The following is a 60,948-nucleotide window of genomic DNA, read 5'->3' on the forward strand; positions in this document are numbered from 1 at the left end:
ACTCTCCTCCAGCCAAAGACGAGTCCGAAGCAAACGATTTATTTTCGAAACCCCACTCACATTACTTACGCCTCGGCACCTGAGGCCCTTCGGCCGTGATCAAACCAGTCCCCCGTGACGCAACACAGTCTTTACTCTCATGCATTTTTGAGAGTCTGAACGTTTCCACCCCCGTGGCGCGCCGAGCCAAGCCGTGCCGCTCTAGACGACTTACGCGCGCCTCTGATTGGGCAAGCCAGCGAGGTGCTGTCGAAGGTCAAGCAGGGCACGGTCAAGGACTGTCACGGTGTGAGGCATGCACGCACAAGGGGCACTAATTAGCCAAATGGATCATTGCTCCCCAGGAGTCACGACCACGCACCAGCGGGCACCGGCGACTCGACCGGCGGGGCGGGGCGGGGCGGGGCGGGGCGGGGTGTCCCAAACTGTTGGCCCATCGCCGCGCCTCGGATGGCTCCTGAGGGTCCACCACAGCAACAGCCACCGTCCCGTGGGAACGCCTCTGTCGCCTCTCCGCCCCATTCAGTGCGGGCGGCAGTGCTCTCTTCGCTCTGTCTCTCTCGCACCCCTTGGGGACGGCCCGACGGCTCGCACTGCGAGGGAGACACACTGCTGTGCGAGGCAAACGGTTTACGAAGCACGCGCGTTCGGGCGGTGTTCCTTGCCTTTCCCCCACGAAGGACTACTGTTCGCTCAATACGAGGATTGTGAGAGAATAGAAGCTTGATTCCGAGCAGCCTCTGCGACTGCTCTCCCCCCCCCCCCCCCCTACGGCACGCCCCGTGGGCGCGAGAAAGACCGAGCTGGGGATTCTGCTTGCAGCGGCACATTATTCACAGCAAACGGCGGCCAGGACGGCGGGACCTCCCCAGAGCCACTCACGCTTCAGCCGCGTTCAGCGTTCGGCCACCAAAACACGAAACTAGCCAACGAGCCCACACGGGTCCGTTTCCCCGGGCGCGGCAGCCGCGCCAGCCTTGGCAGTGAAAAACGGACCTATCGGAAGGCGGGCCGCCGCCCTGGTCTCACTCGCACTCCCGGGGCGTCCCGTGGGGGCGAGAGAGACAGAGCGACTCCAGAAGAAAGGACCTCCGCGACCGCGCGCCGTCAATAGCGTTGCGTCAGGATGCCGATAATTGTCAGGGGATCATCACATCGCCGTCCGTGAGACAAAAGGCCTCCGTCTCTGTCGCACTCATGGCGCGGCGCGGCGCGGTGCGAGACAGACGGCGGGAGGTACCGGCCGGTGGGGCCCCGCGGGGGGCGGCGGGATGACACCTCTGCGTGTGTCGTTGCGCAAGGCTTGCATCACGGTGCTCATCGCGGCGGCCGGGCCGGCCAGGCCTGGGCCAGGCCACGGCAGCAACAGGTGACTGACACACCGCCGAATCAAACAATCGGCGCGAGAGAAAGACGAGCTCCCCGTGTCAGCACGTCGCCGACGTCACCGACGTCACCACAGCTCGGAACCGCGCCGACACCGCGGGGCGTAGACCGAACCGCCACGCGGAATGGAGGGGGCGGCACGCCACGTGCATCACTCTGGACGCGTGTCGAGCTCTCCACAAGGGGTACCCAACTCAAGATAATCATCGCACGTCTAGATGGTAATCAGTGAAATAATCAACATCATCCAATGAAATGACAATCATACTTTCGGGGATTCAATCGCTTTTGACCATTTTTGCGAGACCACTGCTCCCAAACTATCTGCGGTCAAAGCCTTCCCGAGGCGGGGCATGAAAGAGTAGGGTCTTCAGAATAGTAAGGCGTCGAGGGAGGCCTTTGACCGCAACTAAATTGGATGCAGTGACCGCTCAAAGTCAGCAAAAACGGTGATTTTCTGAAATTCATTCACTTTTTTACCATTTTTGCGAGACCACTGCTCCCAAACTATCTGCGGTCAAAGCCTTCCCGAGGCGGGGCATGAAAGAGTAGGGTCTTCAGAATAGTAAGGCGTCGAGGGAGGCCTTTGACCGCAACTAAATTGGATGCAGTGACCGCTCAAAGTCAGCAAAAACGGTGATTTTCTGAAATTCATTCACTTTTTGACCATTTTTGCGAGACCACTGCTCCCAAATTATCAGCGGTCAAAGCCTTCCCGAGGCAGGGCATGAAAGAGAAGGGTCTTCAGAATAGTAAGGCGTCGAGGAAGGTCTTTGACCGCAACTAAATTGGATGCAGTGACCGCTCAAAGTCAGCAAAAACTGTGATTTTCTGAAATTCATTCACTTTTTGACCATTTTTGCGAGACCACTGCTCCCAAATTATCAGCGGTCAAAGCCTTCCCGAGGCGGGGCATGAAAGAGAAGGGTCTTCAGAATAGTAAGGCGTCGAGAAAGGCCTATGACCGCAACTAAATTTGACGCAGTGGCTGCCCAAAGTCACCAATATTGAATTTCCGACACTTTAACAGCTTTCCGAGGTCGGCGCTCAAATAATCCCCAATATTTCCCAATAATCAACATAATAATCTCGTATAATCAGTGATAATAATAAAATAATCAAAAGAAATCACATGTAATCATGCTCTAAATATAATCAGTGTACATGAAAATCTTTAGTTGGTCACCCCTTGGCTCTCCAGCCCTTAAACAGGACCTTCAATGGATTGCCGTTCCACCCAGTAATCGTTGAGTAGTGTCCGGAAATCCACAAACCCGACCCCCTTCGCGCGGCGCGGCGCTGCTAGCCCTTAATGGTAATGGCAGCGTAGGCAACGCGGCGCACTGCCGCGAGCGGGTTGCCTACCCGGCTTTCCGCGGGCGTTCTCCCCTCGAGTATCGATCCAGTTTCGATTGGATCAAAGCTTGGCTTGGTGGGTCGACCACGTTGTCGCAGGCTCCGGGTCTCACTCCGTCTCTTCGCCGTCTTCTCTCTTTCTGCCTCCCTCTCCCTTCCCTCTCTCTCTCTCTCTCTCTCTCTCTCTCTCTCTCTCTCTCTCTCTCTCTCTCTCTGCTGAATGGAAAGAATCGACTGTCCCGCAAGTGACCTTTCCGCGCGAAATGGATGCCTCTTGCCGGGGCAGGGGTCGGTAGTGACATGCGGAACCAAACAGCCTGTCACAAGTCGCAGGGGAGAGAAAAATGAAACAAACTAACTATCTCCTCGGATGTTTTTTCCTCATTATTTTTTGTAGTGTAGTCGTGGACGAGGCCGTGCTCTTAATCAATCGTGGTGGTGGTCGGTGGGGGTGCTCGCTGGCTCGCGGGTGATTGTTGACGCGGAGAATGTCATCGTCGAGACGATGTAGTACGAGGTGCTCTGCGGCACCAGGAAGTGCGGTGCGACGCGCACCAGTGCCTCGGTGCATGGCGGTGCATCGCGGTGCATGGCGGTGCATGGCGGGGTCAGCGAGTGGAGGCTAGAGGCCAGCCGGGCGGCGTTCGGCGCCTCGCTCCGCATACGGCCGGCCAAAGTCACTCGCGGTGCATCGGCAGGGACGTCGCAAGTGCATCGCAGCTGGCGCGCTGAATGGCACAGTGGGCCAGAAGACCGGTGGAGGTGGTCGAAATCCCGGACGCGTTTCGACCTCCAAAGTCGCTAAATGGGACTCTAAGCGAACGTGTGACCCCGCCAATGGACTGCTCTCCGAACGAGGAGTCCATTGGTGGGGTCACACGTTCGGTTTGAGTCCCATTCAGCGACTCTGCCGCTCAAAACGCGTCTAGGGTTTCGGCGGGCTGCGCCGCCCTTCTGGCCCACTGTGTGCCGGATTCGGGTCGGTGTTTGCCGTGTTCCCGCACCGCAACGCGCCAACGCGGTGCTGCAGTGTAAACCGGCCCGGCTGCGGTGCCCCGGTGCAACCCATCACTATTCCCCCGCCACTGTGGTGGCGGCCGAAACGCACGCCCGTCAAAACGCGGACGACCTGCTCCTTATCAGGGAAGTGCCGTTGCTGCTGCACCGTAGGACTGCCTTCGCGGAGGATTGTGAGCGATCGAGTTCTCGCCGGGCCTTGTCAGTGTGTCGGGCGGGGCCGCCATCCGGGCGCATTCCTGCCCTCGAGAGACGGGAATGCAAAATAGAGCGAAAATGGACAATTAGCACCGCTCAGAAAAATAAATGGACCAAACTAGAACTTTAGAGGAAAACTACCACGACTGTTGTTTGTCCTTTCAATTATTTTGGACTGCCAACAGCAGTGACACAGCCCCAGCGGTTTAACGTGTAATCAACAGCCACTGCCGCTGGGCCTGCCGGGCCTGCCCACAGTGCGCCACAGTGGGCGCGGTCCATGCGCTGCGCGGCGTGCGGTAGACAATGTACCGAGCCACAAACAGACGGACTCGCGCTGGGACGGCGGATTTCCGAGTTCGCCCTTTTTTTTCCTATTCTCTGTTGGTCGCGGCCTCGGCAAGGGCAGGTGGGGGGCCTACGTGACGCCAAGCCGCGGGACGGCCGGACGCTGCTCGGAGGTGTTCCAGAGTTCCACGGCCCGGCCGCACCCGGCCGCCCAGCCGGCGGAATAATGTGACAGATCCTCTGCCCAATGAAACTCGATGCAGCGGACGCAGCGCCCTGCCTGATGGTCCTGATGCGGGGAAGTTCCAGTGGCGCGGCGGCGTCTGTCCAGGGCAGATTTTGTGGGACGTAACCCAGAGATATGGACGCGGACAGCGGCGGCCACAGGCCAGCCGACAATCTTCTAGCGGGGCTGCTGAGGTCCGTTTGTGTTGGTGTGTGTGTGTGTGTGTGTGTGTGTGTGGCACAATAGGCGCCATCAGAGAGGCCGCGATGGCATCGTTCCATATCAGCCACCTGCTCGCCACCGGTGCGCGCCGCGCTGCCCATAGGCCCGGCCGGCGACCGCTGGAGCGCCTGGAGCGGCTGGAGCGACCGCGACCCGGCACGCCGGCGTGCACGGCGCGTCGTTTCGCGTTGCACACCTCTATGACATCGCGATAGCCAGCAGTTCCATTTTCGGTCGACAGAGTGCCTTTCTACAAGGCGCCGCCGCGGCAATTTTACTGTTTCTCTATTCCTCAAGGTCTGTTCGATCGATCGACCCTGCGATAATGACGTTTATCGGGTCAATAAACCAACCAAAAAGCAAGAGGAGAATCCAAGCTAAATCGTAGAAAGAGAGCAATAACTGGAAAATAATTATTCCCAGCTTAAAATAAAATTAAGAGTTGCAGATTTTTTTTTACTTGCAGTGTGCTTGTTTTACGGATACAGCACAGAACGCCGTTGCTGCGATTAACGAATGTCGCCCTCTGTGATTAAGGCCTAATCAACCCCCCGACGATGGGAAGCAAAACAAACTCGGCCGTGCGAACCGAACCGCCCCGCTTCGCCTCGCCTCGCCTCGCCTTGCTTTGTCCAGTGTAATGAGATCATCATTACTCCGCGGGCAAGGGAGCCCAGGCAGCCAAGGGCGGGTAAAGTCAATCCGTCTCGGGGGAATGAGGCGTTCCTTCTGGCCTAGCCGCCCGGCCTAATTGATGACCAGTGAATCAGCCAACCCTCGGCCCGCGAGCCGCAGCCCCGGAGCCCCTTCGGTGAGCACCGCAGTGGGCCAGAAGACCGGTGGAGGCGGTCGAAATCCCCGACGCGTTTTGAGCTCCAGAGTCGCTAAATGGGCCTCGAACCGAACGTGTGACCCCACCAATGGATTGCTCTCCGAACGAGGAGTCCATTGGTGGGGTCACACGCTCGGTTTGAGCGTCCGGACATGGTTTCGAGACGCGGCATTTCCGAGGCACCTGCTCGCAACACGGGAGCCGCTTACCCGATCAGCAGCACTCAACGAGTCAATTCAGAGGGATGAGAGACGTGGAGGCCAGCGAGAGCGATTTCAGGATTTAGGCCGTAAAGGCAGGAGATGTCGTAACGACACTGTTAAGACGTCAGCGCGCCCAGGAAGGGTGGCGATAAAACGAGACGGAGCCTGCATAATCATGTCTTAGTCTCGAGAGGGAGAGAGAAAGAAAGACGCGCTCGCCGGGAAAGGATCGACAAGACGAAGAAGACGAGCAAGGAAGCTGGCCAAGACCAAGGCCTAAAGGCTGGGGGTCAAGGGTTCCGTGGAAGTGGTGACACCGCGGTCAATGGTGCACAGTGCAGGCGGCACGGCCTGCGCGGACGGCATGGCGTGGCAACCGGCCTCGCCGCCTTCTTGGGCATCGCCGCGGTGATCAGCATCGCAGGCACACTCGAAAGAAGGCACCGGCAGGCGGGATTCCGAACAGTGCCTCTCCGTCTCTCTCGCACGCCGTGGGGCGTCCCGTGGGAGCGAGAGAGACAGAGCGACGCGGGTCGATAGTGTCGGAATGATGGAGAGGCGCGATGCAGAATGGCCGAGTTCACGCCAAGATCAAGGTCGGGCCAACGTCGCGCCGTCTCTCTCGCACCCGCGAGTACACTCTAAATGTAGGGTGCCCAGAAACTGGGCGCCTTTGTCGCCCGCCCCACTTTTTAGGGTGCCAAATGTCGCCCAGTTTCTGGGCACCTTTGTCGCCCAGTCTCGGGGTGGACAAACCATTAAGGAACCTGCCCTCACCCATGGCTCGGCAGCGACTAAGGTGCCAAAGGTGCCCAGAATCTGGGCACCTCAGTCGCCCAGGAACTAGACACCTGTGCATGCTCTACCATGGGAGAGGGCCGGTTACTGTATGATTTGTCCACCCCGAGACTGGGCGACAAAGGTGCCTAGAAACTGGGTGACATTTGGCACCCTAAAAAGTGGGGCGGGCGACAAAGGCGCCCAGTTACTGGGCACCCTATATTTAGAGTGTAGTCAAGCCGCACAAAAGTGAGAGAGACACGGTCCGGAAAGGACAGTGGGAGAGCAGTAAAGGTGCCAGCGTGGCGCCCGCACCCCACGGGGGCGGCGGCGGCACCTGCACTGTGAGGGCCGACTGCGTGCGAACACCAACGCGACGAACGCACCGAACGCAGTCGCCGAGAAAAGAATTCCAATCGTCTTCTGCCACTCACACGGCTGCCAACGTAGTGTGCCTGCGTTAAACCGTGCCGCTACTGGGCTGTGCGTCAGGACACGGCTGTCGCAGTATCTCAATAATATGTCTCTAGGTATGAGTGTTTCTGTTCGTGCGAGTGTGTGCGTGTGTGAATGTGTGAGTGTGGACAACGCGAGCGCGAAGGTATAAGAGCCATAGTGCAGCAGGGACGACAGGGCAGGGACGCTCTCTGCTGCGCGCCTCGGCCCGCGCGACGCACAGTGGGCCAGAAGACCGGTGGAGGCGGACAAAACTCGAAACGCGTTTTTAGCTCCAGAGTCGCTAAACAGGCTTCGAACTGAACGTGTAACCCCACCAATGGATTCCTCGTTCGGAGAGCAATCTATTGGTGGGGTCCCACGTTCGGTACGAGGCCCATTTAGCGACTCTGGAGCAACGTGTCTCGAGTTTTGGCCGCCTCCACCGGTCCACTGTGCGACGCCCTGGCGGAAAAGAGAACGTGGAAGTTCCGTGCTTTCAACGTGTTTTTTTCACGTTGAGAGTACGATTCAAACCGTGGTCTCAACGCGGAAAAGTGCGTTGAGAGCACAGATTATGAAACATAGCGCGTTGAGAACGCGTTTTAAAGCACGTTGGTTGCACGTGAAGAACACGTTGGAATCATGTATTGCCACCCGCAAAGCACGTTGGAAATGCGTACAGAACGCGTTGCGAGTTCGGCCGGCCGGGCGCCAAAGTGCGTTTAGAACGCGTTGGAAGTGAGTGCAAATCACGTTGTGGGGGCGGGGCTGCAACAAAAGGACGAGCCGGCCGGGGCGAGGGGGGAAGCAGGTAGACCGTCTCGGCTGGAAGGAAGGGATCAGTATACACACAGACACACACACTCACACACATACACACGCACAGAGAGCTGAAAGAAGGACTTTTGTTAGTAGTAGAACCCCGAACTCCACATTGCTGGACTGCGACACTGCCGACTACACCACCGATGAGCGCTGGGGAGCGGGCCCCGGGACGGCGAACACTCCGCGCGGGCACGGACGGCACGGCCGCTCCGGCTGAGGAGGGAGTGGGGGCGGGAGGCTCGCGCCGCCGGGTAGACTCCGGCAGGCAGGCGGGCGGCGATAGGCAGCCAGGCCGACGGACATTGCAGCGCAGAGCGCGCTGGCGCGGCCAGGACTCTGGTTACGTACGGCATTTACGCGGTGAAGACGCCAGGATAGGACTTGATTTCTCTGCCTGCAATGCCTACGGTCACGGCCGTTGCTGAAAAGCTACGCTTCTTGGTTTAGAACCTCGGATACGCCCGCTTGACTGCTGGTGTAAACTGAGGAAACTGGGGGACACATGGGTACTAATCTTCCGGGGGCTTCAGCGGCGAGGTCCCGTCCCGTCACCACCCTGGCCTCGCACCTGTCACTTTCCCCAATTTTCTCTCGACCAATCAGCATACTGGATTTTCGGCCGGCGTGCGAATTTCTCACAGAGAACTTCCCTGGCCCTTTCTCAAGACCGCCTTTGTCAGTTGCCCTCATTTTTTAAACACCTTGTTATTCTCAGTAAAGGTGGATTCCGCGTCCCCAATTACAGATGAAATTCGATTCCCGAAGCCACCATAAGCGTTTTGTCGCACTGTCACTCTCGCTCCCACACTATAAACCTAACTGTCTACTAAGTACAAAATGCATGCTTTCAAGTACACACTTACGAACGCATGCTTGACCCATGGAGTTATGCGGCGTCAAGTATGCGTTTGTCAGTGCGTACTTACAAGCATCCATTTGTAAGTGTGTACTTAGTAGACAGTAAGGTTTGCAGTGCAGTGGCGTCAAGGTGCGAAACAGGGCGTTGCGGCGTGGCGGTGTGGGTGCACCGCGGATTAGGAAAGGGGCGACGGAGACCAAATCGTCTCATCAATACACAAGGGGAAGGCGTTGTGACCGCGTTTCGTGAAGATGCGCGCTGTGATTTAAGTTACAAAACATGCGTTCAACGCGTGACACTGCGTTGGGAGTGTGTGGAAAGCGTGTTGTTAACCCACAAATAAAGTGCGTTGGGTGAGCCTTTACGAAACGTAATTTAAACGCGTTATCACGCGTTGAGAGTGCGTTCAAAACACGTTGTTGGTCCACGAGAAAAGTACGATAAAAACCCGTTCTTGAATCGTGTTTTCAACGTGTAACGCCGCGTTGAGAGTGCGTAAAAAGCACGTGGTCGATCAACAAGAAAAGCGCGTTGAGAGAGCGTGCATGAATCGTGCTTTCAACGCGAAATTGTGCGTTGAGAGTGCGTAAAAAGCACGTTGTTGATCGACAAGAAAAGCACGTTGGAAGTGTGTTCAGGAATCGTGCTTTCAACGCTTAATACTACGTTGAGAGTGCGTAAAAAGCACGTTGTTGATCAACAAAAAAAGCGCGTTGAGAGAGCGTTCATGAATCGTACTTTCAACGCGTAATTCTGCGTAAAAACTGTGTCAAAAGCACGTTTGGTCGTCAAAACGTACTCTCAACGCACTTGCAACGCGCTCTCAACGTGAAATAGTTGTAGCGCTTTCCGCCAGGGCGGCGAGACGGCGCTGCGTATGCCTTGCGGTGTTGCCTATGCCGCGTTCCGCAGGCGCTCGCAGAGGCGCTTCGCTTCAAAACGTTCACAACGCAGCGGGGCTCGGCGGCGCGGCAGCCAGCGACGCGTGTAACGCCACAAGAGGCGTTCATCAAACAAACTGATTGCTGCACGCGGCACGCCACGCCACGCCACGGCGTGGGCTGCTGATGCCGTCTCTTTCTCCGCCAGTCCTTGGTCACCTCGCTGCACAATCGACACTGTACTCGACACACTGTAAAAGAAAATCTCATTCAACGAACGTTAATGAAAGCAGATGATCCGACGCGTTTCACAACTGCTGTGATAGCCGAGAGGTTAGAGACGTGGGATCGAGTTACCGCAGGCGGGCGTTCGAATACCAGCGTCACATACGTTTTTTCGACTTACTATCCTAAGGGTGGTGGTTCGAGGCCATCCGAGCGGAGCCGTGTGCAACAGACCCACATGCCGGAGGTTCGACTCCTAACAAATATTTCCATTTAATTTTACTGCCTCACCCAGTGCGGTTGAAACCCGTGAACGTGAGCCCACTACGTGCATGGGACGTGGTGGTCTAGGGAGTAGAGGCGTCAGTTCTCAGTGCTAGGGTCGGCGGTTCGACTCCCCCAACTTCTTGCGATATTTTGACCGGGTCGGTCGAGTCCTGTTGCGTCAAGAACCCACCTCACGCCGGTCCCCTCATCATGGGCCGTGGTGGCCGAGAGCGTAAAGTCGTGTGATCCCGATGGCGGGGTCCGGGGATCGAATCCCATCATTTCATTACATTTTTCGACCGCCTTCCTCCCAGTGCAACTCAAACCCGTCGTCCAACACGCTGCCAGACGTACAAGCGTGATAGCGTAGTGGTCAGAGTCACATTCACCTGGCCACTCCGCTGTGGGTGTCTAAAAAGCAATCCGCTTCGGCGGGTTGGCCTCGGCACTGGAGCGATGGCGTATTTGATCCATCAATCCAGACCACCCGGTGTGTGGTTGCGGGTGGTGCCTCCTCGATCCGTCGGGGAGGCGATGATAAGTCCTTTGAAGCTGGCCTAAAACGCTGTATGTTCGGTACGGGAGCGCCGGACAGTGGGGGTACCATGGGGTACACAACCAACCCTACGAAAACAAGAAGCTCCCACCAAACCTCTTCTCTGTCTGAGTCTCTCTCTGTCTCTCTGTCGTCTCACTCTACGTCCCGCCCCTCAAAGAGCTTCGTACTGGGTGCTCTCACCCAGCTGCCTGAGCTTTGGGGTCCTACTGGGTCCCCCGGCGAACGCTTGGGTCGCTGACGGGATTAACCCCAGGTACCTGATAGCACCGGTTCCCATCCCGAACACCGAAGTAAAGCAGGAGGCCTCCCCATTAAGACTGGGGAGGGGGTGTAGAGTTCAAATTTTTTTTCTTTTCCCTTTCAAATTTCTCGGTTAATACTCGTTTGGTTTTCTTATACGGGGTAGTATGCGGGCTCATTCCAAAGATAGTAATTAAAATTCTGTATGAAACAAAATATACAGACCCGAGCGTCGAATTCCGCGCAGGCTGCGCCTCATTGCCAGCCAGCCACACGCACAAGCCCGCCCCGGCAGCCAGCCCCTACTATATTGTTTAGGATACGCGCTTCGTTTCTGAACTCGAGAGTAAAAGCACGCTGACACCTTCATGTGTATAGTAGTTTTAAGTATGTTTCAAGTGTAAAGGTATCATCTGCTAAAAAAAGTGCTGGATTTTATTGCGGTGGTTTGCTGATGGCAAGCAAAGTGAGCGGCGTGCAGCGCCCGGCGGGTGTAACGTTTCAACGGGTATTGTTCCACGGAGGGCCGGCGGCAGGGGTGTGAATGAATAGCCCACAGCGCAGCCCGCGTGCAAGAGAGAGACCCACGCAGGCCCGCAGAGTGCGAGGGAGACGACCGCCGATAGCCCCGTCACGTACCCTCCGACACGGAGCCCCGAATGAAAACGAAAATTAAAATTAAAGCACGGAGTTATGGCGCTCGTTACCGCCGAGCCGCGTTCGGGAATCACTTTAAAATGGAACATGGCGTTTCGTAACGCGGCGTCGGTAGGCTCCGCGCGCTCTGCGTCCCCGGCAAGGCCACGGCAAGGCCACGGCCGGCCCCGCTTCGATTCCGGCCTGTAACTGATTGCACGGTGGTTTCTTCTTCTCCCCGCCCCTCAGGGCGAGTCGGGGCGAGTGGGGGCGAGTGGCCCGTGGGCGAGCACGGCCGGCCTATTGCCCGAGTCGGTCTGATTAAGCGAAAACCATCCCTTTTCTCCGCGGGGCATTTCCCTCGGACACTAATTAATTCATCCCCCCCCCCCCGGGGACGTCATACGGGACACATGCTCAGCCAGCGGAATTTTTTTTAGCAGGGCTTTGCGTTTTTCTTTCTCACTCCGCCGCTTTAATCTTCCAATTCTCTCTCTCTCTCCTCGCGCCGCCTTTGGACCAATGAGGAGGCGTCTCTGGCGATCCATCAGGCGGCACGCCGCGGCACGCTTCATAATCGCCCCATTAAACCCGAAGAATGGGCGACAAAAGGCGAAGGGCCCCGAAGGGCCCCGAATAGGGCCGCCAGAGGGCCGAAGTGAGGTCGGCCCCAGGGCCAAGGGATCCGAGCGCTTCGGCGAATCCACCTCGCCCTGCCTCTCTCACGGCCGCGGGCCGTCGCAGCGCAGGGGTGCGATAGAGAAAGAGCGACCAGTCACCGCCCCGAATGAACCTGCCGGCGAGGTTGTGGCGAGGCCGAGGCGAGGCCGGGGCGAGGCCCGCTGGAGGGCCGGAGGATGCCCTCTGGAGGGCCCTTCGCCCTCCGGCCCCGCTGGACACGCCGAGGTACCCGTGCGGTGCAACGGCTCGACGATGATCGGACAGCCGAGCGATTCCGAAGAGTCGTTTCATCGCTCTGTCTCTCTCGCACTCATGGGGCACTCCGTAAGGGTGCGAGAGAGACAGAGCGACAAAGCGATCTTCTGAATCACTCGGCCCGACGGCGAGGTGAACGACCGCGGCATGATTTGGTTCTCGGCAGCCTCCGTCTCTCTCGCACCCCTGCGGGACGCGCCGTGGGGGCGAGAGAGACGGAGCGACGCGGCCCGCTGCCCGTCATCCCTCGCGTAATAAAAGCGCGACCTGTTTATGCTAATCGGGGCCGCCTTCCCGATCGCGGGGGCGGCGCCATGGCGTGGCCCCAGGACGCCCCGGGCCCACCAACACCAACCACGCAAGGCCGCGGCCGCGACAGACAATAAGGGAGAAAAATTGGCGGGTGTTGTCCCGGGCCCACCCTGCATGCGAGCGCGGTGCCCCCGGTTTAGCTATGCTGGTTTAGGCCCAGGAGGACAGGGTATGGGACGGTCCCGGCACTGTCCGGGAACTCGTGAACAGAGACGGATGACTTTCCTTTGAGGAGCAGGACCGAAGTTGAATGAGGCGGCAGGAGGGTGAGTGGACTTGTCTGGGGCGGTGGCGGAGGACCCCAGGGAAAAGGGGTGGCGGCGTGCGAGGCGGTCGACTTGGAGGTAGGGAAGTTGTCTGGCAGGGAGGAGAGAGGAGAGAGGAGGAAGCCGGGCGATGTGCGAGAGACCAAGCGGACGAACAAAGACCCTGCCAACCGTGTGCTGTCCTCGCGGCCTGCCCGAAAAGCGTTCTAAACTACCACTGATTTTTCAAGATGTATAAACTGCGCACCACACACACACACACACACACACACACACACACAGAGAGAGAGAGAGAGAGAGAGAGAGAGAGAGAGAGAGCTGCTTGAATTTTTGGCATTGGTTCTGAATACAAGTTACTCCTGAGCAAGCAAGTGACTACACTGTTAAAAATAATCGTAAATTTACGACATTTTGTAGAACAATTATGTCGTTTTCAAACGACATTTTTTGTTATGACTCAGGTCGTAAATTTACGACATATTTGTCGCTAATTTTGATAGCGACCCGTTCCGTTTTGAAACGAATTAAGTCGTAAATTTACAACTTAATTGTAAGTTTACGAACGATCGTAATTTATCTACTGAACATGTCGTGCAGTTTTCAGTCGCACATTTACGAATCTTGTCGTAAATTTGTGTAATGAATCGTAAATGAACGACACAAATCGTAAATAAGCGAGCAAAATTGCAGCATTTCATCAACTTTTCGGGGATCTCAGATTTTATAATATGTAATCGCGATTACGACATTGTCGTAGAGAAATGATTTTTTAGTCGTTTAGTTACGACGAAGTAGTTTCAGAACGGTTTCTGTCGCTATCAAAATTAGCGAAGTTTTTGTCGCTAATTTACGACAAAATTTCTGACAGTGTAGGGGTTGGTGGACGAACGGTGACGCTTCCCTTGACGCTCCGTCCCGTGGTGCTTTCCTACAGTGCGGGCCCAGCACTCCAGCGGTGCCACTGTCAAGCAGATGCAGGCGGCCTCTCCTCTCGTCTCGTCCTTGGCCGGCCGAAGGGCCCCGCCTCCCCAAGGACACGCCCTGTCTTCGGAAACAAATGAAAGCGACTTCCGAAACACTTCCGGCGAGGGCTGGTGGGGCCCTTGTCGCGATTTACAGTCGCCGAATAAAGGGACTGAAGGGACAAGGGCTACGCAGGGCTAGGCAAACCCTGCGGCATTTTTAGGACCGGGGACGCTTGCAGTGTCCCCGCGCGTGCCGGCCGGAGCACGACGAGCCTGCCGCCACTGGGCTTAGGGTGTTTTTATCCGGCAGAGTCGCGCGGAATTTAAAGCGAAGCGGAGCGTGCTTGCTCGGAGATGCAGAGCCGCCTGCCCTCCGGGGTGTACACTCTGTACGCCTCGGATCGGAGTGTCCTTGAATCGACGGCCACGTGACGTCCGATGTGACTGCCGCTGCTTCGCGCGTCCTTCGGCTGGCTCGGCCCGCCTCGCCTTCACTCGGAAACACCATTCGTCTTCGTCGCGGACTCCAGGAAGTGCATCGCGAATGCGCGGGCGCGGGGGCGTCCGGGGCGTCCTCGGGGAGGGGAGGCCGTCGACAGCCCCGTCGGGATGCCGCCAGCAGCGCCCCGCGTGGCAACCACCCCCTGGAAGCTGCCGGGGTCTCTCTCGCGCCCTCATGGGACGCACCATCCTCCAGGCGCCGCCGTCGCCATCGCCGCCACTTGCACTTGGTTCTGGCCGCAGCCTCTTCGCGGGCAGGCTAGGCCGAGGAGGGCTAGACGGCGCAGTGGTCTGGCGGCCAGCAAAACAATGCGATACCTCCTAGCAACAGACACGTACTTCGGGCACGCTTCTCAAAACTCACGTACTTTCGGCAGCTTGTGCAACAAACACGCAGTTTCGCCATTTCTAGTCAAAAAGCACGCAGTTTCCGCATTTTCGTCCTGGCGGGCACGGAAATGCATTTTGAGTATTTTTCATGGTTGGGCTAGTGAGGTACAGTCACTAAGTCACCATTTATAACCTCAAAACGGTTTCAGGAGTGATCTGCATTGAAATATTACAGGAAGTTTGGAGGTTAAAGGTGGGCCTATATTTAACGACAGATCGGTCCTGAAACCGTTTCCAGGTTATCAATGGTGACTTAGTGACTGCACCTCACTAGCACAACCATGAAAGTTACCCAAAATGTATTTCCGTGCCCGCGAGGACGAAAATGCGCAAACTGCGTGCTTTTTGACTAGAAATGGCGAAACTGCGTGTTTGTTGCACAAGCTGCTGAAAGTACGTGAGTTTTGAGAAGCGTCTCCGAAGTACGTGTCTGTTGCTAGGAGGTATCGAATGACGAACAGGACGACCTGCCTGGCGGTACCGGCACTGTCAGCGCGTCAACAAGTGCGGTCCCGGGCAGGCGGGGCGGACAGGGCCGGCCAGGGCAAGGGCAAGGGCGAGGCCCAGCGGGGTGCGTCCGAGGCGCGGGAGTCTTCCGCTGCCAGAGGGAGACCAGCGCGGCGCCTGGAGTCTGGAGGGCTTTCCGGAGGCGTCCCCGCGTTCATCACGGTCGCGGCACTCGGCGTGGGCCTGCCTGCCGCCCTGTAGGGCCTGGTCGGGCCGCCTTGTTGCAGGTGGGCCGCTTCGCCGCTTCGCCGCTCTTCGTTAGGCCGTGGCGGTCCGGCCGACGTCCATCCCAGGCTGACACTGAGCGGGCCGAGCGGGCAGACGCCTCGACTCGACCCCATGCGCCACTCGGACCACACCCAGCGAGTGATAGCCTCAGCCTCTGGCGGGCAGGGCGGACTAGTGAGGGGTTCGGGCGGGGCGGGGCGGGGCGGGGCGGGGCGGGGCGGGGTGGGGCGGGGCGGGGCGGGGCGGGGCGGGGCGGGGCGGGGCGGGGCGGGGCGGGGCGGCAAGCTGCGGTCATGCCGTCTGGTTCCAGTTCGAGCAACGTCCACTGAACCGACGGCCGGATTTCGATGTGTGTGCGTGTGTGTGAGCGTGTCTGTGGTGGTGCGTGTTGATCCGATCAAGTGTCAGCCATATAGCAGTGCAGGGGACGGGGATTTTCTCTCACGGCGGCGCTTGTTCGCCTCGCAGCTCGCATCGCTTCGGCGCGTCATTCCCCATTCAATCAGATGGCGGTGGCGTGGCGGCGGTGTCCGTCTGGCGGTCGGCTAGCGGTGTGCCGGCCGGTCTGCTGGGCGGCAACATCGAGGCGCACCTCGAGGCCGTCGAACCCGACCAGCCCGGTCCCAGACTCCCAGAGGCACGTCGTCGTTCGTCGCGCCCGCCGCACCGCGCTTCCGAAGTATCGCTGTCTCTCTCGCACCCCGTCGGGACTGTCGGGACGCACCGTGAGTGCGAGAGAGACAGCGCGAGCGTTCGGAAGCAGCCCGCCGTCCAGGTTTCCAGTCAGCCACACGCATCGCCGCGAAGCCCTGGAAAATTTCGGGCCCTTTTCGGGGCCCTTGGGTTTCCTCGAGCAGGCAGGCGACGTCGGCGTGGACCACGTGACATCCGGGGAGAGGGACTGCTTGAGGTGTTGGCACGCCCCATGCACGAGTGCGAGAGAGGCGGGGCGACTGCGCCACCAGCGTGCTGTTATGCATTCCGTCTGGTTCCCGAGATGGCGCGTAAGTCTGCCGGGAATCCGATGCAGCTTCCCCGAGGCGGTCTCGGAATCGGGTCTGCCCTGCCGCCCTGCCGCCCTGCCGCGGGAAGGCGGGGACTCCGCGTAGACGCGGACGGAACGGACGACCCTACCTGTGTTGCCTCACGTCCGCCGCGCCCCGCCCCGCCCCGCCCCGCCCCGCCCTTGCCACCCCTATACGGTGTCACGTGGGGCGTGGCGTGGCGTGGCGCGGCGCTGCCGCCTCGGAAGGAACAATGTGACAAGCTGGAGGTCAGCGTCTCCTCCTCGCCGCTCCTCGCCCATTGTCCGGCCGGTCCAGCGGGCCGATGTCGAACGAGGGCTTTCGTCGCTCCGTCTCCCTCGCACCCACGGCGCGCCCCGTAGGGGTGCGAGGGAGACGGGAAGACTGTTCGGAGCGTGCAGGCCGCGCTGATACCCGATAGCCAGCGGGGCGTCGCCGTGGAGCGGCGCTCACTTCGGCCGCCCCGGCGTCCGGGGCCCCACGCCCCACGGCCCCATTGTGCGGACACACTGTGGGGCCGACCCGCTGCAGTTCGGGGTCTGTTTGGAGCCGAAACTGCGGCAACGTCATCCAACACACTGGCAGAAGCACTTCGCGGAATTATTATCTGTCCCGTGGCCGGCTTGTGTGCTGCAACACAACGCGTGCTTTCAACCAATGGCGGTGTATCAGCCCTGCCCTGCCCTGCCGCCGACATGCGTTATTTGCTATCGAAACTGGGGCGTGCTACGCGTGCTGCGTGCTCCCAACTCCGCAGCGCGGCGAGTTGGCGCGAGGGTGCAGAGGGCGGCGCGGCGCGAAGCGGGGGCGGTGGCCCGGAATCGGAACCGTCCAAACAAATGCAGAAGCGTCCGGAAGGCGTGCAGGGCTTTCGTCGCTGTGTCTCTCTCGCACCCCAACGATGCGCCCGAGCGCCCCATGCGTGCGGGAGAGACAGAGCGACGGAAACTACCGTCCGGAATGGGACTGCATCCACGTGACGCAACGCGACGCAACGCGTTGGGACGCGGACGCAGCGTGAAACGGAAACTGGCGTCCAAGCCCGACTGCCCGAACCGAAAGTCATAAAACGACGCCAGTTTGGCGCGAAAGCGCGTGTGCGTCGATACCGATCGTTGCACCTGAACATGGTCTGTAGTACTTCTGGCAAGCAAGCCCCAGCGCAAAGAATCCTACGCGGTGTATAAAGAAAATGCCAGAATAGACGGACCAGTCTGTGGCAAGAATCAAATTTCTGGCCAAACTATAGCGAGAAACAAAAGTCTCGCCATTATTTGGTAAGAACCAAATTTTTCGCCAGGCCAAATAATATGGCAACAGTTGCCACCCATCTATATTTGATGTGAGGAAACACACCAGATCAAATATTCTCATGGATTTAAAGACATTAAGTGAAATTTAATTCATTGTTGGGTGATATTGAGTGCCGCCCTTCAGTCGTGCGAATAGAGCGTCGTCTTTCAGTTGTTCCGCTGGGAAACGAAAAGACCCTCCGCTCCCCGCGGCGCCCCTCCCCTCCCCCTGCAGCCGTTGCGACGACATGTTCGCCTAATGGTTTCCATTTTAAAAAAGGGACAGCTCGAAATTCGGGCTAATTTGTGTCCAGAAATGAGTGGACCGGAGAGGAAGGCCGTTCTGGCGCGGCGCGAAGGGCGCGTCGACGCGTCACGGCCGCCTCGTTTTTGCAGTGGTGTGGCTTCCGTGCTTCCGCGGCGCGTCGTATGCTGGTAATGGACCAAGCTCGCGGAAGGGAAGGGAGGGGAGGGGAGGGGAAGGGGGCGCCGCGTGCGCACACTGCCCTCCTTGTCCTGCGGGCCGAGAAGCAAAACCACCCGCCGGTTCTTCGCAAGGGGTGGACGGGACGGGGTTGGATCAGTTGAGATCCGGCATTGCGTAGGCATTTATGCGACTGACCTTCGCCGCAGGGCCGCAGGGCCGCAGGGCCGCAGGGCCGCAGGGAAGGCTCGGCGTCCCTCCGCAAACAACTCGCGGCCTCGGCGTCTCTTCGAAGCCCTTGGCTGCTCTTGGCCGAGTTGCCGAGTCAATCCCCGGCGTGTCACGATGCCAATCTCGCCCCGCCCTCCACCCTCGCCCTCCGCGACGCCAGCTAACTGAACGGCGCCAAAATGAAGTCCGACCGCGCGCCGCGACACCGCACAGGGGCGGACTGGCCCGGGGTTGGTGGCGGGGAAATCCCCCCCGGGCCCCCCGGTATACGGGCCCCCTTTTGACCAAAAAACACAAAGTATTGTCCGGTTAAGTAACTCCAGAGCATATTTCTGACTCGGAATTGCTTCAAAATAGATCAAAAGTATCGATATTAGTGTAAAAAGCTTAAAAATCTGTTATTGTTCATGAAAAGCCCCTGAAAGATAGGCAAATTCGGGCCCCTCTGGCCTATTTCCCCGCCGGGCCCTTTAGGAGCCAGTCCGCCCCTGACACCGCACCCCTGTCGTCTGCTTCCAGACAGTGCGTCGTCGCTCCGTCTCCGTCCAACTCAGACAGGGCGTCCCACGAGTGCGACAGAGACGGCCTGCGGGCCGCACGTCCGGAATCCACGCCGGCCCCCTTGTTTGTTGGAGGCGGGCGGCAAGGCGGGGCGGCGGGGTTGATCCCCCTTTTGATGAGATAGTCTCGCCACCGCTTCTGATCCGGATATGGCGGTGCCGAGCAGCGAGAGCGGCGAGGTATCGAACAAGGGGCGGGGCGTATAAGAGGGGCAGGGTGGCCGAGAGAGGCAGTTCATCCCCAGGAACAGCCATGGCCAGCCGCATCAGGGTCAGTGGAGTTCGTAGCTTTGTCGCTGTCACTCCCACACTCGTGTCCGCGGTGCGAGAGAGACAGAGTCGGAGCCGCGCCGGGCCAAGGGCTCCACGGGCAGTACGACGCGGACGTGCCTCTCGCAATCTGCGATCAGCGTGCAGCCCCCGGACAGCATTACCCTGCTGGCTGGTCCCCGCGTAAACCCCGGCGGCCCGGTCGCCCCGTGGCCCGGTCCCGGACGCCGATAAGCCCACCCGGCTACCAGTGGCGCGCCCGGGGCGCGGGGCAGGCCACCCGCCAAGCCGCCGGGCTGGGCCCTGAACGGTTATTGGGCGCTCGGAATTTGAGCGGCCGTGCACCTAATGCTGCTTAATCGACGCGTGGGGCGGTGCAGTGCCCCGAGCTCCACCCCCCGTTACAGTGGGCCAGGTGGCCACGAACTTGGTCATCGGGTCCTGGCCTGCGAGCTTTCCGGCTTGAGACTGAATGTCCCCGTTGTTGTTGCAGACCGTGTTCGCCCTGGCGCTCTGCGCCTCTGCGTCGGCCATGCCGCAGCACTTCACCAGGGTTTCCATCAACTCCGCCCCCATCGTCGCAGCCGTCGCCGCCGCCCCCACCGTGGCCCTGGCACCACCCGTCGTCCCAGCACCTGCCTTCGCCGTCGGCCGCGCCCTCGAAGTGGCCCCCGCCGTGGAGGCCGCCCCCGCCGTCGAAGTCGCCCCCGCCGTCGCCCTCGCCCCCGCCGCCCCCGCCGCCGCCCCCATCATCCCCGTCCTCCGGCGCAACGAGGTGCACGACGAGGCCGGCCAGTACGCGCTGGGCTTCGAGACCGGCAACGGCATCATCGTGGAGGAGCAGGGCGCCCTCAAGCGGAACCTCGACGGCGAGTACAAGGGCGACGTGGTCCTGGTGAAGCGCGGCTCCTACAGCTACCCCGCCCCGGACGGCCGCACGTACCGCATCGAGTACACCGCCGACGAGAACGGATTCCGCCCCACTGGCGCCCACCTCCCCGTCGGCCCCGTGCCGGTCGCCGTCGCTGACGTGTGAAAAATCCAACGCCGTTTTGTTTCTGTTGAGTAAAGTGTACAGTACCGCATCGTTATTCCGAGGTTTTTCTCCTCCGTCACCCGCCCCGTCCTACGTCGAGCTGCCTCTCCGCCCTGCGCATGGCGTGACGGCACCGCGCCGCCCCGCGTCGCAGGCGAGTAGGCAACCCAACTGGCGCACGATGGGTTGCCTACGCCGCGGGCGCAGTGCCTCCGAGGGGAGCTTGATGGGTTGCCTACGCATCAGGCAACCGGGACAACGCCGCGACTCGCAGTGTAGCTCTTTGTTGACATGGATTTGCTTTTCTTGTCGCTGTCACTTACTCCACTGTTTTATTTGTATTGGCGAGTTTCTACGCAGTACAGTGAGGGCGGTACCGATTTGGCGCCTGGAGCGGAAACTGGGAACGAATTGTGGTATTTGCTCTCCTTTTTTCAGGAGGACCGAGTGCGTCGGTGTTGGTATTGTATGAGAACCTCGCTCTGTTTGCCGCTTTTTCTTTCTTTTTTTTCAATAATTCATTTTGAAATAGAACCCAGCGTTGGTGCGTGGTCCGACATCATTGTTTGCAAAAGAGAGAATGCTTCACGAAGCAATGGGGCATGTTTGACTTGAGAGAATGTCTGAACACACAAATTATTTACAATTTTAGTCTTTTATTGTATTTTTTTTCCTTGATGATGGCAGAGAGCTGTATGAAAACAAATTCGAATCGCGAGCAAAACCAAAGTTAACGTTAGTTTTGGTGCACGCTTCAAACTGGATTTCATCCCGAATTAAAATTGAAAACATGGCGATTAGAGTGAGTCATAGTCTATATTACAAGTACCGTAAAACTTTCACTGCAAAGGACATCTTCTACCGGCAATGGGCACTCATTGACCTGAGAGTCAACTATTCGATTCAAATTTGAAGGAGGAGATTGGATTAGATTCAGGAGAGAAAAGATCTCAAAAATTTACCCTGACTCAAATCAAATTGTACCCCTTCAAAATTCTAATCGAACCTCACTTGCTCCGATAGAAGATGTCTTTTGCAGGGAAAACGACTTCGCGCGTCAGTCACTGGTGATGGGGGCGGTGGCGGTGGCTTAGAACTGGGCGGGCACGCTGACGGGCAGGTGGTCGCCGACGGGGTGGTATCCGTTCTCGTCGGCGGTGTAGGTCAGCTTGATGATCCTGCCGTCGGGGGCGCGGTACTCGTGCGAGCCGGACCTGACCAGGACGTGGCCCTCGGGGCCGGGCACCAGCTTGCCGTGGTCGGCGAAGGAGGCACCGTCGCCGGTCTGGTAGCGCAGGGCGTACTGGTTGAAGTCGTCGCGGACCAGCTCGTGGTTGATGATGGGGATGGGCGCGGCGGCGAACTGCTGCTGGGCGGCGGCCACGGCCACCAGGGCGAGGAGGGCGATCACCTGTCGGGAAGGCAGGCGGTTAACACACACCCAAAGTCACCAGTCTCGCACCACGTTGCTGAAGGTGGTGCAGAGCATCCCCTTCCTGAACGTCCACGTCCCTCGGCCCCGCTCAGCCCGCTTCCCGTTGGCCGGGTATAATTTCGCAGAGCAGGGCGCGCACAAAAGCCAGCGCGGCCCGGCCCGGCCTCGGCCTGTCTCGCCCGCCACCACCGCGGCGCCCTTGACTGCCTGCTGCGAATGCCGGGGTGTGCCGGGCAAGGCCAGCCCGGCCAGCCATCCCAACAATGCAGCGGCCGAGCCGGGTCCGCTCCGACTGCTCCAGAACCAACTCCACACCGCCGGGACGAGTAAGGTCGGAAAACACTTACGGTGGTCTGCATGTTGCTGCTGCTGCTCTTGCTGCTGCTCTTGCTGCTGGATGGCAAGTGTGCTGGTCCGAACCCACCCCCGCCTTTTTGTACCCGGTGCAGCCCCCCACATCCACACCGCCGGTACTTGCCCACCCCGCCCCGCCACGCCCCGCCACGCCCCGCCACGCCCCGCCACGCCACAGGGCAGCAGTGCACGCCCTGCCTCGGGCGCCGGACCGCATGGTTCCAGTGGCCCGTTCCAGCCGCGCCGCTAATAGGCTGGATGGATAAGAACAGCAAAAAAGTGAAGCCGTTCTCGGCAGAGGTCTGTTTGAAAACGGGCAAAGTCGCGCAAAGCGTGCCGTTCGGTCCGGGCGGCGCCGACTGCGGCGGCCTTGAACCGACCTTGAACCGACCTTGAGCCGAGCGGTAAGGCCTTCCCTTGTTCCTCTCCGGCGTCACTTGAGCGAGGCCGGCGGCGCAGGCGGACGGCACGGACGGCACGCCCGGCGGAAAGCCTCCCGGAGCAGGTCGCCCAGGTCCGCGGCATGGCGCGCACTTTAATTGGAATTCCCTCGGCCCGGAATAACGGAATAACGGAAAAACGACTCCTGGACTCGGCGGCGCATTTCCTGCTCCACGGCACACCGAAACGGTGCAAGATTAAAATGCAGATCCCTGCAATTCGGCCAATTTGAGGCGGGCGCGGCGAGTTGATTTTACAGTGTCGTGTCATGTCGTCGAGTCGCGCCGTGCTCCCGGCCGTTAAGCAACTCATTCAACTACTGGCGTGACAAAGGGTGCCGAGCGGTTCCGAAAGAACTCCATTTCGTCGCTCTGTCTCTGTCGCACTGCCATAGAGCGCCCCAGTAGAGGGACAGAGACAGAGTGACGTAAAGACTGTGCGGAAGCAGTCTGCTTCAAGGGCACCTGAACGGAATGGGGGAGAGTGGAGCAGACCTGTGGAGAAATTTGTCGACACGCCACATGAGTGTGTAATTTTTGTTGGTTAGATCATGTCAATGGTGTAAAGGGTTAAAATAGAATCAAACCTATTTTAATTTTTCAATTTTGTAAATTTTTATTTTCTGCGAAGGTGGCAGCATGTACGATCGGGTGATGGGGTGCCATGACTAGATCCGGGGATGACGATGGTGTTGGCGAGGATGGTCATGGCTTAGAACTGGGGCTGCACGTTGACGGGCAGGTGAGCGCCAGTGGGGTGGTATCCGTTCTCGTCGGCGGTGTAGGACAGGGTGATGATCCTGCCGTCGGGGGCGCGGTAGGCGTGGGAGCCGGACCTGACCAGGACGGGGCCCTCGGGGCCGGGCACCAGCCTGCCGCTGTCGGCGAAGGAGGCGCCGTCGCCGGTCTGGTAGCGCAGCGCGTACTGGTTGGAGCCGTCGCGAAGCAGCTCGTGGTTCAGGATGGGCACGGCGGGCGCGGCGAAGAACTGGGGCTGCGCGGCGGCCACGGCCACCAGGGCGAGGACGGCGATCACCTGGAGGGGAGGCGGGGTCACTCTCGGGCTCGAGGAGCAAGCGCTTGAAGGCGCGTCGTCGCCGTACTCACGGATGCGTGCATGGTGCTGGCTGCTTGATTTGGTGGCTGGCTGGTGCTCGGTGGTCCGGCTGACTATGATTTGCCAGCGGCCGCGCTCCCTTTTATACCGGGATGCTGGCCAGCAGGTGGTGCATGGGGTGGGGCGGGGTGCAGGGGCCTGCACCACCGCGAGCACCAACCCTGCCTGCCTACTGCACCTGCCCTACCGCTAAACTGGGCCAGAGCTGGGCCACACCGCAACCCCGCCTTCAAATGCCAAATGCTGTACTGGATAAGACACGGCACAACACCGAAATCATTTTCGTTTTCTTTTATTTCGAATCTCTGGAAACATCTGCTGTTGGGTTGGAGGCTGTCTTTGACCCATTTGACACTGGATTGATGAAATTTAACTAAGTTTTGGCTTTCTTTTAGAGTGTTCTATTTTGCCACCAGGTGAATGCTGTTCCCGTTATGGCTTCGCACACGTGGGTAGTATGGTTCCCCAGCAGCTGGTCGAAGCCTCTCTTTGCGGCCGGCTGAGTTTGACCTCCCGGCAAGCATCTACACAGTAAAAATAGCATTTAATTTTTTGCTTTTCATTTTTGAAGTCAAAATCAACCTTTTCGATGCGATAGGCATTGCTTTGAAATGAAGAAGTTCAATGAGCTTCGCTGATTAAACCAAGTGAAAGTGGTGGGAAACGGGAAGAACCAAATCGTTTCATCATAGCCTGGAGCGGTGGTACAGTTTCAAACATCATTGTCCTCTCGTCTGCTTGATCCCGTGCTCCATTCTGGCATATCAAACACGGCAAAGCTAACTTCCCCTCGACCGGGTGGAGCGATCGAGTTGAGTCGCATCACATGGAGGGGCGAAGGGCAAACACAAATACGAACAGGGAAATGGGAGGGGGCGCTGGAAGACTGGGTCTCGTCCCGGCAGTCGCGCTTATTAATGGCCGACTCCTTTCACCCCGCTTCTAGCTATCTAGCTATTCTCCATAGGGATGTGTGGGGAAGCGAAGTTCACAGTGCCGGCGATCGCGCTGCTCCGAGAGAAGCGGAGAAGAAGATACCTCTGCGGTCGTCGCGGCTCTGCGGTTTACAGAGTATCGCCTGCGTGATCGGGAAACCTGGCCAGGGCTAGCCGATGTGGCGTGTGCTAGCTTTCCTTTGCCTATTCGGCCAGCCCTTGTCGCCTAACATGATTCCGTTTACAACGCCTCCGAGACTTTCCCGCGCAAGCCGGACTCAACAGCCGCTCCTGGATGGGGAAGGATAGTCGGCGAGGCGGAGGGGCCCCCAAATTGAGGCCCCGGTGCGAAATGAATCCGCTGTTACGGCGACGCGGTCCACGCCGGGCCGGCCGGGGACGCACAGTGGGCCAGAAGACCGGTGGAGGCGGCCAAAACTCTAGACGCGTTTTGAGCTCCAGAGTCGCTAAACAGGCCTCGAAACGAACGTGTGACCCCACCAATGGAATGCTCTCCGAACGAGGAATCCATTGGTGGGGTCACACGTTCGGTTCGAATCCCATTTAGCGACTCTGGAGCTCAAAACGCGTCTAGAGTTTTGGCCGTCTCCACCGGCTTCTGGCCCACTGTGGGACGGCCCGGCTCACAGCCAGCCTCAACGTGCGCCTTGCGTTTATGGCCATGGGATTGCCGGGGTAGCAGTAAAGCACGGCGTTCGGCGGCACCCAGGAGTCCGTGCACCCCGAGGGCCGAGGCGGTGAAGGGTGTGGGCGTTCATTCACCCGCCCCACCCCGCCCCGCCTTGGCGGTGGCGCGAACCGCGACCCCTTCACCGCCCCTCCCATCCCGGTGGTGAGGTGTGTCGCGGTATATATACGTCGCCCGCGGCAGAGCAAGCCACTCGCCTCCACCGTCTTTAATCAATCGAACCGATTCTCAACCCGCTCCCCGACATGAACGGCTCCGTGAGTACCACCTGTGGCTTCGGGCTCTGGGCTTCGCCCGAGTGCCCTAGTTCTAGTTTCGATCATCCCTCCCCGCAGCAGGGCTGGTATTAACTCCTCCGAGCTCCCCGCGGACAGATTCGGTCGAGTCCTCTCCTACACTCTAAATGTAGGGTGTCCAGAAACTGGGCGCCTTTGTCGCCCGCCCCACTTTTTAGGGTGCCCAATGTCGCCCAGTTTCTGGGCACCTTTGTCGCCCAGTCTCGGGGTGGACAATCCACAAAGGAACCTGCCTTCACCCATGGGTCAGCAGCGACTAAGGTGCCAAAGGTGCCCAGAATCTGGGCACCTTAGTCGCCCAGGAACTAGACACCTAAGCATGCACTACCATGGGAGAGGGCCGGTTACTGTATGATTTGCCCACCCCGAGACTGGACGACAAAGGTGCCCAGAAACTGGGCGACATTGGGCACCCTAAAAAGTGGGGCGGGCGACAAAGGCGCCCAGTTTCTGGACACCCTACATTTAGAGTGTAGTTGGGGGCGTTTCGCTCGCATCGAGAAACGATGCGAATTTCGTCGGCCGAAGTTGTCTTTCGAGTGAGCGCAAAAATGACTGACCCCCGTCCGTCTTGTTGCAGGTGATCGTCCTCCTGGCCCTGGCCGCCGTCGCGGCCGCCCGCCCCCAGTTCGGCTTCGAGCAGCAGCCCCTGCAGCAGCAGGCCGCCCCCAGCTACGTGCCCATCCTGAAGCGCACCGAGACCCGGGACGACTTCAACCAGCTCGCCCTGTCCTACCTGAGCGCGGACGGCACCGCCGTGGCCGAGCACGTGGCCCTGAAGGAGGTCCAGGACGGCGAGTACCGGGGCCACTACGTGCCCACGCGGTCCGGCTCGTACCGGTACACCAGCCCCGAGGGCCGCATCATCATGGTGACGTACACCGCCGACGAGACCGGCTTCCACCCCATCAGCGAGGCCATACCCGTGGACTCCGCGTGAAGCGCCCCGCCCGCACCCCGCAGACCTCACCCCACCCCGCCCCCATCTTGTACATAGTAGCCATAATAAATGAAAACCGAAAAGCCTTATTCAGAATTCATGTTTCTTCGAGACGAACCCTCACCCTCTGTGTTCCCCGACGCGAACGTTCGCTGGCCGTCGCTGGCTCTGTGGTTGAAATGGTCGAGCAGTCTCTTCAAAGTGCAGCACTGCCAGCAGAAGTATTCGTGGAAATGCCACCCAGATTGAACCGATTACCTGGAGTGAGCTTTCTTGTTTCACACGGTCTTGGTTACGAGTCGGACCGTAATGCCGAACTAAATTTAGAGCAAGCATTTTCATTGTCACTGCACGTCCGGCACCAAAAAAGTTTAAAAAACGAATGCATGATGACAATGACCAATAATCAGCCTCTCGATAAAAATTGGTAATAATTTTCAAATGGTTTTCTTTTTAGTTGGAATTGGATGCTGCTTCTGGTCTCTTTGAAGAAGTCATGTTCAAGTAGTCTTTGGAACTTTTTTTTCGGTTCTGTGACAGTTAAATCTTTACAGGGGATACGGAAGTATGCTCTATATTTTTTAAACATTCCCACACCCAACATTGGTAAGTCTTGTCACCAAACATTAGAATTGTTTTCGTGCTTTCGACCGAAACTGACCCTTCTGATTCTGCGTGTACTGCGTCGCAGTCCAGTGAAATTGTGCTTTTCTGACGTATTCAAAGAAGCCGATTTATGCAGTGAAGCATGCATGGAATGAAAAGAGGTAAAAATAGCACTTTGTTTAACTGATTTTTATTTCAGTCGATTTACATAATGGCGGCAGGTACGATCGGGCGCTGGGCGCCATGACTAGTTATTCCGGGGCGAAGGGTGATGACGGTGGCGGTGGCTTAGAACTGGGCGGGCACACTGACGGGCAGGTGGTCACCGGTGGGGTGGTATCCGTTCTCGTCGGCGGTGTAGGACAGGGTGATGACCCTGCCGTCGGGGGCGCGGTAGGCGTGGGAGCCGGACCTGACGAGGACGTGGCCCTCGGGGCCGGGCACCAGCTTGCCGTGGTCGGCGAAGGAGGCACCGTCGCCGGTCTGGTAGCGCAGGGCGTACTGGTTGAAGTCGTCGCGGACCAGCTCGTGGTTGATGATGGGGACGGGCGCGGCGGCGAACTGGGGCTGCGCGGCGGCCACGGCCACCAGGGCGAGGAGGGCGATCACCTGTCGGGAAGGCAGGCGGTTAGGTTCCATCGGGCTGCCGCCGCTGCTGGTGCATCGTCGCGGTACTTACGGAGGCGTGCATGGTGCTGTTGGTTGCTCGGTGGTCGGGCTGAGTGTGATTTTCCCGGCGGCCGTGCTACCTTTTATAGTCGGTGGCAGGGAGGGTGGGCACCGGGGCGCCGCGCGCCGCCCCACGCGACACCGCCGGGCCGACCTCGTGCACCGCTGCACCGCGTGGAGGGGACGCCGTCGGCGACCTTCGGCCACGGAGCCGGGCGACTACCGTTACCCGACTGCCCCGGGTCAAGCCGGGTCAAGCGCTACCAAGTTCAATCCCGGCGGAACGTTAGTTAAATCTCTCAATTTCCGGGTTGCGAACCAATTTCGTGACCCTTTCCCTCGGATTACTTCGATGGCGTTCAAAAATCTAAACACGATTGTTTTTCTTTTCGCAGTGTACAGAGATTGGCACTTAAGTGTTGCAGCAGGGGCCATGTCACGCAGGGGTATCCATGGAGCGACGGGCGATACCCCTCGCCGCAATGTTCTCTATACCCGGCGGCGTATCACTGGGCACCACGCACGCAGGAGCCCCACGCCCACTCCTCTGGCCTCTGGCTGTACCCCGTGCGTCGACGATACCCCCCGCCGCCAGGGACTCAACAGACTGCGCGTCCTCCCGTCCATCTCGTCCCCGTGCGTCGACGATACCCCCCGCCGCCAGGGACTCAACAGACTGCGCGTCCTCCCGTCCATCTCGTCCCCGTGCGTCGACGATACCCCCCGCCGCCAGGGACTCAACGGACTGCGCGTCCTCCCGTCCATCTCGTCCCCGTGCGTCGACGATACCCCCCGCCGCCAGGGACTCAACAGACTGCGCGTCCTCCCGTCCATCTCGTCCCCGTGCGTCGACGATACCCCCCGCCGCCAGGGACTCAACGGACTGCGCGTCCTCCCGTCCATCTCGTCCCCGTGCGTCGACGATACCCCCCGCCGCCAGGGACTCAACAGACTGCGCGTCCTCCCGTCCATCTCGTCCTCATGCTTCGACTTCGTGCAGCCTTCCGTGATGGGCTAGAACCACAAAAAAATTAAGTTATCTTTGAGTCTTAAGGGCTTGTTTGGACGTTGCCTTTCGGAACAACAGGAGTGCGTGGGTTTAAGAGATTGTGGCCCATCTCATGACGTACTGAAAGCGTCCGTTAATTTGGACGGAGTTGTACCGTGAGGAAACCTTCCGAAGCCCTCCTTTACTTGTCGTAAGCATGCAGCCGGTGGTAGGTTGCATGCCGTGGCACGCGCAGCCTTTGGATCGGTCGATTGGTCTCAACTTCCCCCCAGACGCCGTGGTCGCGGCTGCCTGGCTGCCTGGCCTCAGTTTTGCTAAGCAGCACGGACGACGCAATAAGGGGGTTCAATAAGAGGGGGTGGGGGAGGAATCACCCGGCGAGCTGGCCATTGAGCAGGATGAATGGGCGAGACGGGGCGGTCGGGGCGCCCGGCCATACATCCTTCAGTGGGGACGGCTGAGGCGATAACGAACCAAGTCGCCCAAAGTCATTTTTCTGAAAGGAGAGAAAATAAAAACACATGGCGAAGTGGTTGGGTATTGACCGCGGGCTGCCGCGGACCCGCGGGCATAAACGGTAGGGACATCCATGGCATCTTTCCTGTCCACCCTCTTCCACGTCTTCTTTTTATTTATATTAATATTCTTAACCTTCTTCTTCTTCTTACCACTCTTCTTCTCCTCCACCAGCTTCCGCCAGCAGCCCGTTCCGATCCGATCCTTCCGAGCGCCATTTCTCATTACTAGACGGTCACCAGCCATACGGCGCGCGTTCCAGGAATTCCATCTGGAAAGTACGCGTGGAATGGCGGCGCGCCACGCGGAGAGGGCCTGGAGCGGCCTGGAGCGGCCTGGAGCGGCCTGGAGCGGCATGGAGCGGCCTGGAGCGGCCTGGAGCGGCATGGAGCCAGGAGGGGCGCTGCGACGGCCTCGACTCGACGGACACCCTCGAAGCATCCAGGCAACGCTTTTACAGCCCCGACAAAAAGTGTAGCGAACCGGCGAGGCCGTTTTCCAGTGCATCGCGTCCCCGTTTACAGCCGGCCCAAAAGGCCCCTGCTGCGTGCGCACTGAACCGAGGCAGCGCCGCCACCCCTCCGCCCGCCCTTCTGGACAAACGCTACAGCTTGTGTTTACGCCGTGCATTGGCGTGGAGCGGCGCGGCGCCCGCCCCCGCCACACCCCCGGGGGCATCATCAGGCCTCCAGGCCTTGGCTGCGTGCTGCGCAGGCCTCGCGCCCTGCCGCGCCGCGCCACCCCCGCCGGGGCCCGCCGGCAGCCTGGTGCGCCCGCCCTGGCCGCCCTGGCCGCCTGGCAGGCGAGGCTGGTGGGGCCGCGCGGCAAACTCGACTCGCCTCAACTCGGTGCGCGGTCGGCTGCCTGGCCGCCTGCCTGCGCTGCCTGCGCTGCCTGCCTGGCTTCGGGTTTCTCGGTCTTGCCCGGTCTTGCCGGCGCGGCGCTTCTTCGCGGCGCCCGTCGACGCTCGGCACCGCCACTGCGCGCCAACCCGGCATCCTCCTTCGACGGCGACGTCCTCCCGCCGCGCGGGCACGGCGAGCACCCGCACCGCACCGCCAGTGCCAGTGTCCAGCCCCCGAGCGTGAAGGTGAGTCGCCCGTGCCCGCCGTGCCCTAGACCGTGCCGCAGGCCACGGCCGCCACGGCCTCCACGGTGGCCCCCGGCCCATGTGCGTACGTGCGTTCCCCGGTCGGCGTCCGCCCCCTCCAACCACGCGGCCATCATCGCCGCCGCGCTCGAAAACACTTTGGGTGCACGCTGCGCTTGCTCGCTTCGCGGCCGCTTCTATTTCGGGCCCGCCCGTTTTGGCTGCGCTTCCGCGGAACACCGTCGTGGAGCCGGGATTTAACGCCGTCCGCGGTCGCGCCCCGCGCATCGCGCACCCGCCGCCGGCACCGCGTCGCCGTCGTCGCCGCGGCCGGCATGGCGCACAGTGGGCCAGAAGCCGGTGGAGGCGGCCAAAACTCCAGACGCGTTTTGAGCTCCAGAGTCGCTAAATGGGACTCGAACCGAACGTGTGACCCCACCAATGGATTCCTCGTTCGGAGAGCAATCCATTGGTGGGGTCACACGTTCGGTTCGAGTCCCATTTAGCGACTCTGGAGCTCAAAACGCGTCCAGAGTTTTGGCCGCCTCCACCGGCTTCTGGCCCACTGTGTGGCGGCGCACTCCGCCCCGGCGAGCGCCTGCGAGGTAGGCCGCGCCAGGACTCGGCACACGGCTGCGCGCGCCGTGCCTACCCGCCAGGCGCTCCATTACCATTACCACTAAGGGCTAGATCGTATGCCATCTCCGCTCGTCCTGCCTCGAGTTGGCGGGACGCGTTGACGCCGAGCTCACGCAACCGATTAAGTGAAGTCGTCCCCCTTCTTGGAGTCCTTACAGTGCAAGCCGCATCGCACAGAGGTCTGGCCTGCTCCGTCGCGACGTCGATAAGCGAGCGTAACCTAACCAGCCACGCGCATGCATTCACTATGTGGATCGACCTGACCTGGCAGAGGCGCGCCCGCCGCCCTGATTTAGTGCCGGCCCCCCGAGGGACCCAGTGCGGGGGGCCTCCTTAAACACCGCACTGCTAATGGCATGCACACGCACCGCTCTTCTTCAGTCCTCCGCGAGGCGCGTGCGCGATTAGGCATAAGTGCGGCCGTCGCGGCGCTGCGTGCCACTCGTCGCTCTGTCTCTCTCGCACCCTTGCGGGCCGCCGCTCGAGTGCGAGAGAGACAGAGCGACAGGGTTTTTTCGGAAACGCCTCGCTGGAAAGGCGCGGTGATGTCACGTGTCACGTGCGTCGGGACGCGTCGCGTCGGGACTGGGGACTTCCACCGGGGCACTCGCTGGCGGCGCGCCGCGGCGGTGTTTGAACAGAGCAGCCTCCTCGTTGGCCGTCCCCCGTTCCACTCGCTTCACTGGGTCAATGTTGCGTGCGGTGGAGCGACAGAGCGGCCGTCAACGAGGGGCGACGCCTCAGAGTTTGGAGCACGCGTCACCGATGCTGCCAGTCAGACATTCGACGACATGTCGAATGAGTGTGACGAGACGAGACTTTTTGGCCAAACTATTTCTGGCCGGGCCGCCTGCTGAGAGTGAATGGTGGTCGGAATAAATGGCGTCCGTTCTACGTCCAGTCGAGGTCGCTTCGACCACCCGCTTCTCGTTTCGATTGCCCGCCGTGAATAGTAAATGGTTATTTCAAAATTCAAAGTAAAGCCGAAAATTTATAACTATTTTTTTACATTTTTGAACGATATGATCAACTTTTTGACAGTGTTGCCTCTTGCATAAACGGCTGCAACCCGCTCCATTTAACAAACAAAGCGCCCTAAACCGCTCGAAAATCGTCCCGTTATACTACAGGCGGACCATTTTGTAAGCGTCAGCAAGAGACCCGGACAAAAGGAGCAAGCGTCATGACAACGTCCGTGAGAGAGAGAGAGAGAGAGAGAGAGAGAGAGAGAGAGAGAGAGAGAGAGAGAGAGAGAGAGAGAGAGAGAGAAAGAGAGAGAGAAAGAGAGAGAGAAAGAGAGAGAGAGAGAGAAAGAGAGAGAGAAAGAGAGAGAGAGAGAGAGAGAGAGAGAGAGAGAGAGAGAGAGAGAGAGAGAGAGAGAGGGGTCTCCATTCTTCCTCTCTGTCTCTCTGTGTGTCTCTCTCACTCGCCCTCTCTCTGGGCACCAAAGCAACTGAGGCAGGCCTAGCGACACACGAAAGCACTCAGTTCCCAGAGCGACGCGAACTCTCCAACTCGGCTGCATCCCCCAATCAGCAATCCACTCCACGCCCCCGACCGTTCTGTCCTAATCCCCCCTCCCCCCCTTCCCTCGTCGCTCATCCAGACACGGTTTGTAACGTAAGCCGTGCGCTTCGAGGTGAGGTGAGAGCCGAGGAACCGCGCGCAAACTGAATCACGCACTCTCGCGCAGCCAAAGCGTCCCGGAAAGCAGGAGGGACGAGGAAAAAGCGTTGGGGGTGGGGGACTGGTGCTGTCCCAGTGATTAAGCCAATTGTTTGATGAGGAGGCGTGTCAGGGATAGACACAAGGCAACATAGGAAAAGAGGAAATGCTGATCTTGCAGACGCGCTCGCGGCGTCCGGCTTGGCCGCGAGTCGTCAGTCGTAGGCTGAGCCTCGGAGCGGCAGCACCTTTCGGACCTAGCTTGGTGAGTGGGAGGTTATCCAACCCTTAAACACTGTGTCCTCATTGCCGTACGAACCCCGCTCCATGCCGTTCAGGAACACCACGACTAGCTCCCCTGACATGGTGGAGGTGCTGGTGCCAAAATTTGAATAATTTTGGATGTGAGCCCGTACTTAGGAGTGTTGTGCGTGGTCTAGGAATGTGTTTCTGCTGCGGTGGGGGTGTAGACTTGACAGTGATAGTGCTTGTCGAGATTTCATGCATCATCCCGTAGAAATTCGCTTCCGGTTCCCCATTTTGGGGTTTGCGGTCAGCGACCGTTTAGTAGCTGTCTGAGGAGCGAAAGTGCCCTCGAAGTGCCACAAACTCGATTTCTCAGATTTAGTCTAGATAGTTAGCTAAGTTTTGCGGTCGATTTTGTTGGGCCGAAGGATGGTTTCAATGGTTGTTTAGGCAAAAGACGCGCAGAGTGACTGAACGGCTTTCCGGAGGAGCATGGCAGAGTGCGGGAGGACTCGTGTTCTGGGGGGAGGAGACCCTCCCACAAGCCTTGCTGGCTCTGTGGGTGTTGTCCGCGAGGGCAAATGTCTTCGTCTCACGGAAACAGTTTTCGGACTTGTGTTTTGTGGCTTGAAATTTGTGTTGTGAGACCGCGTGTTCGGCGCCTCGTTCCACGTGGCCAGCGCTGTGGACGCCCGACATCATGCGCCCCGCCGCGCCACGCCGCGCCGCGAGTCTCGCCGCCGCCTCGACACTGGACACCGCTGCGTCAGCAATCGCCTGGACGGGGCACTGCCACCTCCGCTGCCACGGCTGCCGCAGCAACAACAAGACGGCACGGCGATACCCCAGCCTCCGGCGATACTCCTTGCTCGACACACGTGAGTTCGTCAGCTGGCTGTCGCTGTCAAGCAGCATGGGCAAGCGCTCGCCCGCCCAGTCCGTCAGCAGTGCCTGCCTCACACCATCAGGCACGCTGCGATCCAGTCATCTCGATTTTCCCATCGCGTCGAGTCTGCCGACCTGAACGATCGATGGTCGAGTGCACAGAGAGTGCAAAGCGAACGTCAACTTCCATCAGCCGACGTGCTTTTCCGAGGACGCAGAAAGCATGGCGGCACTCCTGAATTGAGTAGGGAGTGCCAAAGTGCGAGAAGCCATCACTGCCATCATGAGTGCACAGCGTCCCGGAAGACGCACTCCAACGTGGGAAAAACATCTTCCTGCAGCCATCATGAGTGCACAGCGTCCCGGAAGACGCACTCCAACGTGGGAAAAACATCTTCCTGCAGCCATCATGAGTGCACAGCGTCACGGAAGACGCACTCCATCGCGGGAACAACATCTACCTGCGGTTGAGGACGTGACCGGCTTCGAGATCAACAACATCGAAACAGCCCAGAACATCTAAAATATCTTGTTTTGATTCATAACTTTTGATCTATTATTTCGATTTTTATTGAACTTTCGCGGCAACATGATTGATTTTGGAACTTTAGAAATATTTAGGCCTGTTGGGTTGACATGAAATGAAAAGAAAATTTTACAGAACTTTGAAGTAAACAATACTTCTTGCTTGCCAAGCTATAAATGATCTAAATTATTTTTGTTTTCTTTTTAATTTTTTTTTGTTTAATTTTGATAAGCATTTCGCCTTTTCCTATATATACTAGCGTATTTTTTTTTTTTAGGGAAGTTAAGTTAGGTAACATATTTTTACACCGTTAGTTATAGTTCGACTAGGCTCTAATCTAAGGTTAAGTAAAGTGCCTTAATAAGCGAGGACGCTTATTTTCCAAAAGGGGGGCATGTCAGGGATAGACACAAGGCAACATAGGAAAAGAGGAAATGCTGATCTTGCAGACGCGCTCGCGGCGTCCGGCTTGGCCGCGAGTCGTCAGTCGTAGGCTGAGCCTCGGAGCGGCAGCACCTTTCGGACCTAGCTTGGTGAGTGGGAGGTTATCCAACCCTTAAACACTGTGTCCTCATTGCCGTACGAACCCCGCTCCATGCCGTTCAGGAACACCACGACTAGCTCCCCTGACAAGGCGAGGCCCGGCGAAGCAACTCCTCACTCTGTTTGGTCGCTGTCTCTCTCGCACTCAGTGGGGCGTTCCACTCGGTGCGAGAGAGAGAGAGAGAGAGAGAGAGAGAGAGAGAGAGACAGAGAGAGACGAAAAGGAAGGGATCTGCAGGAGTTCGGCGCCGGAGCGCTTCGGCTCGCTGTCCTCCAGTGATGGAAAACGCGGCGTCAAACTTGGAGAGCAGAGAGCAGCGCGTGCTACAGCCGAGGCCGAGGCTTGCCTTGACTCCCTCCCACAGTGGGCCAGAAGACCGGTGGAGGCGGCCAAAACTCTAGACGCGTTTTGAGCCCCAGAGTCGCTAAATGGGACTCGAACCGAACGTGTGAACCCACCAATGGATTGCTCTCCGAACGAGGAATCCATTGGTGGGGTCACACGTTCGGTTCGAGTCCCATTTAGCGACTCTGGAGCTCAAAATGCGTCTAGAGTTTTGGCCGCCTCCACCGGCTTCTGGCCCACTGTGCCTCCCCACGCCGTTAGGATAACGTCGCGGCGTATTTGGGAAAAAGAACCGGCGGGTCCATTGGCTCTAGAGCGCGTTCTAAACGGAGAGAAGAGTCGCAGCTGGTTCACTAGAAAATTGTGTGAAAAGGAGTTGGAGTGCCAACCTGGCCAATCTTCCAGCGGGTGCGCCGCCGCTGAATGGAGTCTTTGAGGCGCGAGAGAGTCCGGACCGCTCAAAAACGCCGAGTGAGTCCTGCTCCGCGAAAGCTCACTCGGTAATTAGTAACTCACAGTGCAGGCCCTGCCCGTCTTCAGCCGTTCGTGCCGGGCCTTGCCAAAGCCTGATGAGCGTGGGAGAGCCACCACACTGTCGCAGTGCCACATGGGCAGACGTCAGCACGCCCATGCTGCACGCCAGGCTCAACAGTGTGCTCCTCGTCGCGCCGTCTCTCTCGCACTCCAGTGCCGTCCCGCAGGGAGTGCGCTGTGTGACGCCTTGAAGGCCTTGCAGTAGGCCAGCACACTGCAGCCCCCTTCCGCACGACAAAACTCGGGGAAAAATTCCACACAGCTGGTCGCAGCAGTCGCACACTGACACGGTAGGATCTTCGAATTCTCTCAAGGTGAATCGTTTTTCCGACGCCTTTCGTCCGTGGCGCGGCATCGCGCAGTGAAACGGTGAGGCGAGGGGGTAACCACTCGCGTAATACCCTGTACACAAAAACCGTGTATTACGCGTAATACACGTGATCGTAATACCATTTTTGGGTCAAATGTGCCAAATTTGGGCATTTTAGGGCCGTAATACACGTGTAATACACCCGTAATACAGCGTAATACCGAGTAGTCTGTACACGATTTCTTGAAGTGTTTACCCCCTCGCGGTGAGGTGTGAGGACGGCGGCCGCAAATGTTGATTTCTGGAGGAGGGGAGGGGGCGGGGGAGGGGGAGGGGGCCGCCGATAGTGGGGCCGGGCCGCCGGGCCCTCGACGTCCCACCCCAGGATGCTTCGGCCTTATTACATTCTTGGCGGCGGCGGCGGTGGCGGCGGCGGCGACGTGATGGTGCGAACTGGAGGTGGCGCCCGGGAGGTGGCGGCGCGGCGGCGCCCCTCTACGCGCGGCCACGGCCCGGGGCGGCACGGCACGGCTCGTCTCCAGAGGAAGAGGAACGCCCCGCCAAGGGACTTCCGCGCGCCCCGACATCTATTTGTGGGCTTTCTCGACCATTCGCGCGTTGGGCGCTTCCTTCCGTGTGCCGACAACGTCGGTTTGCGGCTCCAGTGCGGCGGCCGGAAGAGAATTTGCTCTCCCGGGCTCGTCGTTCTGGGGTGCTCGCTTTGGGGCGAGTGCGTTTGTGTTCGCCACCGCAAGCTGTCGCGCTGTGGGGCCGAGGGGCGAGGGGCGTGGAGAACCGCGCTGGTTCGGCTCGCTGTACAGCTGGCCGACCTTGGCTGGGGTGCTGGCCGCAGCCCGGTTGGGCTAGGTTGGCCTAGCCCGGCCTAACCCGGCCTAGCCCGGCCTAACCCGGCCCAGCCCGGCCCAGCCGCATCTCTCGACTCCAGACTTCAGACTCCAGGCAGAGTGCTGCGGACAGCACACCGAGGGGCGGCCTCGCCCTGGCGGCGAGCAGCGCCCCCACCCTCGGCCACCCTCGTCCTGGAGCGTTGATAAGAAGGTCGTTCACATATTACGTCACGCCAGTGGTCTACAGCCGGACGTTACGGCCCGGTGTCGTGGCACTCGAGGGGCGGGGCGGTCCGAAGGGATCCGAGAGAGGCGACTGTTGCGAGTCAGTCTGCACGCTCCGCGCTGCTCGGCGCTTCTCGGCACAGCTGCTGGGGTTTGGACCGCAGAGTCGCGGGTACCGCCCTGGCCTGGCGGCCGTCGGCCACGCGGCTAACCCCGCCGCGCCCCGCCGCGCCCCGCCGCGCCCCGCCGCGCCCCGCCGCGCCCCGCCGCGCCCCGCCGCGCCGCGTCCAAGGCCGGGCGGTGCCGCACCGCATGCCTCCCAACGCCTCCCCGGGATGGCATGCGTGCTGGAGGCCGTGGAGGCCGGCAAGGCCCAGGCCGGCTTTGCGACAGCGCGGCGGCAGCCGCTGGCCTCGGCACCACCGCGAGTGGCAATTAAACGCACACAGTGCGAGAGAGGGGGAGAGAGACGCAGGCAGAGAGGGCGCTCTACCTGCAGCAGCCCCCAGACCCTCTTGGAAAGCCACTTACTTAGGGTCCCAGCCACCCAGCAGTTTGATTCGTCGCTCTGTCTCCCTCGCGCCCCTTCGGGACGCCCCATGAGTGCGAGGGGGGCAGAGCGACGAAAGCACCGTTCGGAATGGCCCCGGCAGTGGCACTGGCGGAGAGGCGATAGTGGTTCGGCTCGGTCGATAAACCAAATCAAATCCATGCCACACACTTGTGCGGCGCCGCGGCTCTGGGGAGCGACTACTGCGGGATGGAGGGCCTTGGGGGCGGGGCTGGCGGGCTGGGACAGGCATCATTCTTCGCGGTAAATTGGGTCGCCACAGCCACAGCACAACCCGACCGAGAGTACGGCGACGGGGCGGGCAACCGCAAACACCTCCGTGTTTGCCTAGAAGGGCGCCGGGCCGAAACTCTGATCCCCCCCCCTTCCCCCCCCCTATCTCTCACCCAATTCCACGGCCAAGGTAACGCGGGGGCCTCCGCCCTCCGTCGACTCGGCGCAGCCAAGGTCAAGTGGATGCGTAATTCAACTTGTCGTTTCTCGCTTCTCAGGCCAACTTCTGGTGGTTCTCCTTTTCCAGGCTCCCGCACGATGGCCGACCCCGCGGCCCTCACGCACCGCGTCGCCACCCCGGCCGACGCCGACGCCATCGTGGACTTCGCCCGGCGGTTCTTCTTCGTCGACGAGCCGCTCACCATCGCGGTGAGCGCACTGCACACTCATTCCGAGAGTCGTTTCCCTCGCTCAGTCTCTCTCGCACTCATGGGGCGTGCCGTATAGGTGCGAGAGAGGCAGAGCGAGGAAAACTTCTCTCGGAATCAGCCTAAGTAGCAATCACGCGCGCCGGTGGCCAAATGCGAAATGCAGTAGCGCCGCGTCAGGACTAATTTGTCGTCCGTCTCCGTAGATTCGGTTGATGGAGGGCGGAGGCCGCTGCACCGAGCTGGAGGACTACTGCACCGAGTCGCTGGCGGAGGGCAACTCCCTCGTCTCCGAGAACGCCGACGGTGAGGCATGAGGCGGCAGTGGCGTGGCTCGGCAAAGCGGCCACTTTCGATTCTTTCGATCGGCTGTCAAGTTGGAAAGAAAGAAGACTTCCGCGAAGTGCTAGTGCCCGGGCCGGGCGCATCAGCCCCCCGGGTCACGCTCCAGGGCTGCAGTGCCGTGGCTGCTGGCTGCTGCCTACTGCTTGGCGGTTCGCAGCACGGGAAAGTTTGTCCGGGGAGGGCGAAAACGGCTCGCGGCGCTGCGGACGCCGAAGCGATGAGTTCGACAGCCCGGCGGCCCGACACAGGGCTGCGCGTGCCTTCCAGTCGTTGGAGCTGGAAGAAAACCGAGTCGAGTCTCGGCAGACGCGGCACCGCGGCCCATACGCGGCCTGCTGACCACGAAGCACCACGCCGCCGTGCACCAGGTGGTGGCCGAAATACCGGTCCGTTGGTCGCACTTTTTCATTGACATGGTGGCCACTGCGGCGCTTTTAGGAAGGTCGGGGCCTTTGAGAAGGAGCGGAGGCTGTCGTCCTCTCTTAGGCAAACCGCGGCGTCGCGCGCGTCTCACGGTTGCCTACCTCCCATTACCATTAAGGGCTGGCGCATCCCCGTGCTGCTTTGCGCTGCTTGCCTCGTCTAAGCGAAGTCTCTCTCTCTCTCTCCGCAGGCGAGGTGGTGGGCATCGTCCTGAACGGCATCAAGCGGCGGATAGAGGGTCCCTGCGAGCCCGAGGAGCTGCCGCCGCCCGAGGGGCAGGCCAACACCAAGTTCCGCCACATCGTGCGCCTGCTGGACGAGGCGGACGCGCAGGCCGACGTGTTCGGCCGCTTCCCGGACGTGGACGCCTACGTGGACATCAAGATCCTGTCGGTGCACCCCGACTACCGCGGCAAGGGCATCGCCAAGCAGCTCATCGACCAGTCCAGGTGCGCACCAGACACGCCTCGTTCGTCGCTCTGTCTCTCTCGCGCCCCCGCGGGACACCTCGTGAGTGCGAGAGAGACCGAGTGACGAAAAATCGCTGTGCGGAATCGGCGGGTTTACGAGAAACCTTCACCTGACATTGGACGAAGGAGTGGCGGGCCCTCATTGTCGCACTCTAACTATTTCTGTGTCCGCTTCAGGGAGCTCACGCGCGCGCAGGGGATGAGCATGGTGCGGTGCGTGTGCACCAGCTTCTACACGCACAAGGCCGTGGCGCGCCTCGGCTTCCAGCACGTGCACACCATGCCCTACAAGTCCTTCGTGGACGAGCAGGGCCGAGTGGTGTTCGACACAGAGCCCCCGCACGACAACGTGGAGACCTACGTGGCGAGGGTGTAGCTTCGACGCCTCGTGTTAGTTGGGCTAAATTCCATTGTTTTCAGAGTTCGTCTATATCCTTAACAACAAAGGCTAGCTTCCATGTTTGAGCTTAAAGGTTTGGTGTGCGCGTCGCTCCCGAAATGTCATGACCAATGGCTGGCTTGTTTCTGGAACCTTGACTGCCTCTGCAGCTCTGTTATGATTGTAATAATTTACAAACAGCTTTGTGACTTGTTGCATCAACCATGCATTTAAGCTGTTCAAGTTACCATAGCATTTACCAGCTTGCAGATATTTTGTTGGAAAGAGTGGAATGAATGGATCAAATTCTCCATTCCATTTACTGTTTTTGTTGTTTAAAAATCTTGTTTAGCAAGAATAATATATACCACTGTACATGAAAAAATAGGGGCTGGTGTCACCCCAAAAATCTAAGTACGATAAGCAATGCTAGTCAAAAAGAAATTCAAATTTAATAAATTACAAGAATAGTCTCAATAATTATATCCATACCCTTCAAACATTAGTGTGCAAAGAGGTATGTTAGGAGTGAAAAAATAAGACTCATACTTGTACATATTCAGTTTATTTGGGTGTGAAGGCCGACATGGGCTCAGTGACCAAGGAAAATTTGTGACACACACATCGCTTGCACAAAAAAAAGAGTACATAAACACATGAGTATTACCTCTCAAGACAGCATATTAAATTATGTTACAAAGAGGCTTACAATAACATTGTTTGCCAGTTTGTCACAGTAAAAACCAAAAGTGCATGGGATAAATCAGAGTGCAGACTATGTTAAAATTTAAACACAAAAAATGATATATTTCTGAATATACTTTTTTTGGTTGATACAAAATGGCAGTGTTTTGAGCAGGCAAGGAAGTCCAGAGGCAATACTCAAATGCGTATTATAAAAATACAAAAACAGAAACCGAAAGAGGTACAGACATATTTTAAATGCAAATCTGAACAATATAAACAAAGAATACTTCTGCAGTATGCTTGAGATTTAGTATATTCACTTTTCAATGTCACCCTATCATGCCAAATCTCAACCAACACTTAGCAATATTACACATAGTGCAGAAATACAGAATTGACCTATGCAAGTTAACACGGGTGTATGCATTAACTAAATACTAGTTGTTTTGAAGCACATGACTAGGCTAATCAATCACAAATACACATTATCTACTACACAACATAAATCAAATAATAAGAAAAAAATCAAAGAACAGAAACAAATTTAAAAGAAAGAAAACAAAACATGACAAAAAATAATGATGGAACTACAGTACTAGCAAGAGATGGTTCAAGTTTTGGCCCCAGCTTACTTACATTCACAAAACTATAAACCAAAAGGAACTACGGAGTGTCAGGAAAGTGAACTCCTAGAGATGCAAATACTTTGGTCTTTGGTATCCTGACTAGCACAGAGTGTGCAGCACTGTGTCACTTCTGGAAGCTCACTTGGTAGAAGACCCAATCTTCCATGAAAGATGGAACAAATGCACGATCTTGAGTGAAACATACCGGAGGCTGCAACTTTTTGAACTCATGCTCAAACATGACTAAGGAGTCTGGATTGGAAGCACCATTGGCCTGAAAAATAAAACCAACAATTATTTATGAAACAATGATTCATATGGAAGGCAAACAAAAGTAACATTTAGACTAAATTTTCAATTTTAGAAATATAAAACTCCTTACATGTGTCATGTATTTCCCATCAGGCTTCAAAACCTTCAAAGAATTTTTGAGTATCAAGCGAATGAAATCCCAAATTTCACCCTGCGGTGTGGGAGAAATAGGTAGATCAGTCAGATCACCAAACACATAGTCGAATTTCCGCCCTTCTTTGATGTAGTTGTCCAAAACTTTAACGCAATCACCAACAATTATCTGGAAAGGGAATAAACAGAAAAAAGTAAGCAAACTTGTGACAGGTAAACCATTTTTGTGTTTGTTTTGTTTTTTTAAGTACACTAGACTAGCTAAACTTACTTCATAGTTTGCGCCATTGTAGTTGTCAAGGCAGTTGCCACAGGCACTTCGCATGTACTTTTTGCATGCATCCATGACCACCTTGTCAAGCTGAAAAAGTTGTTGATTAAGAAAATTCTGTAATTATCTGTACTAACAACTGTAGTAGTAGAAAAACTTAAACAACAAAATAATTTAGGACAATCTACCTCTAACATGGTCACAAACTTTGGCTGTTCCTTTAGTAGTTCCCAGAGGAGGGCACCATCTCCACCTCCAAGAATGACAATTTCTTTGTCACGATAGTTTTCCTTTCCTCGCTGCATCAGTGTTTCAGTATAAACCAGATCTTTCTCAGATAGGTCTGAAATGAAAGTAAAGAAACATTTGTAGCATCAGGACATCTTCTTTTATCCTCAGAGATAATTTGAAACAAAATTAAACTTACTCTGCAGATCATCCAATAGAAGGAGATTACCAAAGCTCTTAGAATGTACTATCTGGACCTTCTGATACGGAGACTTCTCTTCAAACAACACCTCATCAATATCATACTCCAGTAGTCTCTCATCTGCAAAAAGAATGCAAAGAAAAGGTACCGTATTAGATTTGCTTTCGTGGCCTTAAATGTGTATGGAAAATTATTAAGGCTTGCTAAGGTCAGAATTGTCAATTACACAACTCTGGCTAAGGTTTACTTCAAACTACTAACTGAAAGGTATATCTCATAATTATTAAAAATATCTATTATAGAATGAATGTGTATTTCAATAAATAGACAATAAGGCTCCCAGCTTTATAAGCATGGGGGTTTTGGTCTTGCTATCTGATTCTTTAATGAGCCTGCTTTGAGTTTGGCCATTTTATACTTGACAGCAGGCATATCAATGGCAAAGAAACAACAGACTCAAAAAATGGCTAAAGTATGCCCTAGCAAAAAAGTTAGCGGAGTTCAAGAAACAACTACCACTAAGGATGATTGCTAAGAAAAGACAAGATGAGTACTGCTTCCTACAGTTTCACTTGATAGTTGTACATCACCTCAAGAAGTTTAATAAATGTGAATGATTACCGAGGATGAATTGCTCTCTCTTTTCTTACTTACCAGAGGTAACGAAGTAACGATCCACAGTACCTCTCTTGATGGCAGGCAACCTGCGACTTTTTGTGCTTTGAAGTTTTTCACTTAAAACTTCTTGGAGATTACCAGACAACTGGAAAATAATCAAGCAGCAAAAATAACAGCCACCTCCAAATTGGAGAGCTAAAGCAGAAGTTGGGAGTGCCAGTGATGATGGAAATTATTTGTGGTATATTAAAGTTCTATTTTCTACCTCACAAAACCATGAACACAATCACAAAGCCAGACCCATGGACTTATTAATAAAATTTGTGCTGGGCAAAATGCACTCATATACTCTGCTTAAAGGAAGAGGTGGACAAAGGTAGCATGGTTCCATACAAACCATGCAGAATATGTGACTGATAAAGGTTCAAATCATTATCTAGGCAAATTGTCTCCTGGGGACCTTATCTCCTTTACAGTGCACTGTATTTTAGGCATAGTTGCTTCAAATCTGAGGTTACAGTGAGACTAGCACTGCAATAAAACGGCGCAACTATACTTTTGGGGGAACTAATCAAGCAGTTAGTGCATAACACAGCAGGCATAAACTTTCTCTTTCTTTGTTTCTTTTCAGTCTTTCATAAAAAAGCTCAATTTCCCACTTTAAGAGATGACAGTTGCAGCTTGAATCTTAATTTAAGTTTGGAGCCAGTCAGCATTAATGTGAGGTGAGTGATAGGGTACTGACAAAAATTTTAATATATTGACTGTTAATGCTTTCTGTTTTCACATGAAAACAGCAGACACTAGAGTGTCATGCAGTGCCTAGAATGATAGGTAAAGCATAGCGCTGCGCTACCATTCTACACCACATGCTTTCTCTGCCTCTCCCCATTATTACCTGAGGAGGTAAGGTATACGTCAAAACGAGCACCTCGACGTATAGGAGGGAACATCTTACAGCGATGGGATCTCAGAGCACATTGCACACTGGACTCCAGCAAGCGACCCTCCTGAAAGGAATGGTCAATAAGTTCCTCATAGATACTAGAGCCCACATGCTAAAACGCCACCATCCCATTGGAAAATCCAGAGATACAGAGCCACATTTTCTATGATTGAAAGTAGCAAACTTGAATGAGGACAGCTTTGGGACTGAACATAATCAAATGTAGACACTAAATTTTGCAGTCAGTCTATTGCCATAGAATTTGAGATCAAATACTTTATCATATGTTAGTGGTATCTTACCTCATAGTTAAACAAGGGTGGTTCATTTTCTTCTCTGAAGTATTCAACATTAATTGAAATGAGGCCTTGAACGAATCCTCGAACAGTGATGAAAGTTCCTCGATCAGCTGTCAATACTTGCAGGAATCCCCCAGGCATTTCTATGAAGTCCTTCTTCGTTGTGTTGCGGACAAACTCATTAAGAGCAGACTCAATATTCATCAGTGCAAGTTCTCGTTTGTGACGATCAGCCACTGTGTCCTTATCTACTGCAAAATCCAAGAGGATTGTGTTCACAGCCATGTTGCTACCTGAAAAGAACAAATGGAGTATAGAAAACATGACGTACAAGCCAATGGATGGCAACGCATTAAAATAACAAAGTAATCAGATAGAGGAATTCTATTTTCAGCCATGGAACTAGAATGTAAAATGCTTCAAAAAGATATCAGAAGCTTGCACATTGTAGGTATTAGCATGACATAATGACACGATTTCAATAAAAATTTGAACCGTCACAGTCATCCTATCTCCTCCCAATGTCCACGATGTGCGAATGAAATAAGCACTGCGGTATAGGGCTCACAAAAATCAATGATCAAAGAGTTCGTTGGATGCAGATTTTCGGCGACTGACACGGCGATTGCGAACGAGAGGTTGGTTGTAAACTTACTTTGGAAGGCAATAAGTGGATGGCAGACGACTCGGCGCAAAAGTTTAGCGAAGAGGACAGTTTTTCCTGTCCGACAATCCGCTGCTGCGAAAGGCAGAAGACAAGCAGAATCAATGGCGCCGGTTTGCGGAGGAGAAAAGGGAGGGAGCAGGGCAGGGGGAAGGGGGAGAGGAGGGGGAGGAGGAAGGGGTTGGCACACGGGAGAAACAAACTGCAGCGAGCGTAAGGTGAGAACATTAAGAGGGTCAATGGTGTGTTGATCCTTTCGTTTTTGTGGCAAGAACTACAATATTTACGTTTAAAACTAAAGAACCTTTTCAAAGTGACGGGGCTGAAATTAAGGCAGATCTCGCGTCAAAATAACCTTCACATTTCTCCCCGTATCCCTTGCTTTCTCATTGGTTGTCACATGCGTATGAGAAATTGCGCGTAACTGAACGACACGTCTATTTGCAGTTTGAAAGGTTTATTCGCAGTAGAGTCGCGCGCGGGGCTTTTGAAGTCTTGTAAGGAACAGTCAACGATGAACTTACTGAGCGCCGAGACTTAAACGTGAAATGGGGGATGAGGAGAGGAGTGGTAGGAGTTGTTTTAGCGTGCACCAGTTTTCTTCTGAGCTGGAAGTAAAATTCAGTGAAAGGCACTATGCCTCGTGCGCGCGCGTGCTGCCATCATTTGAGTTTCAAAAACAAACGATGCTTTTTTTCAGTTTTTTGTTGCCCTGCTTCTCTGTCCTCGGTATAGCTCCTCTCCAAGGTCCATCGCCTAATCCTCCAAGGGAAATCCTTCACACTTTTTCGCAGTCCGGCCTATTGGCCATTCAAACATTCCTGTAGCGGTCAATGTCACTAAAATCGTTACGTAACTTGTTATTTTCCGTGGCCCAGATCGCCCCCTCCCCCTTTTCCCCACCTCGGCAGCACGAGACTTACGCGACATCAAGGGTCGTTACGTACGCAAGCCAGAGTTCTTTCTCAGGGAAACCTAAGCGAACAACGGAAGAACTCGAAATGTAAATCCTGCTTGACGAGGAGCGTAAGCTGAAGGTCCGCCCGCCTGTTAGGCCGCACGACTCAATAAAGCATAGGAAAGCGGGACTGTGGTGGGTGGTGGGTGGTGCATTGGGCTCGAAGTCGTCCGGTGGAATCGCGCAGAGTGCAGAAAAGCCGTCGGGGCAACTCCGCCACACCGCCGAGACACAGGCTTTCTGCCGTGTGGATATGGATAACGGCGAATAGAGCATGGGCAGTGGGCTCTTTGAAAGTCACTAGCGGTGATGGGACCCAGAACGTTCTCTACTCACTGGGGATCAATCTCGCGGGAAGCTTGAATTTCGACGTCTTTCCTACGATATATCTACGATTTAAGCGGAGGTTATCACTCGCCCACGAATTTATTGGCATTCGTGCCTTACAGGAACATGGATTCATTGAAAATTTTAGGACTTCATCACGTGAAACAAATAAAAGCTATGCAGTTGGAGGTTATGGACGGTTGTGTACTGCTTGTTGCCTACCCAGCAGGCGCTATCGCTGGGGGTCCTACTTTCATTAAGGCCAAAGTTTGATGAAGCAATCTTAACACTCTCCAGCAACTTCTATGCGTGCTTCGATGCCTACCAATGCCCTCTAGGCATCTTTGCAACATTTATCTTCTTTCAGCAGTAAACACCATGCCTTACAAAAAGGGGAGCATTTGAATGATCCCGCTCAATGATCCCCAGTGAAACCTTCACTTGTCTCGATGTGCCCATGCCCTATGTCTTCGTCTTCCCCGACGAAGATTGAACTGAAGAAGACGCAGCGGCCACAAGAAAATTTCTCATTCGCTTGTCGAAAAAGGCGGGAAGCGCCACAAGTGAGGCAGGGAAGGCAGGGAAGGGGCGTCGGGGAATAATCGGCGGGGCGGCGCGGCACTCGGCCGCCGCTCGGCACCGACACACGCGCCGCCTCGCGCCAGGGAAGGGAAGGGGTGAGGGGACGGGGAAGGACAGGGACTCCCGGGCCGCCAGCCCTGCCAGCCCCGCCAGCCGTGGCAACATGGCTTGCAACGTGACCGGGCGGCCCGCGCGCCCCGCCACGGCCCGCCAAGCAGGCCATGTGACTGGACTGGCCAATGGCAGCCCAGATCGACCGCGGCGCCCGGGCGGCCCGCCGGCCCCGCGGCCCAAGTCACGTTGCAGGCACGTTGTTCTGAGGCTGGATTGTTCTGGAAGCGCTCGGCCGTCTGGGCTGCGAGCGGTGCGGTGCGGCAGCTGAGGCGGCAGTAGCAGCGAAAGCGAGCAGCAGCGGCACAGCCCGAGCTGGCAGCAGCATCGTAGTCGTGTCCGTGCGGAACCTTCACCCAAACTTTGTACGGTTTGAGTAGCAGACGATAACAACAACAACAACAAACTGAGAGTGGCATTTCGCGCGCGCAGTGCGTATACAGGGCTGGTTTTCTGCAAGTTCAAGAAGTGCAAGTGTGCGTACAGTGTACAGTCCGGTGCCAGCGGACTGGCCCCTTAACCCGCCGTGGCGGCGAGGCGTAGAAGTGGATCGTTGTTCCTCCTTGGCCGTTGTGAAGTGTTGGAAAGTGTTCCAAAGTGCTGTGAGGTGACTGTGACGCTGCCTGGGTTGCCCATGTCAGCGGCTCCGGCCCCCATAGCCAGCCCTCAGCCCACCACCCCTTGGGTACACCCCCCGTGAGTGGCCCTCCTGAGTGTCTTACGACCAAAATGACCCGCAGCCGTAGGGTGAGGCGTGTCAACAGGTGAGCCAAGTTCAGCATGAGTTCTTCGGAACCCGAATCAGAACCTTCGGCTGCGGCGTCGGCAACCCCGACCCCCACGGCCACCCCGTCAGCCACCTCGACGGCCACCCCGTCGGCCACCCCGTCGGCCACCCCGTCGGCCACCCCGTCGGCCACCCCGTCGGCCACCCCGTCGGCCACCCCCGCGGCGCAGTCAGCCACGTCCGTCTCTAAGTCTGCCCTTCCTGCACCAGCACCGGGAGGATGCGCGCCATCCCTGGCTGGCAACCAGGGCAACCAGGCCCACTCCATGACCGTCCCCATGGCCGTGCCCGCGCTCTCGCGCCAGAAGCATAGCGTGCATTGGTTCCGCAAGGGACTGCGCCTCCATGACAACCCCAGCCTCCGCGAGGGGCTGCGGGGTGCCACCACCCTGAGGTGTGTTTTCATCCTGGACCCTTGGTTCGCCGGCTCCTCCAACGTGGGCATCAACAAGTGGCGGTAAGGAAACTAGCTGCCGTCTGCAATGGCGCGTGCCTCCAGAATGCTGTTTACTATCTGTCATTTTACACCCACTGCGTCTCTATACCCCTCGGAGGACGTGCAGGGGTGGGCAGGGGGACAGATTTTTTTTTGAGGGGGGGGGGTCGCTCTTCATTCACACCTCTCTATATGTTTTTTTCTTTTTTTTAGGTTCCTTTTGCAATGTCTTGAGGACTTGGACCGCAGTCTTCGCAAGTTCAATTCCCGTCTGTTCGTCATCCGTGGACAGCCTGCAGATGCTCTTCCTAAACTCTTCAAGGTAGACTGCTGTGTTTGAATCCAGGCGCGTGTCCACACTCCGAAAAGAGGGAGGGGCCTTGGTTGCCTACTTACAGGCGGATTGTATGACAGTGTGCCTACTCATCAGGCGTTTTATTAAGGGATAAAAAAAAAAGCCCTGACCAGGCCCCCCCCACCCCTCCCGCGGATACGCACCTGTTTGAATCTGTTTAAATTTTTATGTCAAGTTTATATTAAAAATGTTATCTGTTCCTAAGGAATGGGGCACAACTAATTTGACATTTGAAGAGGACCCAGAACCTTTTGGACGTGTACGTGACCAAAACATAATGACCATGTGCAAGGAGCTCAGTATTAGTGTAGTTTCAATGGTGTCGCACACATTATATGAACTTCAAAAGTATGTATTCCACAGCAAATTAATAATAACTGTTCATTTGAAATTTGTAGTGCATTTGTGCATTTTGTTTTCCCACAAATTTAAGTTTTAAACAATTTTGAAATAATGAATAAGTTAATTAAAAGGAACATAAATTTTCTTTGACTTTAGCAATAGTTTTTCAACTTGTGTCTTAGAAGAAATTTCAGTTTAAAAAGTGGATATAGTACCAATTATGCTAATCCCAACAGGATTATTGAGAAGAATGGGGGCAAGCCGCCTCTTACCTACCACCAGTTCCAGAATGTTGTTGCATCTATGGATCTTCCACCTCAAGCCAAGCCTACCATCACTGCAAGCAATATGCAGAATTGTTTCACTCCAATTGCAGATGACCATGATGATAAGTATGGTGTACCCACTTTGGAAGAGTTAGGTAATTTTGACTTGCAATTTGACCATACCTTGTCAAGTGGATTTAGAATAGGTTGTTAATGGCTTTAACATATTTCTTTTCTAGGATTTGATACTGAGGGCTTGAAGCCTGCGGTGTGGATTGGTGGTGAGACAGAAGCATTAGCACGCTTAGAGCATCACCTGGAACGGAAGGCTTGGGTTGCCTCCTTTGGTAGGCCAAAAATGACCCCTCAGTCACTTCTGCCAAGCCAAACAGGTTTATCTCCTTACCTTCGGTTTGGTTGTCTTTCTACAAGATTATTTTATTATCAACTTACTGATCTCTACAAAAAGGTATAAACAATCTTCGACTAATTTGCTGCATTATTTCATTCCACCCTTTAATTTTTCTGAAAGGTTTTCTAAGTTCGTTCTTCTTGATGTTACAGATAAAGAAGGCTGTTCCTCCCCTCTCTCTTCATGGACAGCTCTTGTGGCGTGAATTTTTTTACTGTGCTGCTACCCGAAATCCCTTTTTTGACAAAATGGTGGGCAATCCAATTTGTGTTCAAATACCTTGGGACCATAATGCGGAGGCCATTGCCAAGTGGGCTAATGTATGTGATGTGAAAAAAATGAGTCCAGTATGTTCTTCCAATTTTGTGTTACTTAATTGTTTCTCCTTGGCTGTAGGGTCAGACTGGGTTTCCATGGATAGATGCTATCATGACTCAACTTCGGGAAGAAGGGTGGATTCACCATTTGGCAAGGCATGCTGTAGCATGCTTCTTAACAAGGGGAGATTTATGGATTTCTTGGGAGGAGGGCATGAAGGTATGGCCTTGGGCTACTTATTTAAATAATTTACATAATTATGTTAAAAACATTTTTGAACAACTTTCCATCAATTTATTGTTTTTTAAGGTGTTTGAAGAGCTGCTGCTTGATGCTGACTGGTCAGTCAATGCTGGGATGTGGATGTGGCTCTCATGTTCTTCATTTTTCCAACAATTCTTCCATTGTTACTGTCCTGTTCGATTTGGGCGGAAGGCAGATCCTAATGGAGATTACATAAGGTTGACATTATTATTGCATTCATCTGGGAAAGAATTTATTTTAGGACTGCAAATTAAAATTTATTTAATTGTTGCAGGCGTTACCTGCCTGTCCTGAAAAATTTTCCGACACGCTTCATTCATGAACCCTGGATTGCCCCTGAGAGTGTGCAACGGTCTGCCAAGTGCATTGTTGGAAAAGATTATCCAAAGCCAATGGTTAATCATGGTTTAGCAAGCAGGATAAACATAGAACGTATGAAACAGGTCTACACCCAATTGAGCAAATATCGTGGTTCAGGTAAAAACACCATACATTGTCCGTTAAGAGTTGCTAATATTCTTGTAAATAATCTGCCATCTGCACATGTAGTGTTTATTATTATTATTTTTTAAAGAGTCTGTAGCATTTTGTGTTTCTATAGCCTCTCATTCTGTGCTTTGGTGAAAGATGTGTTCATATTTTATAATAATTTTTTAGATTAAGACGAAAGTCTTAAGCATTTTTCCACACCATTTAATTATAATTAGTATTTAAAGTTATTTTCAGCTTTGATTTAGTTCTACCTAGTTGTCAATAGTCTCAGAAAATGCATGATGTACTGTACATTAGATATAGTATTTCTGTATTATGAAACTACACTATGTGAGCTAAACATAGTGCACTAATCATGTTCACTACAGTTACATACACACATTATATATTACCACTTGTCTTTTCTTGTTTCTTATTTTTTCTCAATTTTGAAATTTTAATGTGCAGCACATGGTTACGAATAGATATGTGGTACAAATACAATTTTTACAGCAAAATTTGAGCTCTAATTTTGGCCATAATGCTGTTTTTCAGGGACCGGCGCTGGAAGTTCGCTATTAAAGGAGCAGCTTAGTAAGTGCTTTATGCTACTGGTGTCTATCTTCATGAACTCAAAATTAAAACACACCTGCCTAACGATAGAAATTTTTGACATTAATGGCGAAGATGATACTAGCTCTGCAATGGTGGTACCCTATCTGTTTGTATGAATACCTGTGTGAAGTTTGTGCTTTTATGCAATGATGGCATTGTGTTTGGACATTGAGAAAAGTCAAGAGAATGAAACAGGCTTGGATATGTATTTATGTGGTCCTTCCCCACAAATAAAAGTAGTGCGAACTTCTTAAGAGAGTGCAAAATGTTTTGATGGTTTATCTTTTTGGCTCTCTTTCCTAGTGGCCCTCTAAGGTGCATAATCTATGGAATTTACTGATCTTGATATTTATTTTTGTGTTCTCACTATTCATAATAGGCTTGGTGAGGTTTCCTTGCTCTAGAGAAGCTGTGAATTGTTTTCTCCTAATTCTGAAAGTTTTGGTTTTATTGACTCTCCGTTTTTTTGTGTTGTAGGACTACTGGCAACAGTGCCTAACAGCATGCCCCTGTCTTTCCTGCCAAAGAAGTCTCAGTCTCCTCAGGGCAGTCATGCGTCGGCATATGATCAGGCTGAAAATGAAAGGAATCATGAACAGCCATTGCTACATCAACAACAACCAGCAAAGCAGCAACATCAGCAACAACCTGTGAAACAGCAGCAGTTCCAACAATATTCTCAACATTATCAGCATCCACAACAGCAAGAAATAAGCCAACAGTCGCAACTCCATCTCTTTCCGCACCAGTCCCATTCCCATCAACACCTTTTCCAGCAGCAGCCTCCGATTAGTAGTGCAGAAGTGGATTCACACCTGATGGCTCCTCCAAAGTCACCGTACCAGAGCCCTCTTGCCCAGTCCTCCCAGGCATGCAAAATGCAAATTCTCCAACTCGTCCCTCAGCAGCAAGTTCAAACCCTTGATGCGCATCAAATTTCTCCAATGCAGCCCCAACAGCTTCATCAGGAGTCGCATTCTCAGCAATTGAGAAGCCTTAACGTTTATTCTCAACACATTGGTTCATCAACATACAATAATCAACATGTACAGCAGGTGCACAATTTACCTCAACAAATGAATTCATATCAAATCGATCTCCCTCATCAGAACTATACAACTGAACACATGGAGGAAGGTGACCAAAATCAACATCAGTGGTCTAAAGAGAATACCTGGCAAGAATTTAACCCAGAGTTTAAAGAGCTAAAACATGAAAGGGAGACTGCAGCCGAAACTGATGACCGTGGTATTGTCAACTACAACCATGATGCTGATCTTGAAAATAATTTAACCTTGTAATTGGGTGAGTCAATTTGAATTGCAGATGATTAACAAATGTGTTAGGGATGCTAAAGATTGGTTAGTTTTTAAAATTGTTTTTAGTATTTATTCCTTTATGAGCTGATATAATTAAAGACTGTGACGTAATTGCTGCACTACTTGGACACGCACACTGAATTTAATTCGACACCCAGTGTGCATCTCAGTTTCATAAAGGATTTGTAAAATATGGTTTCAAAGAAAAGATCTTACCTTTTGTAAAAATAAAGTTTCTTTTACACTTTACTGGTTTGAAATCTGAGATGTCCAGCTGGAAATGTGAAAAATCATATATCTATGATCAATTAATTGTAAGGAGTGTCACTTTGCGTTGTTTTCCAGAAAGTGTAGTGATCTTAGATCTAGTGTAGAAAATTGAGCACTGTTATTTGGTGCAATATCTAGTCAAGAAAAGAAGTTGTTTGGTGATCTCTTTCTCTTCTTATTTTTAAATGTTTTTTTTTTTCAAAGTTTTATTCTATTCTTGCATTACTGTATGAGTGCCCATTTTATCTGAATGATCTTGCCTTAAATATTTAAGAAATTTGTTTAGATTGAACTAAATATTTTTCATCCTTCATAGCTGAAACTACTTAGTCACTTTTCTTTGTAATGTACTTTAAGCCATCTACTGAGCCCAGCTACAGATACCTATGTGGTCTGCGATAATGTGAGTATGGATTGTACATTGATCTGTGTGACATTGCATTGTACTGGGTCACATCGGTTTCAGAGCTCTTCATTATTATTCAGCAATATTGTCATTATTTTGATTGATACCTAATAAATCTTGTAATATGTTGCGCCTGTATAAACTCAACCCATTCGTAACATTCATTCTTCATAAAGTCATCTATGTCTTGAGAGGCATAAGTGGTGAGGTGTAACATGTAATTTCATTTTTCTTATCTTACTGTCAGGTCCAGTTTCACAACAAGCATCTTCCAAAAGTTGAGCAAATAAGCAGCCCTAATTGTAAAAATTTAAGAAAAGAAACTTTAGTTGGAAAAAATTGATTGGAGTATCTTATCAGAAAAGTCTGGAAAAAATGAATTGATACTTCAGTAAATTTTAAGTACTGTTATTATGCTGTTTAAAGATAACAGGTAGCTTTTGTCATAGATTGAAATATGCCAAATATGCCAAATGTCTCCTTAACAAAATTTTGTTCTACTCCAACTGTCTTTATAATTTAGCTATTTTGGAATGAGTTGTTTGACTCTTGTTGATTGTGATACTAGACTTTTAAAATAATTAAATTGCTGTGCTTTCTGGTGAAAAATATTGAAAATCCAAATAAAAAGTTGATAAATGAGAATGGAACTTGTCATTTTCCCCTGTCGCATAATAATCCACACAGAATTTTAGAAACACGTCTTTATTACTACATCTAGGAACAACACCAGGTACAAGTAGTGCTACACTGACCGCCCTCCAGAATGGGACGAACGGCCGTGCGATACATTGTTTACAATTAGCAGCTTGATTAGAAGGATCCAGGGGGGCCGTACTGAGCTGCGGGAGTGACGACCGCGGGGGCGGGTGCGCTGTAGACGGGGGCGGGGGCACTGTAGACGGGGGCTGGGGCAGGCGCGCTGTAGGTGGGGGCGGGGGCTGGCAGGGCTGGCAAGGGGGCTGGTGCTGCTGGGATGGGGGCGGGGGCCGGAGCGCTGTAGACGGGGGCGGGGGCAGGTGCGCTGTAGGCGGGGGCGGGGGCGCTGTAGACGGGGGCGGGTGCTGGTGCACTGTAGGTGGGAGCAGGTGCGCTGTAGACGGGGGCGGGGGCTGGTGCGCTGTAGACTGGAGCAGGTGCGGGCAGCGCAGGAAGCGGCAGTGGGGCCGGTGCAGGGGCGGGGGCGCTGTAAACTGGGGCGGGAGCCGGTGCACTGTAGACTGGGGCGGGAGCCGGTGCACTGTAGACTGGGGCGGGAGCCGGTGCACTGTAGACTGGGGCGGGAGCCGGTGCACTGTAGACCGGGGCGGGAGCCGGTGCGCTGTAGACGGGCGCGGGAGCCGGTGCGCTGTAGGCTGGAGCAGGCGCGCTGTAGACGGGCGCGGGGGCAGGCGCGCTGTAGGTGGGGGCGGGGGCTGGTAGAGGCGCTAGGGGTTCCGGTGGCGGAGGGATGGGCAGGGGGGCGGGGGCGGACGCCACGGCTGGAGGGCCATATTCGGCAGCCGGGTATTGCGGGGCGGCCAGGGCACAGCCGAGCAAGGCCAAAGAAAGGATCTGGAGGACACAGAGGAAAGGCAAGTCAAAGGGCGAACGGTTGTTCCATTGGAGCCTGATTCAGGCACTGAATCCAGATTGGCTTTTGGAGGGCGCGGGACGGCGCTCTCTCAGAAGACAGTCATTGTCACTTTGACACCCTCGCTTTTCAGGTAATTTCTGAGGCTACCACTCTGTGAATATTTCCATATTAATCACTCACCTGATGGATCATGGTTGGTTGGTTCGTTTGTTGGTTGCTAGAGTTATGGTGTTGCTGCCACGAAGAGCAGTGGAGAACTGATGGCCCCCCGTTCGAATGCCGAGGCTTTTATACTCGGAAGATATTTCCCGAGGCGCTTTACCCCCAGCGCAGACTTAAATCTGCCGGCTGTGGGAATCTCTCGATGAGTGTGCGCTGTTTGTGCGAGTGGGAGACGCCGGGCTGGGCGCCTCGGGGCCTCGGCCTCAGGCAGTAACGGCATGGGGGCCATTTTGACGCCCCTGCACTCAATCCGCCCCTTTCTTTGAAGCGGTCGGGAGGTGTTCTAAAGAAAGGGCCAAAGAGTGCCCTCCCGTTGAGGGAGAACGATTAGCCGCCTTAGATTAGACGCAGTGGCTGCCTAAAGTCAGGCCAAACCACGATTTCTACACATTTGTTACCGTTTTGACAAACTTTGCTGCAATACCGCTCCCAAACTAAGGCGGCCAATCGCACTCCGTCCGTAACAAAGGTGTTCTAAAGAAAGGCCCAAAGAGTAACCACCCGTTGAGGGAGAACGATTAGCCGCCTTAGAATAGACGCAGTGGCTGCCTTACATGAAAATGGGAACACCTTGCAATGCAATTAACATTGGAATTTTTAATTTTTCTCTTCTATTCCGAAGCAACAGGGGAAAGTGGATTACATCTTAAGTAGAGTACAGCATTCGCTTCGACGTGGCGCTCACGTTGTTCACGCTGTCGCGCTGCCCGTCGCCCCGGGCTGCGGTCGGGTGGATTTTCACGCACCGCACGGCGAGCCGCGTCAACGCAAAGTAATCTTTGATGTTGCTGTTATCTTTTCGCTCCGGGCTACGAGGCGCCGCGCGCAGCGACCGGGCATCCGTTTGGTGGAGGTGTGCCGGGAGTCGCGTAGGCGATCTCGTCACCGGGCTGACGGTTTACTCGCAACCCAACAGTGTCCGAACTACCGTTGTAATTCGATAGGCATGCCATATGGTTGTGTAACTCTGTTGAAACTGTCGGCGATTGTAATTAGTTTAGTGCGCAGATGTTTTCATTGAATGTTTGGCGCCAGGTTTCCAGATTTTGAAGTGCGCATCTAAAAACATTGTTTATGAGCTGGGCTTGCTCGGCTCAGGGCTCGGCTATTGTCTTATTCCATAATCATCTTCAGCAGGGGTTTATGTTTCTTTTCGTTTCACCAAAATTGAGTGATCGTGTGGAAGCAAAAGGGGTAAAAGAGGAAAGGGTCGTATAGATTAAAAACGTACAGAAACTTCCGTAAATAAATAGTATATTCCATAATTAAAAATAGTGCTAAATTACATAAGTCTGGCAGGCCGGCCTAGAAGGGAGTGCCATACGACGTGCTGGGCACGACAGCGGGTGCGGCGGCCACCGCGCCGAAACCGGACGTGACGGTCGAGGCGAAGCCACCCTCGGCGCCGACGGCCACGGCGGCGGGGCCCGCTGCGACGGCAGGGCCGGCCGCGAAGGCGGAGCTGGCCGCGAAGCCAGGCGCGGCCGCGAAGGCAGGGGCGGCCGCGAAGGCCGTCTGGATGCCCGCCTCGGCGGAGATGCCGGCGTTGCAGCCTGCGCAGGTGTACGGCGAGGCCGAGCCGACCGCCACGGGGGCGGCAGCAGCGAAGGCGGGGGCGGCGGCCGCCGCGAAAGCTGGGGCGGCGGCGAACGCGGGGGCGGGGCCGTACTCAGCCGCGGGGGTGAACACGGGCGTCGGGGCGGCGGCGATGACCGGGGCGCTGTAGGTAGGCTCGAGGACGGGCGGGGGCGGCGGCGCGAACACGGGCGCGGCGACGGGCACTGGGGCTGGCGCGGCGTAGGTGGGCTCCACGACAGGAGGAGGCGGCGGCGCGAACACCGGCGTGGCGACAGGCACTGGGGCTGGGGCGGCGTACTGCTGGACCGGAATGGGTGCGGGGGGTGGCGGAGGAGGCGCGTACACTGGCGCGGCGACCGGCTCCAGGACGGTGGGAGCGTACTGGGGAACAGGTACTGGCGGAGGAGGTGCGTACACGGCGGGTGCGAAGGCCGGGACGGGGGCCGGGGCGGCGTAGACGGGCTCAACGGCGGGGGGCGGCGCGAACACGGGCACGGAGACGGGGGCCGGCGCGGGGGCGGCGTACGTTGGTGGTGGCGCCGCCAGGACCGGTGGCGGCGGCGGCGCGGGGGCGACGTACTCGGGCACTGGCGGCGGCGGCGCGGCGGCCACGACTGGCGTGGCGGCGGGCGCCAGGGCTGCGGCTTGGTACTGCGGGCTGGGGGCGGCCAGTGCGGCTGCGGCGCCCAGCAGCACCAGAGTCAGGGCCTGTGGGGCACACCGTGAGAGCAAATGTGAGACGGGCTCGCTGCCTCCCTCCCTCGCTGCAGGTCTTGATCGCGGTGGGCACCCCTAGCCACAGCGGCCCGGGGGGCGGCGTTGGCCTCAAGGCGCCCCAAGGAGGACGGCCTCATGGGCGTGCTCGCGGCCGCAGCCCCAGCCAGCCTGCTCACCTGCCGAATCATGATGTCCGATTGACGCTCGTCCGCTGGCTGAATGTGCAATGTGCCCTGCTGGGGTCCACGACTGCTTTTATACGCGTGCCGCGCCCCGGGTTATTCCATCTGGTACCCCTTTTACATCTAATTCTAAATAATCCCCCATCCCCTCTCCCGACCCCACCGGCGGCTGTTCCAAGTGCCGCGGTGATTGGGCCGCTGGGCGCGCGCCGCGGGACGGTGCGGGATGACCCATACCCAGAGGGGAGAGCAGAGCCGTGGCGGAGCCGTGTTCTCTGCGGAGCGCGGAGCACACTGCCAAAAAGAAAGCAAGGGCAAAGCAGAAGCACGGTGTGGTTACGCGGCACCAGGAACCAGCAGCCTGGAGGAAACACGGCGAGGCCGAAAGCGATGTTGGTGAATAATTAATCAATTCATTAAACTACGCCTCATTTCCTGTTAGATGCTACTTCATTCGTGACTCTTGTTTGCGTGAAACATAGCAAGACCGATCAAAAACATAAAATCCGGCAGAATAGTAATTGCCGGCGAGTACCGAGTACGCCAGAGTATTCCACTCTGTCAAGGGCAAATCGGCAAGTGGGCCTTTCATTTTCTGGGTAGTAAGCCGTTTTGGGGAAAGTTACCGACAACCGCGATCCCGCCGGCGGCCGTGCGGTGGGAACTCGGTGGCTCGGACAGGCATGACCGGCCACGCGGCCACGTGAAGCAGCGCGGTTCGTCGCTCTGTCTCTCTCGCACCCTGGTGGAGTGCCTCGGAAGTGCGACTGAGACGGAGCGATGAGACGGCTCTTCGGAATCGCTTGGCAGCGCGTACGGCCAGGGCTCTGACCCCGCGCCCCGTGCCTCCCGCGTAACCCCCCCAAAATTTCCCGAAGATGGCAGGCAACCCTCTACTTATTCTTCGGGAATTCACCAGATTGTTTTTGACAGCGCGCCCTGCCGTCCAGCGATCGCCTAAATAAGATGAGGTACGGATATCCGTCACAGGCATTACAAGGAAAGCGACCGAGTCATCCCGAAACGGTCTCAAGATGAGTCACGAGAGCAGAACAAACTCGTTTCATTTTCATTTTTTGTCTTCGCGCAGCCCCAGTCCCGGTGTGTCGGTGAGTCAGTCGAGTATTACTCACCTTCTGAAACAAGGCGATCCCGTTACGTTTGGAGTGGCTGTCGTGTCTCGGAGGTGGAAAGGCCTTACCGATTGAGATTTTGCGTGGGTGGATGTACTAGGGCCGTCGGCGTCGTCCGTCGCACGCCGGGCGCTTCGCCACAAACCTCGGGGCTAAGTCTCTGCCTCTCCCCTCCCACACTGCACTGACGTGCACTGACGCCACTCCAAGCTGCTGCGCCGGATCCATTCCCACACTGGCACTGTGGTCAGTGGAGGGCGTCTACCCGGAGCCGGGAAGCAACCGTTTGTATAAAACCGTGGCCGCGGAAGCTGAGTATCACACTTGGGTCCAGCAGCTCCATCAGGCAGTTCATCTCACAGTCCACCAGCACCTCCGCCACCATGAACTCCCCCGTAAGCTTCCTGGAATGAACCCTGGTGTGCTTTTGAACTCGATTGAACCTCGGTTTCTAACCAAGAATCATTTCCTGTGCAGGTTGCCTTCCTCGTCGTGGTGTTGGCCGCCCTGACGCAGGCCCGACCCCAGGGTCCATACCCGGCCGCCACGCCCTCAGTGACCTACTCTGCACCCCCCGTCGTGTCCTACTCTGCGCCCCCCGTGTCCTACTCGGCGCCGCCAGTGACCTACTCAGCGCCGCCGTCCGTGGGCTACTCCGCCCCGGTGTCCTTCTCCGCTGCGCCATCAGTGTCCTACTCGGCGCCTTCCGTGTCCTACTCGGCGCCAGTTGCCGTGGCCCCCGCTCCAGTGTCCTACTCTGCACCCTCCGTGTCCTACTCAGCCCCAGTGTCCTACTCTGCTCCCTCCGTGTCCTACTCCGCGCCCGTGTCCTACTCGGCACCCCCCGTGACCTACTCAGCCCCAGTGTCCGTGGCCCCCGCACCCTCGGTGTCCTACTCTGCGCCCTCCGTGTCCTACTCTGCACCGGTAGTGTCGGCCGCTCCCTCCGTGACCTACTCAGCCCCGTCTGTGAGCTACTCTGCCCCGGCGTCCTACTCCCCCGCCCCCGCAGTGTCGTTCGCCTCCGCAGGCTCTCATGTGGTGGTGCCCGCCACTGAGTATGGAACCCCCAGCTTCTGAGCTCTACACGTACCCCTCCTCCTGTGCCATACCAACACTGATCTGCCTGATAAAGTTCCTAAAATAAATTGCTGACCCAACCCCATATTTGTTTTCTGATTTTCGTTTTTCTTTTGATTTTAACTCCTTTGCTCTGACAACACTGGTAAAACAAAGGCATAAAAATTACGCCCTTTAGGGCATAAATACTCTTTTACGCCCTTGCAAGGGCATAAATCGTTTTATGCCCTTGGGAAGGGCATAAATGGTATAGGAATTTCAAGCAAAATTTTAATGCCCTTCCCAAAGGCATTAACGATTTATGCCCTTTAAGGGCATAATTTTTATGCCTTTGTTTCACCAGTGAAGGTCTCATACACGTGAGACAAAACAAACTTTTTCAAAAATTCTATTGGTACTAAACACATTTTGGTGCCCCAAACAAACATGATTGATTCGTGGAGGCAAAACTACTTCCGCAAGATGCCCATTATTTTGACATAGTTACAACACTTTAGTGCCAGTCAATGCTTTGGAGTGTTACGTCAAAAATTCAGAGCGCAACATGCCCGCTACACATGCAGCCCCATGCAGTTGGCGAGCGTATAAATAACTACAAGTGTTCCATGGGTGAGGCTAAAGTAAAAGAACCCTCCACCAACAAGGAGGTAAACGGCTCGACTTTCTAATAAAAAGTTTCGTGGGCGGGAGAGTGAAAACAAAATAATTGGTAAGTCAGCATTTTATTTCACACGCTCCATCATCAGGCAGGGTCAGGACAGTAGTGCCGGTAGCCCAGGGTAAATTTTTCACACCTCAGAAGTTGGGGACTCCGTAAACGGGGGCGGGGGCCGCAGCGATGGGAGCGGGGGCGGCGGCGATGGGGGCGGGGGCGGCGGCGATGGCAGGTGCAGCGTAGGACACTGCGGGGGCGGCGGCGATGGCGGGGGCAGCGTACGACACAGCGGGGGCGGCAGCGATGGCGGGAGCAGCGTAGGACACCGCGGGGGCGGCGGCGATGGCGGGGGCGGCGTAGGATACTGCGGGGGCGGCGGCGAACGCAGGTGCAGCGTAAGACACGGCGGGGGCGGCGGCGATGGCCGGAGCCGCATAAGATACTGCGGGAGCGGCGGCGATGGCGGGAGCTGCGTAGGACACCGCGGGGGCGGCGGCGATGGCAGGGGCCGCGTAGGACACAGCGGG

General features: G+C 55.8%; 9 protein-coding genes across 11 annotated transcripts; 5 read left to right on the forward strand and 4 right to left on the reverse strand.

The window, feature by feature from the left end:
• Positions 1-19,328: 19,328 nt before the first annotated feature.
• LOC117644004 (cuticle protein CP14.6-like) lies at positions 19,329-20,381 on the forward strand. The gene is made up of 3 exons (XM_034383190.1): positions 19,329-19,346; positions 19,930-20,034; positions 20,121-20,381. The coding sequence occupies exons 1-3, from the start codon at positions 19,329-19,331 to the stop codon at positions 20,379-20,381; spliced, it is 384 nt and encodes a 127-aa protein (XP_034239081.1).
• Positions 20,382-21,059: 678 nt separating this feature from the next.
• Positions 21,060-22,207, reverse strand: LOC117643610 (pupal cuticle protein 20-like). The gene is made up of 2 exons (XM_034382592.1): positions 22,164-22,207; positions 21,060-21,792 (listed from the first exon to the last, which is right to left on the reverse strand). The coding sequence occupies exons 1-2, from the start codon at positions 22,173-22,175 to the stop codon at positions 21,472-21,474; spliced, it is 333 nt and encodes a 110-aa protein (XP_034238483.1). The 5' UTR covers positions 22,176-22,207; the 3' UTR covers positions 21,060-21,471.
• A 1,067-nt stretch (positions 22,208-23,274) lies between these two features.
• Positions 23,275-26,607, forward strand: LOC117644005 (larval cuticle protein 1-like). The gene is made up of 2 exons (XM_034383192.1): positions 23,275-23,352; positions 26,248-26,607. The coding sequence occupies exons 1-2, from the start codon at positions 23,275-23,277 to the stop codon at positions 26,605-26,607; spliced, it is 438 nt and encodes a 145-aa protein (XP_034239083.1).
• An 831-nt stretch (positions 26,608-27,438) lies between these two features.
• Positions 27,439-27,923, reverse strand: LOC117644123 (pupal cuticle protein 20-like). The gene is made up of 2 exons (XM_034383357.1): positions 27,893-27,923; positions 27,439-27,822 (listed from the first exon to the last, which is right to left on the reverse strand). The coding sequence occupies exons 1-2, from the start codon at positions 27,902-27,904 to the stop codon at positions 27,502-27,504; spliced, it is 333 nt and encodes a 110-aa protein (XP_034239248.1). The 5' UTR covers positions 27,905-27,923; the 3' UTR covers positions 27,439-27,501.
• Positions 27,924-30,388: 2,465 nt separating this feature from the next.
• On the forward strand, positions 30,389-41,084 carry LOC117644122 (dopamine N-acetyltransferase). Its single transcript, XM_034383355.1, has 5 exons — positions 30,389-30,497; positions 38,356-38,477; positions 38,683-38,782; positions 39,435-39,693; positions 39,892-41,084. The coding sequence occupies exons 2-5, from the start codon at positions 38,367-38,369 to the stop codon at positions 40,088-40,090; spliced, it is 669 nt and encodes a 222-aa protein (XP_034239246.1). The 5' UTR covers positions 30,389-30,497; positions 38,356-38,366; the 3' UTR covers positions 40,091-41,084.
• Positions 40,642-45,189, reverse strand: LOC117644121 (spermine synthase). Of its 2 annotated transcripts, none has more exons than XM_034383354.1 (8): positions 45,031-45,189; positions 44,379-44,668; positions 43,167-43,275; positions 42,510-42,632; positions 42,271-42,425; positions 42,083-42,172; positions 41,789-41,980; positions 40,642-41,680 (listed from the first exon to the last, which is right to left on the reverse strand). In XM_034383354.1, the coding sequence occupies exons 2-8, from the start codon at positions 44,658-44,660 to the stop codon at positions 41,531-41,533; spliced, it is 1,101 nt and encodes a 366-aa protein (XP_034239245.1). In that variant the 5' UTR covers positions 44,661-44,668; positions 45,031-45,189; the 3' UTR covers positions 40,642-41,530. The 2 variants fall into 2 exon arrangements, with proteins under 2 accessions (XP_034239245.1, XP_034239244.1); XM_034383353.1 differs by lacking the exon at positions 43,167-43,275 and adding an exon at positions 44,029-44,140.
• A 2,041-nt stretch (positions 45,190-47,230) lies between these two features.
• LOC117644120 (cryptochrome-1-like) lies at positions 47,231-53,923 on the forward strand. Of its 2 annotated transcripts, XM_034383351.1 has the most exons (11): positions 47,231-48,261; positions 48,454-48,562; positions 48,801-48,943; positions 49,174-49,358; positions 49,443-49,672; positions 49,768-49,935; positions 50,012-50,152; positions 50,243-50,394; positions 50,472-50,674; positions 51,224-51,262; positions 51,761-53,923. In XM_034383351.1, exons 1-11 carry the CDS (start codon positions 47,798-47,800, stop codon positions 52,582-52,584), a joined length of 2,658 nt encoding a protein of 885 aa, XP_034239242.1. In that variant the 5' UTR covers positions 47,231-47,797; the 3' UTR covers positions 52,585-53,923. The 2 variants fall into 2 exon arrangements, with proteins under 2 accessions (XP_034239242.1, XP_034239243.1); XM_034383352.1 differs by lacking the exon at positions 51,224-51,262.
• A 168-nt stretch (positions 53,924-54,091) lies between these two features.
• LOC117644006 (skin secretory protein xP2-like) lies at positions 54,092-55,096 on the reverse strand. The gene is made up of 2 exons (XM_034383193.1): positions 55,035-55,096; positions 54,092-54,832 (listed from the first exon to the last, which is right to left on the reverse strand). The coding sequence occupies exons 1-2, from the start codon at positions 55,044-55,046 to the stop codon at positions 54,092-54,094; spliced, it is 753 nt and encodes a 250-aa protein (XP_034239084.1). The 5' UTR covers positions 55,047-55,096.
• Positions 55,097-58,782: 3,686 nt separating this feature from the next.
• On the forward strand, positions 58,783-59,807 carry LOC117643537 (cuticle protein 16.5-like). The gene is made up of 2 exons (XM_034382467.1): positions 58,783-59,081; positions 59,164-59,807. Exons 1-2 carry the CDS (start codon positions 59,070-59,072, stop codon positions 59,764-59,766), a joined length of 615 nt encoding a protein of 204 aa, XP_034238358.1. The 5' UTR covers positions 58,783-59,069; the 3' UTR covers positions 59,767-59,807.
• The last annotated feature ends 1,141 nt before the right edge of the window (positions 59,808-60,948 follow it).

This window comes from Thrips palmi, unplaced genomic scaffold, assembly GCF_012932325.1.
Source record: "Thrips palmi isolate BJ-2018 unplaced genomic scaffold, TpBJ-2018v1 HiC_scaffold_17, whole genome shotgun sequence".
Taxonomy (NCBI): domain Eukaryota; kingdom Metazoa; phylum Arthropoda; class Insecta; order Thysanoptera; family Thripidae; genus Thrips; species Thrips palmi.

Excerpts from the sequence above, each read along its gene's own strand:
- LOC117644004 (XM_034383190.1), top strand. Across the intron at positions 20,035-20,120 it reads CCCCGCCGTGGAGGCCGCCC|GTGCACGACGAGGCCGGCCA; the intron begins CCGCCGTCGAAG and ends CGGCGCAACGAG.
- LOC117644120 (XM_034383351.1), top strand. The coding sequence starts at position 47,798 with ATGAGTTCTTCGGAACCCGAATCAGAACCTTCGGCTGCGGCGTCGGCA. Across the intron at positions 49,673-49,767 it reads TTACTGATCTCTACAAAAAG|ATAAAGAAGGCTGTTCCTCC; the intron begins GTATAAACAATC and ends TTGATGTTACAG. Across the intron at positions 50,395-50,471 it reads CCTAATGGAGATTACATAAG|GCGTTACCTGCCTGTCCTGA; the intron begins GTTGACATTATT and ends TAATTGTTGCAG.
- LOC117644122 (XM_034383355.1), top strand. The coding sequence starts at position 38,367 with ATGGCCGACCCCGCGGCCCTCACGCACCGCGTCGCCACCCCGGCCGAC. Across the intron at positions 38,783-39,434 it reads CGTCTCCGAGAACGCCGACG|GCGAGGTGGTGGGCATCGTC; the intron begins GTGAGGCATGAG and ends CTCTCTCCGCAG. Across the intron at positions 39,694-39,891 it reads CAGCTCATCGACCAGTCCAG|GGAGCTCACGCGCGCGCAGG; the intron begins GTGCGCACCAGA and ends TGTCCGCTTCAG.
- LOC117644121 (XM_034383353.1), bottom strand. The coding sequence starts at position 44,660 with ATGGCTGTGAACACAATCCTCTTGGATTTTGCAGTAGATAAGGACACA. Across the intron at positions 42,633-44,028 it reads CGTATACCTTACCTCCTCAG|ATGAGAGACTACTGGAGTAT; the intron begins GTAATAATGGGG and ends TTCTTTTTGCAG. Across the intron at positions 42,173-42,270 it reads AGTTTGTGACCATGTTAGAG|CTTGACAAGGTGGTCATGGA; the intron begins GTAGATTGTCCT and ends CAACTTTTTCAG.
- LOC117644005 (XM_034383192.1), top strand. The coding sequence starts at position 23,275 with ATGACTAGATCCGGGGATGACGATGGTGTTGGCGAGGATGGTCATGGC. Across the intron at positions 23,353-26,247 it reads GGCTGCACGTTGACGGGCAG|GTGATCGTCCTCCTGGCCCT; the intron begins GTGAGCGCCAGT and ends GTCTTGTTGCAG.